This window comes from Narcine bancroftii, chromosome 7 (assembly GCF_036971445.1).
Source record: "Narcine bancroftii isolate sNarBan1 chromosome 7, sNarBan1.hap1, whole genome shotgun sequence".
NCBI classification, from domain to species: domain Eukaryota; kingdom Metazoa; phylum Chordata; class Chondrichthyes; order Torpediniformes; family Narcinidae; genus Narcine; species Narcine bancroftii.
In genome coordinates, this window is record NC_091475.1 from 210461525 (window position 1) to 210533613 (window position 72089).

At 44.3% G+C, this 72089-nt stretch overlaps 1 protein-coding gene across 1 annotated transcript; it reads right to left on the minus strand.

The window, feature by feature from the left end:
• Window positions 1–1227: 1227 nt before the first annotated feature.
• Window positions 1228–16503, minus strand: LOC138739661 (olfactory receptor 52E4-like). The gene is made up of 2 exons (XM_069892167.1): window positions 16380–16503; window positions 1228–5985 (listed from the first exon to the last, which is right to left on the minus strand). Exon 2 carries the CDS (start codon window positions 5966–5968, stop codon window positions 5024–5026), a length of 945 nt encoding a protein of 314 aa, XP_069748268.1. The 5' UTR covers window positions 5969–5985; window positions 16380–16503; the 3' UTR covers window positions 1228–5023.
• Window positions 16504–72089: the final 55586 nt, after the last annotated feature.

The following is a 72089-nucleotide window of genomic DNA, read 5'->3' on the forward strand; positions in this document are numbered from 1 at the left end:
CTGCTCTAGACCTAATTACCACTGAAATAGTTTGCTTGAGAAAAATTGTCCTTGGCCCATTTTTTTTGGAGTTCTGAAACCAAATGAGGGATGATTAAAACTTTTTATTTCTACCCACATCCCACCTTAAGCAATCCCTTACTGATCACACAGCACTGATGGCATAGGGATTACTTAAAGTGGGATGTGAGTGGAAAGAAAAAGGTCGAGAACCACTAATTTAGTGCTTCCCTTATTTCAATGTTGGAGAACATTCTGTATCCTTGAGTGTCTAATAAATTAAACAAGTAAATTATTCCAAAATATTTATACATATTTATTTTATATTACATTTTTATGTACATATGTGATTATTATGTGTTGTGTGTTGTGCGTGCACTGTGGTATGGAGAAATGCTGTTTCGTCTGATGGTAATAAACTTGAACAGAGTTCGGAAGTCATGTTTCAGCTGTATAAATATTTGGTTCGGCCCACTTTTGGAATTCTGTGCATTTTTAGCTGCCACGTTATGGGAAGGAGCTAGAGACTTTGGAGAGAGTTCACCAGGGTGTAGCCTGGATTAGAGAGTATTTGTTATCAGGACAGGTTGAACAATCTCCTCTGGACTGTCGGAGACCTGCTGGAGGTTGCTAAAGCAATGGGAGGCAGTTAGGGTGGGCAGTCCAGAATGGAATTGGCACACTTTAGAAGCCACATAAGCTGAAAAGGAGAAATGTTCACAAGAAACACAGGCCTGAACCCTTTGTCAAGGTCAACAAGGGCTTAGGGAAGGGCTCAGGCACGAAATGTCAGCTCTACATCTTTACCTCCTATGAACGCTGCAAGACGGGCTGAGTTCCTCCAGCGTTTCTGAGTTTCGACTACAAACACAGCATCTATAGACCTTCATGTTTCACTCAAGGTATGAGACAAGTTATTTTACATCGAGAGTGGAGGGGGCCAGGGGAGATGGAGGAAGCAAATACAATGACAATATTATATTAGAGATACGATACCTGTGGGATGTTCGATTTGGAAGCATGGACAAGCTCAGACATTATGTGCTGTGTCCTAGGTTCAAGGAGATATTGAAAAGGCCAAAACTATGGGCCAGAATTGGGAATGGATAATGGAAAGAGATTTAACTTTATGTAGCGCCTTTTACCAAATTGAGGGCAGTTGGTGCCTGAGAGTCAGACAGCACGGAACAGGCCTAATGCATCATCAATGACTCCAAAAAACTGGAATTTTCATAAAACTGACAGGCTTTTATTCACAATAGAATGGAGTCACATCCATACACTGGGGAGGGGGCTGTGGAACAGACACCTTGATTCAGGAGCCCGTGGGAGAGGCCACAGGTACAGTTGTGTCCAATCACTAGTTTACCACAAGGGAGGGAGAGAGAAAACGGGAAACCATAGACTTGTTCGCCTGTCATCGGTAGGGGGAAAATGCTAGAAACAGTTATTAAAGCTGTGATTGCAGCACATTTGGAAAGTGGTGGTTTCATCGGACAGAGTCAGCATGGTTTTGTGAAGGGAAAATCATGTCTGATGAATTTAATAGAAATTTTTGAGGATGTAATTAGTCGAGTGGATAAGGGAGAACCAGTGGATGTGGTAAATCTGGACTTACAGAAGGCTTTTGATAAGGTCCTGCACAGGAGATTAGTGTAAAAACTTAAAGCTCACGGTAAAGGAGGGATGGTATTGAGATGATTGGAGAATTGGTTGACAGACAAGAAGCAAAGGGTAGAAATAAATGGGTTATTTTCAAAATGGCAGGCAGTGACTAGTGAGGGACCACAAGGCTCAGTGCTGGGACCCTGTTTTGTGGAAACTGCCAAAATGTTTGGCCTGGAAGTCAGCCTGAAGAAAACTGAGGTCCTCCATCAGCCAGCTCCCCACCATGACTACCAGCCGCCCCACATCTCCATCGGGCACACAAAACTCAAAACGGTAAACCAGTTTACCTATCTCGGCTGCACCATTTCATCGGATGCAAGGATCGACAACGAGATAGACAACAGACTCACCAAGGCAAATAGCGCCTTTGGAAGACTACACAAAAGTGTCTGGAAAAACAACCAACTGAAAAACCTCACAAAGATTAGCGTATACAAAGCCGTTGTCATACCCACACTCCTGTTCGGCTCTGAATCATGGGTCCTCTACCGGCATCACCTACAGCTCCTAGAACGCTTCCACCAGCGTTGTCTCCGCTCCATCCTCAACATTCATTGGAGCGACTTCATCCCTAACATCAAAGTACTCGAGATGGCAGAGGCCGACAGCATCGAATCCACGCTGCTGAAGATCCAACTGCGCTGGGCAGGTCACGTCTCCAGAATGGAGGTCCATCGCCTTCCCAAGATCGTGATCGTGTTATATGGCGAGCTCTCCACTGGCCACCGTGACAGAGGTGCACCAAAGAAGAGGTACAAGGACTGCCTAAAGAAATCTCTTGGTGCCTGCCACATTGACCACCGCCAGTGGGCTGATATCGCCTCAAACCGTGCATCTTGGCGCCTCACAGTTCGGCGGGCAGCAACCTCCTTTGAAGAAGACCGCAGAGCCCACCTCACTGACAAAAGACAAAGGAGGAAAAACCCAACACCCAACCCCAACCAACCAATTTTCCCCTGCAACCGCTGGAACCGTGTCTGCCTGTCCCGCATCGGACTTGTCAGCCACATACGAGCCTGCAGCTGACGTGGACATTACCCCTCCATAAATCTTCGTCCGCGAAGCCAAGCCAAAGAAAAGAATATCAATGACTTAGATAAGGGAATAGAAAGCAGTATCTCCAAGTTTGCAGACGAAACGAAGCTGGGTGGCAGGGTTAGCTGTGTAGAGGATGCAGGGTGACTTGGGCAAGTTAGGTGAGTGGGCCAAGGCATTAATGTGGATGAATGTGAGGTTGTCCACTTTGGAGGCAACAACAGGAGAGATCATTACCTCAATGGGTCCCATTAGAAAAAGGAGAGATGCAACGAGACCTGGGTGTCGCTGTGCATCAGTTATTGAAAGTGGGCAGGCAGGTACAGCAGGCAGAGAGGAAAGTGAATGGTATGTTGGCATTCAGAGCAAGAGGATTCGAGTACAGGAGCAGAGAGGTTCTACTGCAGCCATACAGGGCCTTGGTGAGACCACAGCTGGGGTATAGTGTACAGTTTTGGTCTCTGTATCTGAGGAAAGACATCCTTGCCATAGAGGGAGTGCAAAGATGGTTCACTAGACATACCAGGGATGGCAGGACTTGCATATAAAAAAAGGTTGGATAGACTAGGCTTATACTCGCTGGAATTTAAAAGATTCAGGGGGGATCTTACAGAAATGTATAAAATTCTTAAGGGATTAGACAGGTTAGATGCAGAAGATTATTCTTGACGTTGGGGAAAACTAGAACCAGAGGTCAAAGTTTAAGGATAAGTGGGGGTGGTGGAAGTTTTTTAGGACTGAGATGAGGAAAAGTTTTTTTTCTCTCAGAGGGTGGTGAATCTGTGGAATTCTTTGCCACAGGAAGTAGTTGAATCCGATTCTTTACCTACATTTAAGAGTGAGTTAGATTTGGCCCTTGTGGGAAAGGAGATCAGGGGGTTTAGGGAGAAGGCAGGCACTGGGGACTTAGTAGATGATCAGCCATGATCAAAATGAATGGCGGTGTAGGCTTGAAGGTTCAAATGGCCTACTTCTATGTTTCTATGTTTCAGTCCAAATGCAACCTGACCAAGCCGACATTTTGGGCCAGTTCCATTTCCCTGAATTTGGCCCAGATGCTTCTCAACCCTTCCAGACCCACACACTTGTCCTAGCATCTTTTGAATGTCAGGATCTTACCCGCTTCCTCTGGCAGCTTGTTCCAGACGCGGGTCACCCTCTGAGGGAAAACATTGCTCTTCAAGACCCTCTCCCCTTTCACCTTAAATCTATGCCCTCTTCTTCATAGGCCGCATTCTCATGGCAGCCCCCTAGATTTGGAAAGATCTACCCTGTTCATTGAACATTCCAGCTCGCTACAGGCCCTTTGGCCCACGATGTTGCGCTGACCACATAAACCTGAAACGTCGGTTCTGTATCTTCACCTTTGCTCCATAAAGGCCACTGTTTGACCTGCTGACCTTCTCCAGCATTTTGTCTTTTTTACAAGTAAACCTACTCAACCATCTAACTTTTCTCTCCCTCACATCCCTAACCCTCTATTTTTCTTACATCCACGTGCCTGTCTAAAAGTTTTTCAAACGTCCCTATGGTACCAGCCTCCACCACCATCCCTGGCAATGCATTCCAGGCATCCACTGCTCTTACATAAGATGGAGGTATGTAAATTAAAATGTAGACATTCAGTGTGATATTTTGGCCCATGAGCCGCCCAATTGATCTACAACCCCCGGTGCGTTTTGATCGGTGGGAGGAATCCGGACCCCCCAGTGGAAATCCAGGCAGACATGGGGAAAGTGTACCGACTCCTTACAGACAGTGCCAAATTCAAACCCAGGCCTGATTGCTGGCGCAGTAACAGGGTTGCGCCAACTGCTATGCCCACTGGGCCTCCCACTTACTGTGGTGGTAAGTTGTTCCCATTGGTGGGAGAGACCAGAACTGGGGAGACAGCCTCAAGGTCCCAGGTAGTAGATTTAGGACGGAGGTGAGGAGGAACTGCTTTTCCCAGAGAGGGGTGAATCTGTGGAATTCACTATCCATTGAAACAGTGGAGGTGACCGCAGTAAATATATTTAAGACCAGCTTGGGTAGATTTTTATATAGTTGGGGAATTAAGGGATATGGGGGAAAGGCAGGTGGGTGGAGATTAGCTCATCAGCAGATCAGCCACGATCTCGGTGAATGGCGGAGTAGGCTCGACGGGCCTGATGGCTGACTCCTGCTCCTGTTTCTTATGTTCTTGTACCTGACGTCTCCCCTAAACTTTCCTCCACTCACCTTGCACAGATGTCCTCTGGCATTTGCTACTCTTGCCCTGGGGTGAGGGTGGGGTGGAGGGGGGGGGGGTGCGGAACAGGCTGTCCACCCTCTCTCCCTGTCAACATCCATCTGAAATTCTCTTCCTGCCCAGCATTTTCAGGAAAGCATTCCTGATTTCCTTTGTCCTCACACCATAGATGATGGGATTGAAGATGGGTTGGAGGGTTGTGAAGGTAATTGCTACCACAAAGTGGAGCTCGTCCGAGAAGAGGCTGGGCACCAGGTACATGGTAAACTCGAACAGTGCGCTCGCATAGAACAGCGTCAGGACGCAGAGGTGCGAGGTGCAGGTGTTGAGAGCTTTGACTCGTGTCTCGCCTCGCCCGTGGCTGACGGCCACCTTGAAGATCTTGAAGTAGGAAAAGCCGATGAGGGAGCTGTCGGGCAGCGTGATGAGGAAGGAGAGTGGGTACGTGATGGTGTCACTGGCTGACGCCCCCTGGCAGGCCAGCTTGGACAGGGAGCCGTAGTTGCAGTAGCAATTCCGGATGTAGTTGGAGCCGCAGTAGGTGGCCCGAGCCAGCAGCGCAGCAACTGCGACAAAGCATGCGGCCCGCAGGAGGACCACCAGCACCACACCCAGGATAAGGCAGCGCAGCGTCAGCTGATGGTAACAGAAGGGGCGGCAAATGGCCATGTACCGGTCGTAAGCCATGGCCACCAGCAGTGTGGACTCACTCAGCGCCGTGAGGTAGACGAAGAACATCTGGGTGATGCAGCCCTGCAGGGTGATGACTTGGGACTGAAACAGGTACATGGCCAGGAGCCTGGGGATGACCACGGTGGCCAGGGTGATATCAATGATGGCCAGAAGGCAGAGGAGGTAATACATGAGCTCGTGCATCCGGGCTTCCCTCTTCACCAGGAACAAGATGGACAGGTTGGCAGCAAGGATGACGATGTAAACCAGCAGAAAGAGGGCGGATATCAGCGCAGAGTGTCCGCTGCCACCTGGGACCCCCTGCAGGATAAACTCAGTGTGACTCCTGTTGCCTTGATCCATGCTTTCCAGTGTGGGATCTGGAAATGAGAATAAACAAGGGGTGAGAGAGGTGGCGGATCAGTTTCAGAATCAGAATAAGAATTCATTGTCACCAAGGCCCCACACTAGGCCTCAGGCTGCAGTAGGCCGGCTCGTGGGGAACCAGGGGCTAGGATCCATCAGGGGGCCGATGGTGAGCAGGGAGCTCCCAAAGGGCCTTGGGCACTGGCAGCTCTCTGATCATATTGGGGGGAGGGGGGGTTGGGACTGAGCAGGGAGAGTCAGATGCCTGGAGCTCGGGGTCACCGCCGGACCGGACAGGAGGCCGCGCGGCTACGGAGGTGCGGGAAACCCCGACATTGGATGGTGTTCCGGAATCCTCAGATACTCGGTATCTTTTCATTCTCCTCTTGACGGGTGATGCTGCTTTGTGAGTCTTTACAGGGTGAAGAGAGGGAAGGTTTTCCTGCATTTTGTGTTACGTGACAGTTAATGGAACCTTGGATGTAGGAGGTGAAACCTCAGCAAGGTCCAGAAAGATGCCCTGTGCTCAAATTCTCCACAGTAATAACAGCAATTTGTCTTTCAAATTCAGAATTAGAACTAGAATTTATTTAAGTTTAGACGGACAACACGGTAACAGGTCCTTTAGACCCACTAGTCCTTGCTGCCCAAATACACCCAATCAACCTACACCCCTGGTATGTTTCGAATGGTGGGAGGAAACCAGAGCCCCCGGGGAAAACACATGCAGACTCTTTACAGACGGCACGGGATTCAGACCGCGGTCCCGATCACTGGTGGTGTAAAGGCGTTGCGCTAACTGCTACACCAACTGGGCCACCCCTACAAGTCACAAAATTCGTTATTTTGCGGCAGCGTCACAGGGCCGACATTCACGTGAACCACCTTACAACAATCAACAAAAGTAGTGCACGAAAAGTCAAAATAAGGCCGTGTCTACGGTTCATTGATCATTCAGGAATCTGCTGGCAGAGGGGAAGAAGCAGTCATTGAGCCGCTGAGGGCTTGTCTTCAGGCTCCTGTACCTTTTTCCTGATGGTAGCAGAGTGATGGCCTGGGTGTTGAGGGTCTTTGAGGATAGAGGCTGCTTTCTTAAGATGCCGCCTCATGTAGATGTCCTCGATGGAGTGAAGTATGGTGATGTCGCAGGCCACAACGCTATCAAGCAATGCTCACGATGAATGTCATCAGTAGAGGATCCGTGATGTCACAGGCTGAGTTAACAACCCTCATTTCAACATTTAAGGGAAATTTGGATTGGTTCATGGGAGGGATATATGGCCCGGGTGCAGGGACAAGGTGGAAACAGTTATTCAGCATGGACTAGATGGGCTGAAGTGCCTGTTTCCATACTGTAGTGTTAACATGGAACATTACAGCACAGAGTTCAGGTCTTTCTGCCCACGATGCTGTGCTGACCGATATAAACCTACTCAATAAACTCAACCTTCCCTACCTCACAACCTATTGTTCTTACATCCATCTCCTGTCTAAGAGTCTTTTAAATGTCCCTATTGTACCAGCCTCCACCACCACCCCCAGCAACGCATTCCTGGCCCCCACCTCTCTCTCTGTAGAAAAACATACCCCTGACGTCTCCCCTAAACTCCCCTCACCTTTTATTTTTTGGAAAACTTTATTTATAATCAATAATAAATGATACATACAAAATACAATACAATATATATTCTATCGAATCTATCCCATAAAACTCCCTCACCCTCCATCCCTATCCCTCCCACCTCACCCAACCCACTACTAAACTACCCCAAAAAAAGAAAGAAAAGAAATGGGGGAGAATAATTAAAGCAGTACATTCAGATATGTGTCGCCATTTGGACCACACCACCCATGTATGGGAAAATATTTTAACAATTAGAATGCATCCAATCCATGTATAGTCTCCAAACTTTAACAAAAAAGGATAATTATTTTGTAAATTATATGTTATCTTCCATAACAGAATACATGACCTCATCTCCACATGCCATTGTTGAATGTTCAGTTTAATCGCATTCTTCCATGTAACTGCAAGACATGTTCTAGCTACTTCTAAAGCCAACCTCATAAAAGCAATTTGAAATTTGTCTAATTTTAACTCTAAACACAATGATTTAATATGACCCAACAAAAGTTATCATACGGTCAAATGGAATTTTAAATTTAAACATAACTTCCAAAATTTCTTTGATTCTATTCCAAAAGAGTTTAACCGTCTCACATAGCCACACCGAATGTCAAAAGGCTCCTACTTCCCTAAGACATCTAAAACATAAATCTGAAGTGACATATGCAAATTTCTTCAATTTCTCGAGAGTTTATTGCACATTTACAATTTTAGTCATACTGTCTTCACATATCGACATCCACTCATCTGGGGAGATGGATATTCCGAAATCTTTTTCCAATTTCTCTTTAGTTTTATCTATATCCAGTTTAAGCATTTTAACCTGCAGTAAATTATACATATTCAATATAAATTCTTTCCTACCACCGTCCTCTTTTCACCAATCTGAGATAATTCAATAATAGCCCAAACCAAGGGGCTATCTACTTGAAACATCCTATTTATAAATTTTAACTGTGCTGATTTGTAATAATGTTGAAAATTAGGTAGTTGTAAACCTCCCAATACATATTTCCATGTTAATTTTTTATCTTTCCAGAGAAACTTTCTTACCAAAGAATTTAAATCCTTAAAAAATTTATAAGGTATCTTACACGGAATAGATTGAAACAAGTATTGAATTTGAGGAAAGATATTCATTTTAATACAATTCACCTGTCCCACCAACGTTATAGGTGAATCCTTCCACCTATTCAAGTCATCTTTAATTCTAACCAGTAATGGTAAATAATTCAATGCAAATAAATGTTCATAATTATTATCAATAATAATACCCAAATATTTAATACGATCAGACCATCTAAACTTCACAGTATGTCTACATGACGAATAGTCCATCTCTGTCAAAGGCATAATTTCACTCTTCTCCCAGTTTACTTTTTAACCAGATAATGCTCCGTACTGTTGCAAACATTTATGTAAGATCTCCAAAGACTGTGAAGGATGTATTAAATATATCAACACATCATCTGCAAGCAAATTTATCTTATATTCATTAGAATTCACCCTACTACCTGTAATCACATTATCTTGCCTAATCATCTGCGCCAAAGGTTCAATAACCAATGCAAAGAGAGTTAGCCACAAAGGACAACTCTGTCTAGTTGATCTAGTTAATGTAAAAAGTGAATATATCTGACCATTTGTCACCACTCTTGCAGTAGGATTTTTACACAATGCCTTAACCCAACCAGTAAACAGAGGCCCAAAATTAAACCTTTCCAAGACCTTAAACAGAAAACTCCACTCCACTCTATCAAAGGCTTTGTCAGCATCCAAAGAAATTACCATCCATAGGTCAGATTGCTGCCATGAAATATTAATAAAGAAATCAATTTTACTATGGTTCTTAATAAAGCCTGGCTGATCCACATGAACCAAATCAGGTAAATATTTTGCCAATCTATTAGCCAGAACCTTGGCTACTATCTTATAATCCATATTTAACAAAGAAATAGGTCTAAATGATCCCGCATTTAAGGGATTCCTATCCTTTTTAGGAATAATAGTAATAATTGCTTTAGGGAAAGAGTGCAGTAAGGAACCAACTTTACCCGCCTGATCTAAAATATCCATCAATAAAGGGACTAATAAATCTTGAAACTCCTTATAAAATTCAGAGGTAAATCCATCATCACCTGGAGATTTACCACTTGACATATTTCAAAGTGTCTCTGTTAATTCATTGACAGTAAAACAAGCATCCAACTCCTTAACATCTGTATCATTTACAGAATGCAAAGCTAAACCAGATAAAAAAACTTTCAATAGCACCCCCATCTTGCTCTACCTCAACTTCTCATAAAACCTATGAAACTATCATTAATTTCTTGAGGTTTATAGGTAATTTTCAACTGATATCGAGCAGCATTTATCATTCCAGATGCTTGTTCTGTCTTTAACTGCCATGCTAAGTCTTTATCGCTCTCTCCCCTAACTCATAATACCGTCGATTAGTCCTCAGTAAAAGCCTTTCAAATTTATGTTTGTAATGGATTATATTGTAATTTTAAATTAACTAATCATATTTTTTAAATCTTCCATTGAATCAAAGTGTAAATCTTTCTCCAGAATCTCTATCTCCTTCTCCAACTTATCAGCTTCAGCCATTTGCTGTTTTTAACTTTAACCATATAAATGATAATTTGTCCCCATAAATAAGCTTTAAAAGCATCCCACAAAACAAATTTAGAGCCAACTGAACCTACATTTATCTTCAAAAAACTTTGAATGTGGCCCCATATAAATTTAGAAAATTCCAGATCTTTAAGTGAGAGGGAATTGAAATGCCACCGGTACACATTCTCCATCCTCTCCGAAATACTACAAGTAGTCAATAACAAGGAATGAACAGATAAAATCCTAGGTTTGTATACAAAGCTTCTGTAATTTTACCTTGCAATTGCAACGACACTAAAAACAAATCTATTCTTGAGAAAGAGTCATGCTGAAATGAATAAAATGAAAAATCTTTTTTTTTAGGATTTAATTTCCTCTATATATCTACTAAATTCAACTTCTTCATTAACACCATCAATTGCTTAGTCATTTTAGTTCTAATTACCATTTTCAGAAATTTATACAATATTGGATCTAAACATCAATTGAAATCACCTCGTATCATAATTGTGTCATAAGCCTGATTCAAATTAAGAAAAGAATCCACCATAAATTGTTCATCATCAGTATTTGGGGCATAAAAACTCATTAAAGTCCAAGATTTAGAAAAAGAAATTGTACAATTAACAATCAAAAGTCTCCCAGCTGCTTCAAAAACTGACTCCAATTTAAAAGGTAATTTCTTATTAATCAAAATAGCACCCCCTCTTGCTTTAGAATTAAAAGAAGATGATAAAACCTGCCCGACCCAATCTCTTTTCAATTTCGATGGCTCTTTATTGGTCAAATGAGTTTCCTGCAAAAAAGATACATCAACTTTCAATTTTTAAAGATATGTCAATACCCTCTTTCTTTTAATAGGGTTGTTCAGCCTGTTAATATTAAAAGTAACAAAATTTAAATTAGCCATTTAAGAATTCTTCACTCATCCCACCATAAATGGTGAAGTATCTCCCCATGACATCAATACACACAAAAAATTAAAGTTCTCTTCCAAAAGGAATTTTAAAAAACCCCAATACAAAAAAAAATACCCAATGATATTACCTCCTTCAATTACATGGGAGTGAGAGATGCCACAAAGTGGCTGACGACTTCGGAAGGATCCGCATTTGGACCTCCCCGCGAAGAGAACAATAAAAAATAATAGACATTCATCTCAAGCAGGAAATGCTTCTTCTAAATCACGATTCACTTGATCTTCATCAATTCCAATATCAATCAACAGCCAAGATTCCATCTCTCTTTACCAGACCTCCCCTTCGGAATAACAACAAGCTACTGAGAAAATTTATTTGAATTTTGGCCCTGCTTATTATCAGGTAAAGAATTAACAAACTCCAAGCTTCTGCATCATCTGAAAAAAAAAATGAGACTGATACTCCCCATAAAAATTGTTTAATACAGCAGGGTAACGAAAAGCCTCCAAAGAACAGCTTTAGCCAAATTAAATTCTTTACGACGTTTAATCACAGTTTGACTCAAATCAGCATAAAAAAAGACCCTGTTATTTTTAACAAGCGGAGACCCCTGATTATTTCTCGCATTCTGCATCGTAAGTCTCAAAATCACTTCTCTATCTTGGTAATACAAACAACGTATCAGAATAGAGCAGGACATGGCTTCCTCCGTATCGCTCGATGAGCTCTGTCCAGCTCCAGTCCATTCAGAAAATGTACTGGTCCCAAACCTCCAGGATCCATTTTTGAAAAAAATGGACTGGATCTGGTTCTTTGAAATCCTCCGGAAGACCGGCTATCTTAATATTGTTCCTCCGACTCTGGTTCTCCAAAACATCAATCTTGTTTAACAAATCAGTCTTTTGTATTTCCAAACCAGTAAATCAATCTTTTATCTTTTCCATCTTCTCTTTACAAAAGTCAACATCTTCTTTAGTATTAATAAACCCTTCTTCAATCTTTTTGAATTTGTCCTGAACTTTATCCACAGCTTTCAGATATTTGGCCTCATCCATTTTAATTATTGCTTTTTCCCCTTTCATCTCTACAAGTTGCTCCTTCCTAGCAGAAAAACCTTGTCTTATTTGTAAAGCCAGGTCAGCATTAGAAGGTGAATCTAACTGATGGGAACCAGACTCAAACGTAGAAGCCTGGCTCACCCTAGGCCTACCCTGGAATGTAGCAGTTACTTCTGTTAAAAACTGATCCTCGTCCTCTTCCAGTTTGATGGCGTCCTCCTCCTCTTCCATCGGGGAAACAGCTGATTCAACCCGACTGCGGGAACGGATGCCCCCCTTCCCCGGGCCGGTGGAGATCGGGTCCCCCTGTAGCCTGGGCCTTTTCGGGCATTGTGTGCATATGCAAAAGTTCGTGTGAGCGCAGTTGGTCTTCTTGTTCTGAAGTCGATCAACACTGCGCACTGGCGCCACCTTAAGTGACTGCACGTGAGGTCGGCTCCAATGCAGAGAAGGCCTTACCGATGGACTGCCGCTGAGGTCGGGGCTGCAAAGAAATCGAGTCCCCAGGCTCCGCTGTTAAGGTAGGCCGAGTTTTTTCTGACATTGTAGTCGATTTGGTAGCTGTTTTCTTAGTTACTTGAGCTTTAATTTTCCCAATTATTGATAGATTAGTATTTCAACAATATAATCTGTAATTGTAGAAACAAATTAAGCACTTTAATATGGGTTTTTTAAAGTTCTGCCAGGATGGGGTGTTTTCCACATCTTCTCCCTACGCCATCATACCATGCTCCCCCTCCCCTCACCTTCTACACATGTCCTCTGGTATTTGCTACTGTCCACCCTACCTAAGCCTCTCAGAATCTTGTTGACCTTGATTGTCTCCTCTCATCCTTCTTTGATCCAGTGAAAGATCCAAGCTCTGCGAACCTTGCCTCATTAAGGCACGTTCTCCAATCCAGGCAACATTTGGGTTAAACACCAAGCACCGAATTTCGTGACTTGATCATGTCAATAAGTTCTGATTCTGATCTCCACTTTGGGGTTGATTTACCAGTGGGGAGATCACAAAGTTATACTCAAAGGATGGTAAAGATATGACTAATAATTCTGCGGTGCACAGAAATGAAAAACAGGTTGCTATCTTGAATACACCCAGTGACCTGGCCCTTCACAACCGCCCGTGGCAACAAATTCCACAGATTCACTTCTTCCCCCCCCCACCACCCCCCAACCCCGGCTAAAGAAATTTTCTCTTCTACGTGGACGCTCTTCAACCCTGAAGTTGTGCCCGCTTGCCTGAGACTCTCCCACCGTGGGAAACAACCTTTTCTACATCTACTCTGTCCACACTTTTCAACATTTGAAATTTTTGAATGAGATCCCCCCCCCCCCATTCCCCTAAATTCCAACGAGTGCAGGCCAAGAGCTGTCAAACGCTCCTCATACAATAATCCTTTCATTCCCGAAATCGTTCTTGTGAACCTCCTCTGAACTCTCTCCAACGTCAGCACATAACAGCTCATAATCCTCCAAGTGAGGTCTGACCAGAGCCTTATAAAGCCTCAACATCACATCCCTGCTCTTATATTCTATTGCCCTTGAAGTAAATGCATTTTGAACACTTAGGGTGGCTAATTAACTAATGGGTTTACCAACAATTTCCCATCTGAAAAACCACAGAAAACATCCTGTCCTGACACATCTGTGCTGTGCCCAAGACTGCAAATAAATGCAGAGAGTTATGAACGCAGTACAGACCATCACACCACCCCCTCCTCCTCCGTCCACAACATCTATACTACCCACCGCCTCGGAGAGCACCCAACCTCTCATCTCCATCTCCCACTCCCCCACCATTCTGCTGAGCTGAAGGTATACGTGTGAATCTTCAGATTCAGCGACAGCTTCCTTGTTGCTGCTTTAACAGACACCTGAATTGGTCAAAGATCATGGCCCTGCCCTGCTTAACTGCAAAAGGTAAAACACAAAAGTCTGACAATGCTGGAGATACCTTGATGAAGGGCTCAAAGCCGATCTTTGGTTGTGTATCTTTATCTTTGCTGTATAAAGGATGCTGTTTGACCTGTTGAGTTTCAGTGTTTTCACTACTTCTCTCTATACCCTGCTCTCAGCCTATGTAACACCCCACCCTGCACTCAGGCCTAGAGTAGCACCCCACCCTGCACTCAGGCCTAGAGTAACACCCCATCCTGCACTCTGTCCTAGAGTAAAACCCAACCCTGCACACAGTCCTAGAGTAACACCCCACCCTGCACACAGTCCTAGAGTAACACCCCACCCTGCACTCAGGCCTAGAGTAACACCCCACCCTGCACACAGTCCTAGAGTAACACCCCACCCTGCACTCTGTCCTGGAGTAACACCACACATGAGCTTCTGTTTTATTATTTGATAAAACTGTAAAACATAAGAGCAGAAAAAGGCCATTCAGCCCATCAAGTCTGGCCCACCATTTAATCACTAGTTGATCCATTTTCCCCACTCAGCCCCACTGCCCGGCCATCTCCTTTGACCCCCTACCTGATCAATCTCCGCCTTAAATACACCCAATGACTCGGCCTCCACAACTGCTTGTGGGAACAAATTCCACAGATTTACCGCCCTCTTGCTGAAGAAACTCCTCCACATCTCTGTTCTAAGCGCCGCCCTTCAATCTTTTTTTAATGTTAAATTTTTATTTTAAAAATAAATTTAGACATTCAGCGCGGTAACAGGCCATTTCGGCCCATGAGCCCATGCCGCCCAATTTACACCTCTTGTACGTTTCAAATGGTGGGAGGAAACTGATGCCCTGCGGAAAATGCACGCAACATGGGGAGAACGTACAAACTCTTTACGGACAGCACGGGATTCCAACCCTGGTTCCTTTTGGCTGGCGCTGTAAAAGTGTGGCACTTGCCGTTATGCCAACCATGCCATCCAATCCCTAAGTTGTACCCTCTTGTCCAAGACATGCTGATGTGATTCGGCGCACGTTGACTTTGGTGGATGGCACACAAAACAAAGCTGATCCCTCCAGTTTTAGGTTCACCTATCTTGGAAAAGGAGATTGTGACTGTCCAGTCTACCCACATCCCCTCATGATTTTGTAACCCCTGGATGCTCCTGGGAAAAGAGTCTCAGTCTATCCAGCCTCTTCGCATAACTCAAGCCCGAGAATCCCGATAGCTCTTGGAAGGGGAGGCGGAGGAACCAGCACCTGTCTTCATTGATGGGAGTAAAAACACACAGAGATGCTGGAGGAACTCGGCCGGTCTCACAGTGTCCACAGGAGGCAAAGACACATGACTGATGTTTTGGGCCCGAGCCCTTCTTCAAGGTACAAGCAAAAAGCAGGTAGGCGTCTGGATTAAAGACTGTGGAGAAAAAGGGAGGGAGAATGGGAGGGGGATTAGTCCAGACCAACAGACAAACAGTGTTAATTGGATGTGATAAGAGGAATGATGAGAATTGATTTTGACTCTGTGAAAAGAGACAGAGAAAAAAAGGGGGGAGAAAGAGAGAGAGAAAGCTGGAGAAAAGGTGACAAGGGAAAAGATGGGGAGGGGGGGAGGTTTAATGGAAACCGGAGATGTCGACATGAATGTCATCCGGTTGGAGGGTTCCCAGTCGGAGGAAGAGGAGTCGTTCCTCTAATCTGCAGGTGGTGTGGGTCTGGCGGCGCACAAGACCATGGGCAGACATGTCGGCAAGGGAATGGGGTGGGGGAATTGACCTGGGAGATCCATGCTATCACTGAGTTGCTCAATGAAGCGATCTCGCCCTCAGCGCCCAGTTCCTCTGATGCAGAGGAGACCACAAAGGCAGCAGCGGGGACAGAAAGCGACAGTAGAGAAGGTGAGCACCTCCAAGTTTCTGGGAGTCCACAGATCGGAGGATCAGGACCAGATTCTGTGCTGAATATAAATGGGAGATTTATAATCTGATGCGAGAGCCAGTCAACATTCATTTGATTAGAAAAAAATAACATTTGCCAGCTGCCTTTCTGAAAGTTCCTGAATAATATCGATTAGATCCAAAACTGGAATTTTTTTGTATAAAATATATTTTAAAGTAAAATGTTCTGTTGGCAGATTCAGTTCAATCTTTACCCAGTTGCTTAAACAAGAAAACAGCTATTAAGCAAACCTTGAAGTGATGCAAATGATGTTAGCGTTTGTTTTCAGTATTGCTTATTTCCTGTTTTAAAACACAAACAAGCTGTCAGCAATTTTTTTTACCTCCTGACTGTGAAGGCGGTGACGGTGAATCAGCTCAAATCCAGGACCCGCTGAGGGTTAACCAGGTGGAAGGAGCAGAGGGATCCCGTCTCCTGGCCGCGGCTCAGACTAGTGTCCCAATGCATCGTCTGCAGCCTTCTGCACATGCGTTGCCCGGAGCTGGCAGCTGGCATGTGTCATCAGATATGCACCAGGGAAACACTTCCACAGATGAGGGAGATGTGGGTTAGTGGGCCAATAACGTGGAGGGAGCAGACTTGGAGGAAGGTGGGGTGGGAGGGGGGGGGTTTTACAAATAACAGGAGTGTGACAGATTGTTGTATTTTATATTGTATAGACTTGTCAGCCACAAACGAGCCTGCAGCTGACGTGGACTTTTTACCCCCTCCATAAACCTTCGTCCGCGAAGCCAAGCCAAAGAAAAAAGATATATAGTATATTGTATATAGTATATAGATTCTCCCAGAATCACAGTGCGGCTTTCGCGCAAACAGAGGAACTACTGACATGGTCTTTGCCCTCAGACAGCTCCAAGAAAAGTGCAGAGAACAAAACAAAGGACTCTACATCACCTTTGTTGACCTCACCAAAGCCATATGTTTTAAAGGAGATAAATTGAGGCAGATTTTTTTAAGTGTAGTTCACAGACAAATACTTCAAAACAGATCTCATTTATAATACTGGAGCTCTGCTCAAGCCAGACAGCCCGGCTCCGAGTCCCTTTGCAAAAGCTGTGGAGAGTGCCCAAGAGACTTCACTAATGGATTGTTGTTTTTGTAAAGCAACAGATGAAAGAACTTGGAGGACTAGGTTTGGAGCCACTGTCTGTCTGAGTGCAGGTGGCTGTTCTAAGAGGGAGGGTCATGTAGTGGTCGGTGCAACACCTTTACGGCGCTAGCGACTGGGACCCGGGTTCGAATCCTGCGCTGTCTGTAAGGAGTAAGGAGTTTGTACGTTCTCCCCGTGTCTGTGTGGGTTTTCCCCATGGACTCTGGTTTCCTCCTACCCTTCAAAATGTTCCGGGGGTGTAATTAAGGGGGTGTAAATTGGGCAGCACGGATTCATGGGCTGAAAGGACCTGTTACCACTCTGTGTGTCTAAATTTAAATTTTTAATTTTATAAACAGCATTTTATAGTCCAAGGTGCAGAACACATATACAGACATAAACACATAGAAACGATACACACGCACAGTACATATAACACATTATCTTAACAAATAGTACAGTTTCGGACAGTTGTTTAAGCAGTCGTTAAGCATTCTCACTGCCCGTGGGAAGAAACTGGTGGTGATACTCCTGTATACTCTTCCCCGATGGGAGCAGCTGGAAGATGATGCTGCGTGAGGGGTTGGAAGGGGCCCTCGACGATTTTGAGTGCCCTCTTAGACAATGATCCCGATAGATCACGTCGATGACGGAGTGGGGGGTGGGAGTTGTGTAACAGGGATAGGGTTGCTGTTTCCATCCTTCCATATATAACCATATAACCATATAACCACTTACAGCACAGAACAGGCCCGTTCGGCCCTACTAGTCCATGCCGTAGCAAATCCCCACCCTCCTAGTCCCACTGACCAGCGCCCGGTTCATACCCCTCTAGTCCCCTCCTATCCATGTAACGATCCAGTCTTTCCTTAAATGTAACCAATGATCCCGCCTCGACCACGTCTGCCGGAAGCTCATTCCTCATCCCCACCACCCTCTGCGTAAAGAAATTTCCCCTCATGTTCCCTTTATAATTTTCCCCCTTCAATCTTAAACCATGTCCTCTAGTTTGAATCTCCCCCATTCTTAATTGAAAAAGCCTATCCATATTTACTCTGTCTGTCCCTTTTAAAATCTTAAACACCTCTATCAAGTCCCCCCTCAATCTTCTACGCTCCAAAGAAAAAAGCCCTAGTCTGCACAACCTTTCCCTGTAACTTTTCCTTCTTTCTGCAGCTTGTGGGTCCTGAACTGATCAGCTGGCACCTTCATGTTGTGGAAATGCTCAATAACACCTACTCCCAATGCATCATCTTCCACCTGTCTAATGTCAGAATTAAGCCTCTCTGTTGCCAAACCAGGTTTGACTATCCAGCTGGTAGCTCTGGTACAAATGTCATTGCTTAAGGATGTTGGTGTTGGTTTGGGGGATGATAACATTAGTCAGAAGCCATTTTTCCCAGTTTCATTAACTGTACAGGCCCCCGGGATAGGAAGTCCTTTGTGCCGTTTCCCCTGGGCCACCGTTAACCGGGACACTGACTGCTTTCCTCACTGAACACGATTCATCCCTGGGGATCAAATGGAAATGGGTGACTTTCTGCTGTCCTTCCTCCACTGGTTTAATTGGCTCGCCCGTGTCAACTAATGCCGGGGATACGAGGAGGGGTCGAGGCTGTCAATTCCCAACGTGATTTGATGCCGGCGTGCTGACTGTTTTCCTTTTCTACTGGACCCCGTCCCGGTTAACTCCTGGGACAAGGTGCCAGAGGAAAAGGGGGTACAGGCACTGAGACCAGGAAATGGGGCTTCATTTCTGAAGGAAGGAGGAGCTCATTTAAATGCCAGAAGCAATTCATAGCGTTGCTGTATTCACAGTGAAACTGCAGTGGATTACAACACAAGTAAAGATTTCCACAGTTACAGAAGGGATATTCGTAACGACCAAAAATAATTTCCATTGTGAAATCGTCCACGCAATCTGACATCCACATTTGGTTATTTATAGATGCAGTCACCCGCATCACCCCCACTTTCTACAAAACATTAACACCCTGCACGCATGTGTGTGTGTGTGTGTGTGTGTGTGTGTGTGTGTGAGTGTTTGCACGCATGTGTTTTTGTGTGCGTGTGCATGTAGTTGTGTGTATGCACATATGTGTGTATGTATGTGTGCATATGTATGTGTGTATGTGTGCATGTATGCGTGTTTATGTGTATGTGTGTATATGTATGTGTGCATATGTATGTGTGTATGTGTGTGTGTATGCGTGTGTTTATGTGTATGTGTGCATGTATATGTGTGTATGTGTGTGTTTATATGTTTGTGTGTATGTGTACGTGTATGTGTGTATGTGTTTGTGTATGTGTTTGTGTATGTGTGTGTAGGCTTGTGCACACATGCATCCATGCATGTCTGTACACTGACTGTGTGAATAGCAAGGCAAACACAAACCCTAACGCTGGAAGGAGTGGCCATAGAATTGTAGGAAATGATTGCTGGAGAAGACCACTCAGGCCATTGTGCCTGCACCACCCCACGCAGTCATGGATGATCCTGCACGGTCATGTAATTGCGCAGGTGCTAACGTTGCTTTCCCTGCCAAGTGGTTCCCTTTGTCTTTCTCTGCATCAACAACCACCAGCCACATTCCCCCTCCTACCAGCGCATCTCTCCACTCCTGGTGCTGACAACGGTGCTCCTCAGCTGTGTCAATAAGACCACACTGTGTGTAGTCCCTGTCACTCACCTATAGGAGGACTTCAATAAGTGGGAGGGATGCAGAGGAGATTCACCAGGATGTTTCTGGGACTGGAGGGGTGGGAGAGCCTGGCGCTTTATTTCCTGAAGTGTAGGTGAGGTGACCTTATAGAGCCATAGAAGACTATCAGGGGCATGGATAACTAACCCTGGAAATTATAGGCCAGTGACCCTGATGTCAGTAGAAGGTAAATTATTGGAATGTGTTCTAAGAGATTGGATATACTATTAATTGGATAGCCAGGAAAGGATAAAGGATAGTCAACATGGCTTTGTGCGTGGTAGGTCATATTTAACCCAACTTACAGAGTTTTTCGAGGAGGTTACCAGGAAAGTTAATGAAGGAAAGGCTGAGGATGTTGTCTACATGGACTTTGACAAGGTCCCACAAGGGACGTTAGTCAGGAAGGTTCAGACGCTCGGCATTCATCTGCAGACTTTCGTCTTTCATTCTTTTCTTTTCACTTTCCACTTAATAACATTCTTCTGACCAGAATGACAATATCCCCTGCTCTCACTTGCTGCGCCAATTGATAACCAAATTACCGTAATTTCATTGGTGTTGAGGGCTGTACAGTTAGTGAAGAGGGCAGGATGGATCCAAACCGCCTAGCACATGCTCTTTTCTCACTGCTGCCAAGAACATCTCCAAATGGTGATTTATTCTTTTTTAAATTCGGAGATTCAGCACGGAAACTGACACTACGCACCCAAGCCTGAACCACTAAAGAACACACATACGACCAATGAACCTACAGACCCAAGATGTTTTGGATAGTGGGAGGAAACTGGAGCCCCCTGAGGTAAACCCATGTAGACATGAGGAGAACGTACAAACTCCTTACAGACAGTGGAGAATTCGAACCACGGTCACGGTAACAGCGTTGTGCAAACGCCCACGCTATTTTTTTAGAACAAATGGGAAACATATTTTCCAGTTGTGCAATGTCATTCCCCAATCAAGTTAAAATTGCAAAATCTGCAGTTGGCACGAGGACAGGAGGTGTTGTAATTGGTGAGTTAGATTCACATGGGCATGGAACAGGCCCTGCAGCACAACTCATCTATGTCAGCCAAATTGGCTTTCTGGGCTAGTTCTATATGGTAAAAACAATGGTTTCAAAGACTTTATTGTTATATGCATTGTACAATGTACGTACACATCGTAATTCTTGCCTGCTGCGGCTGAACAGGTACTTTGTTAAAAAAAAATCTATGATAGTATATTACATTTTAAATTTAATTTATTTTATTTAAAATTTCGACATACAGCATGGTAATGGGCCCTTCCGGCCCAAATGCATTAATTAACCTACAGCCCCTGCTACGTTTTGAGCAGTGGGAGGAAGCCGGAACCTGCCAGGGTAAACCCATGCAGACATGGTGGAAACCGTACAGACTCCTTACAGACAGCACGGGATTTGAACCCCCAAGCCGCTGGCGCTGTAACAGTGCCGCCCCTTTTAATTTGATTAAATTTAATTAAATTATAAAGTAATCATAAATACCAAATATAGAAATAACATAGAGTATGGACCAGTAGAATTCTGTCCAGGCCCTTCATACCACATCAAACCTACTCCACCTCAATCCAACTCTTCCCTACCCTTGATAGTCTGGCATCCATTTCCCCATCACACTTATCAGGATTAAGTTCCATCAGTCATTGCTCTGTCCAGTTTACCAGCTGGTCAACGTAGAATATAGAACATGTAACGGCTCTGATTTGCCACAGCTTACAAACCAATAAAGAATACCCTCACTCGATCCACTAGGCACAACACTGCATTCTTCAGCTTCCCAAGCACCACCCAGCTAAACTCTGACCTTCTCATTGGTCGCAAGGGTGATCCTGCCCTCTCACTCCCCTCCTCCTGCATTTAAGATCCATCATCCATACGCTAATGCTTAACAGACCCGCGCATCATCGACAGCAGCCGGCATTGCTCCTTACGAAGGTACTTATGTGACTGTGGCAAACATTCCAGCACAGTCCAGGTCCTTCTGCCCACGATGGTGAGCCGACTCTACAATAATCCTGCCCTTACAGACCAAAATTAGAGAGGAAGTGATGAGCCTTTTCAGGAGGGTGAAAGGTCGTTTATTGATGGATCTTCCCATTGCATTGATGGCACTCGCTATAGCGGGTATAGTGTAGTGGATGGGAAAGAAGGAGTGGTGATTGAAGCCGGTCATTGGTCAGCACAATCTTGTGAATTGTATGCCCTCTGTAGAGCTCTCCAGGGTCTAGAGAACAAGGTGGGCATGATCTACACAGACTCAAAGTACGCTTTTGGTGTAGTGGACACCTTTGGGGAGATCTGGAAAGAACGGGGAATGATAACTGGAAAAGGACAAAAGTTGATCCATGAAAACTTAATTGTCCAATCTCTAGATGCTCTTACATTACCTGAGGAAATAGCTGTAGTTCATGTACGGAGCCATCAAAGTGGTGACAGTCCTGAAGCACAGGGGAACAGACAGGCAGATGCAGCTGCCAAACAGGCTGCGCTCACGAAGAAAATAGACATGCAGCTGTTACTGCCCACCCCTGGAGTATCCTATTCATTCTATTAAACCTGGTGATTGGGTATATGTAAAAGCATGGCAAGATCACCAACTAAAACCTGACTGGGATGGCCCCTATTGTGTACTTTTGATTACAGACACTGCCGTGCGAACGAAAGGGATGGAGCCACATCCAACTAATTAAACGAGCTGCTGAACCACAGACTAACGACATTGATAACCTACCCTCCACCGGGCGTGCAGTCCTTCATCCTTCTGATCTGAAAGTTACGCTACGCCGGGAGAAAGTGCTGTCATGTTGTTTTTACCATTTGCTGTTTTGTTTACTTGTTGGTTCCCAATTTTTGGGAAATCACCAAATTGCTCACAATGTATTAAGTCCTCCTGGAATAGGGGCAGCAGGGGGGGAGTCACGTGATGGAGTAGTGGCCGGACGGTGAACTCCAGCCCTCTCCAGAAAAGTCGGGAAAAACAAAGGAAAACACAAAGGCACAGAAATAAAAGTTACAGAAAAGTGAGTATAAAGGTGGAAAGAAGATGGCGACAAAAAAAGAAAAATCAAAATCAACGGTAAGAAGAGAGGAAGAGAAGACAACGGAGGAAAAAGGTGAAGGCCTTACCTGTCCGAAGAGGCCCGCTGCGGAGAGAGAAACCCGCTCCCTCAGGTCGGTAAATAATGGACTACAAAAATGGCTCGCTGAGCCGAGTAAAAGTGCGCAACCGCGCATGAAAAAAAACACACCGACGGGAGGGGGGACCAGCTGGGGAGTCGATCTCCACAGCCGGCAACGACAGCTGCAGAACACCTGCAGCAAGAAGAGACCACAAAAAACAATGAAAACAAGAAAGAAGAAAAGGAAAGGGCAACAAAGAAACAACAGATGGCCAACCCAGAGGAAGAAGAAGAGGAAGAATGCAGTGAAATAGAAGAAGGGAAAGGCAAGGTAAAGGATATACTTGCTCTTGTTAGAGGATACATGGAGTCATTTAAAGAATGGCAAACACAGGAATTCAATGATTTAAGAAGAAGAATAAACAACACAGAAGAGAAAGTGAATAAAATAGATATGACCTTAACAGAAATGGGAAAAAGAATGGACGAGATGGAAGAACGAGAAGCAGCAGTAGAAATGGAGGTAGAGGACTTAAAAAAGAAATTAGAGGAATCTAATAAAAAAGTTATAGAGACACAAGAACTGTTGGCTCAGAAAATAGATATAATGGAAAATTATAACAGAAGAAATAACATAAAGATAGTGGGCCTTAAGGAAGATGAAGAAGGCAAGAATATGAGGGAGTTTATAAAAGAGTGGATCCCTAAGACCCTAGGATGTCCAGAACTACAGCAAGAAATGGAAATAGAAAGGGCACATAGAGCATTGGCCTCTAAACCACAACCACAACAAAAACCAAGATCTATTGTAGTAAAATTCCTAAGATATACTACAAGAGAAAAGGTACTGGAGAAGACAATGGAAAAAGTAAGAGAGGGCAACAAACCACTGGAGTACAAAGGGCAAAAAATCTTCATTTGTCCAGATATAAGTTTTGAACTCCTAAAGAAGAGAAAGGAGTTCAATACAGCAAAGGCGATTTTATGGAAGAAAGGGTATAAATTTATACTAAAGCATCCAGCGGTATTGAAAATATTTATTCCAGGACAACAAAACAGACTATTCTCGGATCCAGAAGAAGCACGAAAATTTGCAGAACAATTACAAAAATAGACTGAGGGAGGAAGACGTGTAATGAGAGTAAAAATGATCACGATTGATATGTATGTGGGTAAAGAGGTATAAGAGTGAATAGAGACAATGAGCATACATGAATGTATCTGTACTTAGAGGAAAATATAGATAGTATAGACAAGAATTAATAAGGGAAGGTAATGGAATAGAGAGAATAAGGAGGGAATTAAAAGAGTGACCTTTGTGACATATGAAAAGTGAAATCTTTTCTGGGGGGGGCTGGGTGGGGGGTGTAATGGAGGATTAAAACCATGTACCCAGATGCTTTTTGCTTATGTGGAACTGACGACACTGGGTCCACAAGCAGGTCACCTTACTTTCAGAACTAGCAGATGTAATTAAACTCAGCCATGGGGACTTATCTGAAGATACACTTTGAAATGGAATTCCACTGTGAGGCCCAGGGAAAGCAGTTGTCAAATGCAACACTCTGAAATTGACGAATTGGTCACAACCTGTCTTGCTCGAGAAGTTTTAATAAGTCTTTGTATCTACGAGATAAACCAGGAAATTATAACATCCTGGTTCCATAATAATTAATCTTCTAAATTGTAGAATGTAATGTTCAGTTTTGATTTTGACTGACAAATATTAGAAGGAGTAGGCGCATGATTAATTGTTTTTGGGGTATATAAGCCTGTGGTCCTGCTGCTGAAGTTTAGATTCTCCGAGGGGTGGGAACATCCCTTGTCAAGAAGGAAGAACAGCCAGAGTCCAAGCAACGTCCCGGTCGGGGGAGGTGGAGAAGCTGCTACCAGCGCCCTGACAACCTACTACAAGTGTGCAGTCGTTGCCTCGCTTCGGCAGTTGGGACCAGTCCAAGCGTTGATAAGTATAGTTGGGAAGGGCTTGCATATTGTAGTGTGAAATCAGCTTTTGAATTAGTAATAAACATTTGTATAAACTGAACTGCTCTCGGTGTGTGTGTCTATTTTCTTTCGGTAGCTCAAACACTGTGACCAATCTAAAATGAACAAAATGAGAGGTATAAGTTTACCCAAGACAATTGGCGCAGCGAGCAGGGTTGGTCTCAAGATGTTTCGCCGAAAGAAAGAGGTGAGCCCTGAGCAGTTCTTGATTCCTGGATGGACTTCCAAAGACGATGGGTTTGGCATGTTGGCCAATACCCTGTCTTTGTTGGGACCACCCATTAGTTGGGATGAGAAGTTAGACTCATCAAGTGCACCTCTGGGAGAGCGGGTTGCCACTCTCCTTCGAGAAAGTAAATTTCCTGATAAAAAGGGAATGCTGACGAATGGTTTTTGGTTGCTGGCCACAGCATTACGCCACTCCGTTCAGCGTGAAGCAGAATTAATTCAAAGAGAAGTAGAATCTCAGTGCAAAAGAAAGCAATTAGAGGAGGAGCTAGAAGTCCTGCGACAATGCTGTTCCATGATGAGCGAGATTGTTCGCACCAGTCAGGACAGAGCCAAAGAATGGGAAGATAAGCATGTCCAAATGATTTGCCGTAATATTAAACTCCGGCAGCAGCTCTGTGCAGATAAGGAAAGGCATGGAGTAGAACCCGATCCATATCGTATTCATGCCATGATAAGGAATGGTAACGATCCTGATGTAATTGAGGATTGGGATGGGAATATCTGGAATGACAATGGTAATAATGCAGATACTCCTCAGCATGTGTCTAACATACTACCCTCTCCATCTGCTGTTCACGCCCGCCCTATAAGGCAGCAGATTTCCCAAACAGACAGAAGGGGGGATGATGTAAGGGTAGAGATGGAAGGGATAGATACCCCGGTTTCCCATGTGGACCCAGGGGAAAATACCCAAACCCCTGCTTATGCTCTATGGCCTACTCCCTCTGTTGGATGGCCTCCACCTCCTCCCCTAGACTGGGTGGAGGACCCTGTGAGTCAAAGTGGGAACAGGGGTCAGAAGGAGTCAATGATCCGTGATTTCTCTGTAAAAGAGTTGGCTGCCATTGGAGATCGATTTAGGCAAAAAGCAGGGGAACATCATCCCCAGCTGCTGAGTCCTCCTGGCCCAGCTGTGCTTTCTGCTCCCACTGCTGCTTCTATCGAGCTGGCTTCTCCTGCTCCAGTTACTCATGATGAGGTAAAACAATGGGTTAAACAGGCTCTTAAAGATAACAATAGCATGTGGTCCTGGAAGCCCCCGAACCCTTCTGAAGCCTCAAGGTGTGGGCAGGATTCCCGTGTCTACTCCATCGAGACACGGCGCACACACGGGGATCCGCGGCCCTACATACCGTTAACAATCCACTGGGGTGGGGGTAATGATCGCCAATACTTGGCTTTGGTCGACACCGGTGCAGAGCACTCGGTGATTCCTGGTAATCCCGACCTCTGGACTAGACCGGCCTTTCAAATAGAGGGGTTGGGAGGAGCGGTCACCCTGGCAAAGGAAATAAAAGTCTGTGCCATGGTGGGTGATAGCCCTTCCCCTGTCTGGTTACATGCCCTGGTGGCTGCTACTGACGAGTGTATCCTGGGTATTAATATGTTGGCCGGTATGGCCCTTAATACTAGCCAAGGGGGATTTGAATTTGGAATTCGAACTATTACAAAAAAACTAGTAGTGGGTCAGGTTAAGTGGGATCCTGTGATGGTGCCAGCCCCCATGAAACCAGTGTGCATTCCACAATATCGTCTCCCTGGGGGGCAGGAAGAGATTACTGCCACCATCGATGCTCTGCAAGAAGAAGGGGTAGTGAGGCCCGCAACGTCGCCCTTTAATAGCCCTGTTTGGCCGGTCCAGAAGCCAGATGGCTCCTGGAGAATGACAGTTGATTATCGTTTTTTGAACAAACATGCCCCACCACTTGCTTCAGCAGTTCCGGACATTGTCACCCTTATTGAAAACATTGCTACTGGGAACTCAGGAACATGGTATGCTGTCATTGATCTCTCTAACGCCTTCTTCAGTATTCTTATAGCTGAGGATTCACAGGATCAGTTCGCCTTTACCTGGAAGGGGCGCCAGTATACCTTCATCCACCTTCCAGTATCGCCTTCCCTCTCAATTCACCATTATATTGATGATGTGGCCTCCTGGAGCCTCTGGCAGAAACAAGAGGGTCGCCGAGTCCCACTGGGATTCTGGTCACGTACCATGCCCGAGGCTGCCACTCGTTATTCTGTTTTTGAACAACAGTTACTAGCCTGTTACTGGGCCCTGCTAGAGACTGAAAGAATGACAGGTGATGCAGATGTTCAATTGCGACCTGCACTCCCTATAATGAATTGGGTCCTGGCTAATGATGCTAATCTAAAGATCGGGCGGGCTCAGCAGTCTTCTATTGTTAAATGGAAGTGGTATATTCAGAGTCATGCGACCAGAGGGCCTGAAGGGGTGGGCCACGTACACGAACAAGTGGCTTACCATCCCAGGTCAGGAACTCACTTATCGGAGGAGGGGGATGGTGGCTCCAGTCAGTATGCTGAGTTGAAGGCAGTCACTTTACCACTAGATCCCCATGATCACCCTCTTCGCCTGTTTACTGATTCCTGGGCTTTGGCTAATGGACTTGTGGTATGGATGCCTGATTTGCAAAAGAACAACTGGATGATACATGACCGCCCAGTATGGGGCAAAGAGTTGTGGCAGCTGTTGTGGGATGCTTCCCACCATCGTGAGATAACCGTTTATCACGTTGATGCCCATACCAATATGGCGACTAACATGGCTCAACATAATGCAGTAGCAGATCAGCTTGCCACTATCAGCTGTGCTGATACCGTCCCCCTGGCTCGATGGGCACATGAACAGAGTGGTCATTTGGGGGAGAAGGGATCAGCTATGTGGTCCCGTACACATGCTTTATCCGTCCATCAGGATGATGTCCGCATGGTCGTACGTACATGCCCAGAATGTCAGCTTGTGAAGTTCCATACCATTCCACCTGGTCCACATGGCCGAATAAAATGGGGTGCTCACTCAGCTGCGGTCTGGCAAATTGATTACATAGGCCCCATGCTAGACTGTATGGGTAAATATTATATCCTAGTAATGGTTGACACCTTTTCGGGCCTGGTTTTTACTTTTCCCACCAAGACGGCTGACCAAGCTAGCACTATCCAAGGACTAAACCATTTGATTTATCGTTATGATGTTCCAGAGGAGATTCACTCTGATAATGGCTCGCACTTCTCCAGGAAAGCAATCTGTGATTGGGCAAATGACAACGGTATTTTATGGATCCACCATATTCCTTATTACCCGCAGGCTGCCGGGTTAGTTGAACAAATGAACGGCTTACTGAAGGAACAAATTCGTTTGGAAACATCACTGGGGACCCAGAAGGGATGGTGCCATGTGCTGCAGCAGGCAGTCGACAATTTGAATCATCGCCCTTTAAAAGGAGGTACACCTTTCCACCGACTTCTTCACGCTCCTGAATTACAGCCTATTCCAGAGGAAAAACAGTCATTGCCCCCCATCCCCGAACTAGAGAATGTTGGACAAAAGGTATGGGTGGCACCACCAGGTAGTGGCCCTCCTGTAAAAGGGGAAATAGTGACACCTGCCCAGGGTAACACTCGGTGGGTAGCTATTGAGGGACAGGATGATTTAGTCTGTTTAAACACTGAACGCTTATGGTATCGTGAGTGACATGTGTCAGGCTTCTTTGTTCCAGGTTCTCCATTTTACACTCCTGGTGATCTGGCTTAACAGCTGCTTTGATGCCAGCAATTGGATTTGTAATGTCGAGGACGTTCCAAGGGAGTTACCCGTGGGAAACACGGTCCGATGCATTACACCAAGGAAGTCCTCGGTCACCAGCCTCAAGTGCAGCTTATATAAATATGTTATTGTTCAGCATGTTTCAAAATCTGTTCGTGAGCTCCAGTACCTGGGTATTGTGGCCAACAAGGATAATTTGAGCCTTGGTTGGAATCCTTTCTCATGGCTAACTGCTACATTTGGGGGGGTGGGCCACACTATCCTCCGTTGGTGGCTCGCGTCATTGCTTATCTTTGTAATTGTTGTTTTGATTTCTCTTTTTTCGCTCCCTCTGTACTCAAATACTGGTTAGGCCTCGCAAATGACAGATTGTGACCAAGGGGTGGGATGTAATGGAGGATTAAAACCATGTACCCAGATGCTTTTTGCTTATGTGGAACTGACGACACTGGGTCCACACGCAGGTCACCTTACTTTCAGAACTAGCAGATGTAATTAAACTCAGCCATGGGGACTTATCTGAAGATACACTTTGAAATGGAATTCCACTGTGAGGCCCAGGGAAAGCAGTTGTCAAATGCAACACTCTGAAATTGACGAATTGGTCACAACCTGTCTTGCTCGAGAAGTTTTAATAAGTCTTTGTATCTACGAGATAAACCAGGAAATTATAACATCCTGGTTCCATAATAATTAATCTTCTAAATTGTAGAATATAATGTTCAGTTTTGATTTTGACTGACAAATATTAGAAGGAGTAGGCGCATGATTAATTGTTTTTGGGGTATATAAGCCTGTGGTCCTGCTGCTGAAGTTTAGATTCTCCGAGGGGTGGGAACATCCCTTGTCAAGAAGGAAGAACAGCCAGAGTCCAAGCAACGTCCCGGTCGGGGGAGGTGGAGAAGCTGCTACCAGCGCCCTGACAACCTACTACAAGTGTGCAGTCGTTGCCTCGCTTCGGCAGTTGGGACCAGTCCAAGCGTTGATAAGTATAGTTGGGAAGGGCTTGCATATTGTAGTGTGAAATCAGCTTTTGAATTAGTAATAAACATTTGTATAAACTGAACTGCTCTCGGTGTGTGTGTCTATTTTCTTTCGGTAGCTCAAACACTGTGACCAATCTAAAATGAACAAAATGAGAGGTATAAGTTTACCCAAGACAGGGGGAAATAGCGGTCACTGCAAAATCAGTTGACGCTTGCGAGTGGATTCGCAAATCCAAATGGAGAGGGGAGATGTGGTTGTCCGACAAGGGATAAAGGACAACTCAGGAGGGGAAGGGGAGATTGGGGATAAAGAAGATAGAAATAGGAGAATAAGGAAAATGTTGGATGTTGTAGGAATGTTGTCTGGTAAAGAGTTGAAAATAAGAAAACAGAAATGGAAAAGGAGGAAAGGTAAGGATGGAAAAACGGAAAGAGAAGATAAACAAAATATAAAAGGGCTACGCTGAACTATATGACTTTAAATATTAATGGAATACATAACCAAATTAAAAGGAAGAAACTACTAAATTTAAATGAATAAATGTATTCCATTAGAAAAAATAACATATAGGTTAAGAAATAATATTGATATATTCGAACAAGTATGGGAGCCTTACATTAAATACAATAGCGAAAACCTACCGGGGACAAACATTACCTAAGTTGATGGAAGGAGAAGGAAAGAAAAGAATGGACTCTGTAGAATTTCTGGTGTATTTTTGTTGAATGACAACATTGTCTGACTGGCTTAATGCAACCTAGATTGTATACCTAAAATGGATGAGAGGGGGGGGGGTGGGGGGTGGCTTGGGAGGAGGAAGGGGGGGGAGAAAAATACACTGTATATGTGTGAAAAAGAAATAGTGTATATCATGGCTAATGTGATTTATGGTGTGAAAAATAAAAAATTTAAAAAAAAAGATTAGGGGCAGCAGAGGTGACAATTATTTACCTTTAGAATGTAGACAGGGCGCAAGTATAGAGTGTAGTCATAGTGGGGTATGGGTTAATATAGGATCCCAACATGGACCAGGGGAACAGAACGGCTCTAGAGGAGTAGATTTGATTTGTATTTTGGCCTCTACAGGTATTAAAAAGCGGAGTTTTAAAGGGATAGCACAAAGGAGATGGTGGGACAAAGACAGACAGAATGTTAGTCAGGGTTGTACATGTAGCAAAGATAGAGTGAATACAGATGCTAATGTTCACAGACAAGCTGCAACTCACAGGTTCAGTGACAAGAAACACCCCTCCCCAACTTGGTCTCCTGTAAATCATCCTTTGGGTCACACAGACATTCGGAATGTTAAGAACCACCTCTGTAAGGGGAGTTCCAGTTGTAAATGACGTAAGCTGCTCCAGAACACCACAGCTGCTTGGCATTTAAATCGTTTAATCAGACTCCAGCCTTGGAGAACATCACCGAACAGACAGTGATGGCCCTGAATTTATGAGCTGAAGAAAGACGACAGATACGAGCCGCAGTTCAACAAAACCGCCTGGCTCTCGATTCCTCGTTGGCTGCTGAAGGCAGCGTTTGTGAAAGACTGGTTAAGGACAATGCTCACAACGGTCAGGCGGTTAAAGACACTTCTTCAGGAGTTCGAAAATCTTCCCATGCCCAGGTTCAGACTTGGTGGGATGGACTAGACTTTTTATTGGTAACTGGAGTCTGATACCCACAGCCCTTATAGCAGCTTGACTCGCTATTCTGGCCATTATGGTGCTCCCCTGCCTAAAGACTTGTGTGCAGTATTTAATTCAACAGACCCCTCGTCAGAACACTATAACCCAAAGGATGTATGTTTCCCTAATTCTGTCTGATGATGCTGAGACTGCAGTTCGTTTACTGACCAGCTGGGAAAAAGACCAAGTTTACAAGTAATACATTCCAGTTGAGAAGTCACGAAGCTAAAAGAGAAGTGAGGATTGTGAGAGATGAGTAAAACTGATATAAAAATATGATGAGGAAACTAGTGTAGATATATGTGTAATAAATAAAGCCAGTATGAATAAGATAAGGATAGATAATAGAATGTAGGAAGTAAAGTTAGTTTGGATAAGATAAGGGTCTTCTAGCCTTAGACAGAATTAGCAAGTTCTGCATATAAGGTTGTAGCCCTGAGAGTCGGGAAGGTGTGAATTAGAACAAAGGCAGGTTTGTGAATGAGGACAATGACATGATGGGACACCGACAGGATACCCCCTGGTCCTCCAAGTTCACAGAAACAGCACGTAGGCAGACAGGATTGCCTAATGCCAAACTCATCCAGGAGGCAGAAGAATGTAAGGGGGAGGGTACTTCTATACTGAAATCAACTGTATAAAAGTTGGGTGAGCCCCAGTGTATGTGTGTATTCCCAGGGTAAGGGGAAGCACCCAACTTTGCATTGTTGTATAATAAATGTTCTTTGTTCTCAGTTTTTGTCTCGAGCAAATTCTGTGAAGGTTCTTCTGTTTCTCACACATCCAACCTTCTCTTAAATGACAGAAGGGACCCTGACACAACTATCTCATTCGGAAGTTCATTCCATTCTGTCACCACTCGCTGAGTGAAAAAGCATTAATATTTCTCCTAAAGTTTTGCCCCCTTACCCTTAACTCATGGCCTCTTGTTCCAACCTCCCCTGCCCTCAGGGGAAAGAGTCTGTTTATGTCTAGTCTATCTATTCCTTTCATAATTTTAAATACCTCTATCAAGTCCCCTCTCAGTCATCTACGTTCCAAGTCTCCTTAATCTCTCCCTGTAATCCAGATGCTGTAATCCAGGCAACATCCTTGTAAACCTTCTCTGCACCCTCTCCACCTTATCTATTTCCTTTCTATAATTTGGAGACCAGAACTGAGCCCAGTACTCCAAACCTGGCCTCACCAATGCCTTCAACAGCTGCAGCATCACCTCCCAGCTCCTCTACTCTACACTATGATTTATGAAGGCCAGCAGACCATATGCCTTCTTAACCACCCTGTCTACATGGGAATCCACCTTCAGTGAACTCTGTAGCTGTTAACCCTTTCCTTTCTCATATTTATGCACCAGTTGTGGACAATTTTCATGGTACTTTTATGTATTTGGGTGAAGTTCATGAGAAGGTTTTGAGTGGAGGGAATTTTAATTGTTGTATTGGATAAGTCGCAAAAATCAGTTTTGAAACATTTGATTGAATTATGGAGTCAAATAGATTATGAAATAGGCAAAAAAGGTTTAATTTCTTCAAAATCGCCCTAATGTCAAAATAGACTTTTTCCATTTTCCATGGATAATCAATTTTTGAGGAGTTGGAGTCGAATGGGGATTAAGAAAAGAGAAGATTGTTTTGAAGCTGGCAAATTTATTACATTTGAACAAATGAAGAATAAATTTAATGTCCCAAATAATACCTTTTTCTCTTATTACCAAGTTAAGGCTTTCTTTGGTGATAAATTAGGTCCTAGTGCAGCGACCATGTAGCGGGCCGAGTGAGCGCACAGCGCGGTACCATGAACCGTTGCCGGCGCGGCTCCTCGGCGGACGTGTGGAGCCGTAGGCCAGACCACTGGGTATTCACCTGGTTAATGGATCGCACATGCGCGGTACTGTGTGCCGAGTAACGGCATGTTGGTTTGCTGGGCCTCCTGCTAGAGGACGCGGAGCCCTTCTAATTTAATTTAAACCTGCCAGCCCCACAGATCAGCGGCAAACAGATAGTGATGTCATCACCCTGTTCCATGGAACCCAGGATGGGAGGGATATAAAAGAAGCCTGTAAACCTCAAATAAACAGCCTTGTGCTGACTATGTGTGTTGCTTTAGTAGCTCTACTGGAGTAATTGCTACAATTGGTGACCCCGACTGCAAGATTCAGCTGCTGTTAATGCGGTGGGACTTCACTTGCCCCCTTTCTGGACCCATCAATCTTGGGTTTGGCTTATTCAGGCCGAAACCCATTTTCGTCTCCGTGGTATAACGGCTGAGGACACAAAATTCTGGCATGTCGTGGGCGCGTTGGACATTGCTACGGCAGCTAAAGTGAGTGAATTTATTGCCAATCCCTGGCGGACAACCAGTACACCAGGTTCCGCCAATTTCTTCTGGACACACTGGAATTGACCAGCCATGAGTGTGGCATGCAGCTTTTAAATGTGGAGGGGCTAGGTGACAGGAATCCATCCGATCTGATGAATGAGATGCTTGCTTCTTGAGACTCTATTCCTGTCGAAACTCCCGGGTCATGTTTCGATATCAATAGCTAACATGGATTTCCGCCGTCCCCATGACATGGCCCGGGAGGCTGACAGACTCTACCATACGCCAATGTGAGAGTCTGCTCCCATACAGCTCGTATTCACAGCGAATACATCTCCCGTGCCCTGCGAACCTCCTGTGCCTGTGGTTCAAACAAAAAAGGGAGGAACGTATTGACAGGTGACAAGAATGGTATTTTTACCATTGCCGTTGGGGGAAAAAATGCCCGTAGGTGTGTCCCGCCATGTAGCTATTACAGAAAAAAGTCAGGAAACAAAAAAGCCAGCTGCCGGTAGTGGCCTCGGCAGCTGACACAAGATGACACTGGTAAACCCAAGTTTCTCGTAGACAAGGGTGCTGAGGTCAGCTTGCTCCCACCAACCTATTTTGAGAAGACACATAAGGGACAACACCTGACTCTTCAAGCAGCAACTGGGACTTCCATTCCCAGCTTTGGCACATGGCAGGTCACTGTGGATTCCAGTTCGTTCGGTTGACTTCACGAAATGACATTACCCAAACTTTCATCCTGATCAGACTCTTTTTATTCTGCCGAATTGTGAGCTATCTGCACAAGGCCTCACAAAGATGCTCTCTCTATAAAGGCTGACAGAGACAGACCCCGTGTTTTACAGCTTGCCTTTGTTCAGTGTACACATGGGACAGGCTACATTTGGCCCAATCAAAAGTTCACACAATACATTCTTACCCAATGCAATTGCTACTAAGTACAAATTCCATTTCTACAGAAGATTGACAGCCTCTTATCAGACCTGCTCATTGATTGGTTCAGAGTAAATTCCTATAGCTAGTCATCGTGCTAATTGGTCCTTTTGAATTGCCTTGCCCGCCTTACTAGAATGCTACAAAATTTAGCTTTTGCTCTCACTGGTTTTTAACCCCTTCCGTGACTGGGTTAGGTATGGTGACATTCCATTGGAATTGTGTCTTGGTTTCCACTGCACAGCCAATTTTGGGTGCAGATTTTTTAAGATCCCATGACTTGCTGGTTGACGTGAAGTGGAGGAAATCGGTTCATGCCACCACTTTTCAAACATACCCACTGGTATGCCACAAAGGGAGAGTTTCCCATCTTGAGGTATGTACCCTTCAAAAAGATGCCTACGCTGCCCTGCTCAATGAATTTCCCGGTATTCTCTCTCTTAATTTCAATATCTCCAAAATGGCCCATGGAGTGTCCCATTACATCGACGCTGCTCCCAAGGAAGACTTGCCTGCATCATCCTCTCAGTTCTAGGGTACATTCACTTCGCATCCAATTCTGGCCTGGACTTTCTTCTGCAACTTCGACGTGGTGTCACAGTCAACAAACCTCTTCCAAACAACTGGCATGGAACCCCTAAACGACATGTGCCTCCACCTCTCCTTGACACTGACTTTGTTTTTGTGCACAGACAGGTCCCAGGAGAACCATTATAAGGGCCACATGAGGGCCCTTTCCACGTGATTAAGAGAGACAGGATTGTGTATACTTTGGACATTGGGGGGCATTCCCAGCTGTTCATAGTGGACAGACTCAAGCCTGCCCATGTGAATCCTACTTCACCTGTTCATTGCCCCCAGTCCAGGTGACGAGGGTATCTGCCTAAGGTGCACACGGCCGGTATATTGGTTTCAGGCGATGTTCCTGGGGGAGGGGGTGTTGTAGCAGCTGTGTAGCAGGCCGAGTGGGTGCTGTAAGGTAAAACATCATGAGATGGGAATGTGTAAGGAGTTACCCTGTACAGGGCTGTAACAAGATGTGAATGCATCCTTGTACTTACAAGATAAGAGAGACATTGATGGATTGAGAGGCAGGAAGCTAGCAGGGAAAGGATAGCAACAGTTTTAGTCATTGGACAAGTAATGATATGATGATGTTCTAAGCACGTATCCAAGGGTATAAAAAATCACCATTTTGCTGATAACGGCAGAATGCATTCTCCGACTAACATTGTTAGTCGCAAGTGTTACAATCCGGTAATAAAGAACAAAGAACCCTGATTTCGACTCAGTCTGGTGTTTGTCTCACTCATTCATGAACAAAGCAGACCTAACAGTGCACAGTGTGGTATTGCGAACTGTCGCTCTTCAGCGGGCGCATGGAGCCATAGGCCGGACCGCTGGGCACTCACCTGGTTAATGGACCGCATGTGCGCGGTCCTGCGTGCTGGGTAATGGCACATTGCTTTGCTGTGCCTCCTGCCAGAAGGCGCAGGCCCACCACTGTGTTTAATTTAAATCTGTCAGCCCCGTGGATCGGCGGCAAACACATAGTGACGTCACCACCCAATCCCCTGGAACCCTGGACAGGAGAGATATAAAAGAAGCCTATAAAACTCGAATAAACAGTCTTGTGTTGATGAACCCTGTGTATGTGTGTTGATTTAGTAGCTCTACCGGAGTAGTCGCTACACTAGTTTAATATTACCTAGACCAGTGGTCCTCAAACATTTTCTTTCCACCCACATCCCCCTGCTATCAGTGCTCTGTGATTAGTAATTGATTCCTTAAGCTGGGATGTGGGTGGGAAGAAAAAGTTTGAAAACCGCTGACTCATTGACTCGTTATGTGCACGGTTTCAGAACTCGAAAAGAAATGGGCCAATTACCATTTTTCTCCAGAAAAATATTTCTGTAACAATTGGGTCTCGAGCAGTGATTCTCAACCTTCCCTTCCCACTTACATCCTTCCTTAAGCAATCCCTTACTGATCACAGAGCATTGATGGCAGAGGGATGACTTAAAGTGGGATGTGAGTGGGAAGGGAAGGTTGAGAACCAATGACCTAGACAGAATGAATTAGAATTATTGATTTGTGAGGGCAGTCTGAATACATTTATTTTGGAGATTTACAAATTACTTCAAAAGGAAGTTCCTAAATTAGGACAAAAGATGGAAATGATTGGATACATTTATGTAAGGAAAATATGACAAAACTTATTAATATTAGGTACAGACTGGTTCAATATAATTGAATATTATTATCAGCTTTATGTTTTCGATGTGATCAGAAAGTTGGATCTTTTTTGTCTTCTGCTTGGAAGTGTCCCAAGGTTAAACTTTTTTGGTTAGAAGTTGGAAATTCTTTGGAGAAGATAATAGCGGTTAAACTCCCTCAGGACCTGATGTTATTTTTGTTGGGTAATATTAAAGCAATGAGACATAAATTAAGGTTAACCATGTTTCAAATTGAATTTTTATGAGTTGTGTTATCTATTTCTAGGAAGTGCATAGTGTGATAATGTTATGGGGGAGGGGGGGGATGTATTATACTGACTGCTCATGTATGGAGTTGCTTGCTTTTGGCTATCCTGTAGAGATGCTCCACCCTACTGGAAACAGATGGAGATGATTTCCCACTGGCCAGTTTAGTGGTGGCTGAGATGCTGTTAATAAAAGCCCTGGTGTAGCGGGCCAAGTGGACACACAGAATGGTATTGCGAACCATCACCGGGACGGTTCTTCAGCGGGCATGCGGAGTCATAAGACAGGCAGTGGGGTACTCACCATTTAATGGACCGCACGCGAGTAACGTTGGTTGGCGGAGTCTCCTGCCGGAAGGATCGGGACTCTCACTGTGCTTAATTTAATTAACTGCCAATGACGAGGCGAGCTCTGACAGATCGCCGCCGCGGGGAGACCTTGTTCTGGCGTCAATAACGATAAAGCAAGATGAACCCCACGGGCTGAAGCATTCCACGATGAAGGTAGAGGTAAATGGGGAGCCTGTTGACTATTTGTTTGATTCGGGCAGAACTGACAGCTATCTCCACCCTATGACCGCAAGCTCCCTGAACCTTATCCTGTATCCATCTAAGCGCAAAATTTCTCTGGCTTGTTCTGGACTAAAACGAGACGTTACACATCGCTGCAGAATAATCCTGAAAGTACAGGGAAACGAATACAAAGATTTCAAATGACACCTGCTCCCCGGTCTGTACGCTCCGATGATATTAGGGCTAGATCTCCAGTGCCAAATGAAACTGGCATTTAATGGCCCACTACCATCGATCACAGTACCCCAAGAGGCTGTTTGTGGGTTGTCAACCCTTAAGATTAAACCTTCGCATCTTTTTACCAATCTAACCCCAGATTGTAAGCCTATAGCTACAGAGAATAGGGGTTATAGCAAAGAGGACAGACTCTTTATGAAGGACGAGGTTAAGCGTTTATTGAGAGAAAAAAATCATCGAACCCAGGACAAGTCCTTGGCGTGCACAAGTAGTAGTTGCCTAAAATGGTGCGAAACGTAGAATGGTCGTGGACTACAGCCAAACTATAAACAGGTTCACGCAACTAGATGCTTATCTCCTGCCACATATCTTAGACATGGTCAACCAGATTGCACAATGGATTTGAAATCAGCCTACCATTAGGTGCCCATTCACAAGTTTGAAAGGCAGCTTACTGCTTTTGAGGCAAACGGGTCCCTTTTGGAGTTACCAATGGTATATCCGTTTTCCAAAGAGAAATGGATAAGCTAGTAGATGCTCACAATTTGCAAGCCACCTCCCCTTATCTGGATAATGTCACGATATGTGGGAAGGACTTCAGTGATCAAGATCGTAACTTAGAGAAGTTCCTCCAGGTGGCCAAGGATCTGAACTTGAGCCTTAACAATGACAAATGTGCGTACTGTGCTAAACACCTGGCTATACTAGGCCTACTGTGAGTAGAGGCGAAATCAGTCCTGACCCAGAGAGAATGAGGCCACTCAAGGACCACCTGCAACGCAAAAGTCCCTCAAGCGCTGCCTGGGGGTTTTCTCCTATCTCGTTCATTGGGCGCCCAATTACGCAGATAAAAGGTGAGGCCACTGTTTAAAACAACTAGTTTCCCCTGTCTGAAGAAGCCATCACTTGGAAATCAGATACGGATTTCAGGATGGAGAGGTGGCCCGCCGAACTGCATAGCTGCACTCCACTTGAGAAGATAACATAATCTATGTCATAAATATCAGTTTTTTGGGGTAAATATGGCATCCATATTTGCAAATTGTGGGTTTGAAAATTTAATGGACTCTCTGAAGACCCCTCCTATTGGAATCTCCGGCTCCATTATTAATATTAAGATTTTATGATATTTGTTTTGTTCTCTAGTTGTTCTTCAATTCTTTCTTTTCTTTGTTTTGGGGTATATTCTGAGAGGGAGGGTTGGTGGAGGGAGGAAGGGAGAGAGGGAGAGGGGTTATTATATGTATTTCACATGTATAATTTTTGAAGTTTTATTGAAAATGGATTCTATGATGTAGTTTTAAAATTCTTAAATAAAATATATAAAAAAAAGAAGCCACCTTGAGTATCCCTAATCAGTTCCTGGCTATCCAAATTATTGTATATCCAACCTCTTAGAACACTCTCCAATAATTTCCCTACTACTGATGTCAGGTTCATCAGCCTATAATTCCCAAGATTACTTCTGGAGCCTTTTTTAAACTACAGAACACGAGTTACCCTCCAATCCTCCGGCACCTCACCCATGGCTAAGGACATTTTACATATTTCTGCCAGAGTCCCTGCAATTTCTACACTCGCCTCCCTCAGGGCAAAAGGGGCTATCTCGTCAGTTCCTGGGGACTTATCCACCCTTATTTGCTTTAAGGTCGCAAGCACTTCCTCCTCTTTAAGCTGTATGGGTTCCATGACCTCACTGCTTGTTTTCCTCACTTCCCATGACTCTGTGCCCATTTCTAGATTGAATACAGATGAAAAAAAACCACATTTAAGATCATCACCATCTCTTTTGGCTCCAGTCAAAGCCGACCACTCTGATCTTCAAGGGAAACAATTTTGTCCCCTACTGTCCTTTTACTCTTAATGTACCTGTGGAACCCTGAGGATTTTCCTTCACATTGTCGTCAAAGCAATTTCGTGCCTTTTTCCATCCTGATTTATTTCTTGAGGTTTTTCTTGCATTTTTTTATACTCCTCATGTACCTCATTTGCTCCATGAGCCTTTTATACACTTGTTATACACTTCTCTCCAAATCCCCAGTATCCCCAAAATCCAAGGTTCCCTATGCCTGCGAACCTTGCCCTTTGATCCTCGCAGGAACATACAAACTCTGATCTTAACATTTCACCTTTGAAGGTCTTCCACTTACCTTGCATGTCCTTGCCTGAAAAATAACTTATCCCAACGCACGCATTCTTGATCCTTTCTCATTTCCTCAAAATTGGCCTTTCTCCAATTTAGAATCTCAACCCAAGGCCCAGACCCATCCTTCTCCATAATTAACTTGAAACTAATGGCATTATGATCACTGGACCCGAAATGTTCCCCTACACTTACTTCTGTCACCTATCCTGTCTCATTTCCTAATAGAAGATCCAGTCTTGCACTCTGTCCAGTTGTTACCTCTATATATTGATTTAGAAAACTTTCCTGAACATGTGACCAACTCCAAGTCATCCAGCCCTTTTACAGTATGGGAATCCCAGTCAATATATGTAAAGTGAAAATCTCCTCCTATCACAACCTGGTGTTTCCTGCTACTATCTGTTATCTCTCTACAGATTTCCTCTTCTAATTCTCGTTAACTATTGGACGGTCAATAATTCAACCCCATGAGTGTGTTCATACCTTTCCTGTTCCTCAACTCGACCCATATAGCCTCAGTAGATGAGGCCTCTGGTCTGTCCTGCCTGAGCACCGCTGGGCTATTTTCCCTGACGAGCAATGTCACTCCTCCCCCTTTTATCCCCCCCCCACCCCGTTCTATCGCGTCTAAACCGAGTTTCACAAATGACCACCATGTCATAATTCCACGTGCCAATCCATGCTCTAAGATTGTCTGCCTTTCCTACAATACTCCCTGCATTGAAATAGAGGCACCAGAGAACATTTCCACCACGTGGAACCCGTTGACTTCTAACAATTTTCACATCATCTTTTCCCTCCTCTATCTGCTCTGGCACTCTGGTTCCCCTCCCCCTGAAAATCTAATTTAAACCCCCCCCCCCCACAGAGCAGCACTAGCAAACCTTCACACAAGGATATTAGCCGACCCCCGCCACCGGCGCAACATGTCCCCCCCTTCCCTGGAAGAGCGCCCAATGATGCAGAAACCTGACGCCCTCCATGACATCAGCCACATATTAAGCTGCATTATCCTGGGAGGTAAATATATTTCACCAACGTTTCGTGCCTGAGCCCCAAAAGGTTCCCGAGGATGTCACCAGGACTAGGGGTGGGTTGCAGGGAGCAGTGGTTTGCTTGCCTGCAGAAGCTCGGGACGTAGAAGGCTGAATCAGTATCAGAGTCAGGTTTATTGTCATGAAGAGGCGTCAAGAAATTTGTTTTATAGCAGTGGTGTGGGGCAGAACAAGGTACAGAATTTCCAATTCTGTAAATACAAGATTTTTAAAAAATAAATAACTGGTGCAAGAAAAGAGAAAACGTGGGGTAGGGTCCGTGGTCCATTTTCCATTCAGAAATCTGATGGCGGAGGGTAAGAAGGTGTTTTTTCGTCACTGGGTGTTCATCTTCAGGCTCCTTTCTGATGGTAACAGTGAGAAGAGGGCATGGCCTGGGTGGTGAGGGTCCTTGAGGACAGAGGCTGCTTTCTTAGCCACCGTGTCTTAAAGATGAGAGGGGGGGTGCGGTTAACAAAATCATGAGCTGAATATCATCGTTATGGGCTAGAGGTTGAAAGTGAGTGGGGACCCTTGGGGCACCTTCTTCACGAGCTGCCGGAGGAAGGGGGGTAGCGTCGGGGACAATAACAACATTTAAAAGATGTCTAGACCAGTACAGGGATAGGTTCAGATCAGAGGGAGATGGGCTGAATGCAGCCAAATGGGATTAGGTTAGATAGATAATTTGGTCAGTATGATTAAGTTGGGCCAAATGGCCTGTTTCTGCTTGTATATACAAACTCCCAGTATATTCAATGCAGCCATAGATATGAAGTTGTACAGCACAGGAACAGGCCCTTCTGCCCATCTCTTCCATGACAACTATGCAGTCTACCTAATCTACTACCATTTTCCTGTATTTGGCCCATATCCGTTTACATTCCACGCGCCCAAATGAACAGCGACAGAGATCTCACGGGAGCGGCCTCAGTGGCCGCCATGTTGTTGTATTTGGCTTCGGCCTTTTAATAAGTTGAGATCGTACGGGAGGAGGAGGAAGGGTGGACGGAGCGGAAAAGAAAGAGGTGTGCGTTCGATGTATGTTGGGAGCAGGGGGGTGGCGCTGACCGGGAGAGGGGAGAATCGTATTCTGTCTAGGTGAATCGGGCCTCCTTCAATGTATCACTTCTCACTGTCAAATGCGCCTCTTTTGGCACATGCCCCTTAGGGGAGCCGTCCCTTATCCATAGACCTGTCTAAATATCTTTCAAACATAGCAATTGTCCCCGCCTCTACCACCTCCTCTGGCAGCTCATTCCACAGTCCTACTCCCCTCTGTGTGGAAAAAGTTACCCCTCAGGTCCTTTTTTAAACCTTTCCCCTCTCACCTTACGCCCTTTAATTTTAGATTTATCTGTCCCGGCCAAATGACTCAGGTTGACTAAATTAAACAAAATCTCTGCTGCTTGCACGTGATCCATATCCCTTAGTCCGACCAAAATGCATTGCCTCACAATCATCCGGATTGAACTCCAACTGCCACTTCTCTGCCCAACTCTGCATCCTCTCTCTATCATCTTGTAACCTTCGACAACCTTCAGCTCCATCCACAACTCCTCTAACTTTTGTGTCATCCGCAAATTTACTGACCCATCCTTCCACCTCTTCAACCAGGTCATTTATAAAAATCACAAAAAGCAGGGGAACAGATCTCTGCGGAACTCCACTCGTCACCCACCTCCAGGCAGAATACTTTCCTTCCACTACTACTCTCTGCTTTCTGCGTGAAAGCCAATTTTTATCCACACGGCCAAGGATCTGTGCATCTCATGCCTCATGACGTTCTGAATGATTCTTTCATGGGGGACCTTGTCAAATGCCTTACGAAAATTCATATTGACCACATCTACCGCCCGACCCTCATCAATTTCCTTTGTTACCTCCTCAAAAATCTCAATTAGACTCATGAGGCATGACTTTCCCTTCACAAAGCCCTGCTGACTGTCCGTGAGTAGACTCGACTTCTCCAAATGCTCATCAATCCTATCCTTCAGAATCCTCCCCAACAGTTTACACCCCACTGATGTAAGACTCACTGGTCCATAATTCCCAGAATTCTCCCTATTACCTTTTATAAACAAGGGGACCACATTTGCCATTCTCCAATCCTCTGGCCCCTCCCCTGTAGCCAAAGAGGACTCTAAGATCATAGCCAATGCACCAGCAGCCTGGCATATTATCATCTGGCCCCAGGGACATCAACCTTGATGTTTTTAAGAAGATCCACTGCTTCCCCTTCCTGAATCTCAACATTGCCCAGCACACAGGCCTGTTCAATTTCGACCTCGCCCTGATCAAAGTCCATTTCTCTTGTGAATACTGAAGCAAAGTATTCATTCAGGACCACCCCAACCTCCTCTGCCTCCAGGTACACGTCGCCTCCTTTATCAGCCCCACCTTCATTCTTGTCACCCTTCTGTTCTTCACGTATACATAGAAAAGTGGTGATATGACCACCAACCGACTGCAGGGGGCGATCTCTGTACCTACAGTAAGACCACCTAAGAGGCTTACTCCACCTGGCCGGCTGTCAATCAGCCCACCTGAGCCAGTCACGCAGGGAGCCAGCAAGGCTTGAACTGGTGTTTAGACTTCTTACTGGAATAAAGCTGGTTGTGCAGTCTTCCAAGTTTTGAGCTTACTCGCTGCTACCTCAGCGCACCACAAGAACACCTTGGGATCCTCCTTAATGCTACATGTCAAGGCCTTCTCATGCCCCCTTCAAACTCTCCCAAGTCCTTTCTTAAGCTCCTTCCTGGCTACCATATACTTCTCATGAGGCCTTCCTGTTTCCTGTCTCCTCTATCTAATAGACACTTCCTTCTTCCTCTTGACCATCTGCCTCATCTGTTTCATCAGCCATAGCTCCCTTTCCCTACCATCTCATCCTGAACCCACCACTACGTGGTCCTTAAACTTCCTCCGCATTAGTTCTGTGCTTTCATCCTTGAACATCTGTTTCCAATTTATTCTCACTAGTTCCTGCCTCATCCCATCATAATTAGCCAAGTTAAACACTTTCCCATTTTGTCGGCTTTTATCCTTATCCACAGCTAAGGTACAGTTCAGGGAGTTGTGATCACACTCACAAAAATGCTCCCCCACCATGAGTTCATTACCCAGAATTAGATCCACTGTGGCCTCTCCTCTTGACGGGTGGTCCACAGACTGTGTCAGGAATCCTTCTTGAACACAACTAACAAATTCATCCCCATCTACCATCTATCCCTCTTGCAGTCAGGAAGTGCCAGTCAATATTAGGGAAGTTGAAATGTCACAAGACTCCCAAATCCACTCCCCCTCCACCATCAGACCCCTCAACAACAGACTCAATCAGGGGCTCATTTATGGATGAAAATTTCATTGATTTTTTTTTCCTCTCTGCATTGTACAGTCTGTTTGCATTTCTTTATTTATTTACATGTGTTCATTGAGTACAGTTTTTTTTTGCACTACTGTTATGGGCCCAGAGGATCCCAAAACCCAGCAGCAATAGAAATTCACCAAGACAAATGGTTACTTAAACAAAAGTTACTTTTAATTATCTTAAACATAAAAACAGGATCTAACTTATTACTGTTAAATGAAAAAACCTGTTTGACTCTTTCTGCTTGTAAAAACCACATGACCCTCCTATAACAGCAAATTAAAGTCAGACAACCTGTGGAACCAGACCCAATCTTCTGAGTTCGTTCATCTGTTGCTTTCCAAAAACAATAATCCATTACTCCACAGCAGGTTCAATTAACACCAACTTGTGAAATCCTTATAGGCATTCTTCAAAGTTTTTGCAAAGGCACCTGGAGCCTGGACTGTCTGGCTTGAGCAGAGCTCTGGCATTTTAAATGAGATCTGTTTTTTGAAGTGTTTGTATCTGTATGTGACCTACACTTAAAAACCTCACAATTTATCTTCCAAAAGCATATCTATATACAACATAAAATAAAACAATCTGTCACATTACCAATAAGTGGTAATTCTGCCATTCCCGCAGGAAAAAGAATCTCCGGGTTGTATGTGATTTTAAGTATGTTGTGATAGATTATGTTCTATTTTATATTATGTATAGATATGTTTTTGGAAGATAAATTGTGTTTTTTTTAGTGAGGGTCACATACAGATATAAACATTTGACAACAAATCTCATTTAAAATGCTGGAGCCAGACAGTCCAGGCCCCTTTGCAAAAACTTTGTAGAATGCCTATAAGGACTTCACAAGTAGGTGTTAATTGGACATGCTGTGGAGAAATGGATTATTGTTTTTGGAAAACAACAGATGAACGAACTCAGAAGATTGGGTCTGGTTCCACAGGTTGTCTGACTTTAATTTGCTGTTATAGGAAGGTCATGTGGTTTTTGCAAGCAGAAAGAGTCAAACAGGTTTTTCTCTGAGAGAGAGAGAGAGGAGAGAGAAGAGAGAGAGAGAGAGAGAGAGAGAGAGAGTGTGCTGGTTTTTTTGCAGTGGCTTTTGGAAGCTTGTTTGAAACCCCATTTTGAAGACGGGTTGTGAGTTATGAGTTTAGCTTGTTCAAAGCCCTTGTGGTCTATACAAGAGGAGATGGCTGGCTGTATAATGTTTCCCTGAGATAAGGGAAGCAAAAAGGAACTCTGTGGTGACCCTGAAAGAAAGAGGTTATCATCTGGAAAACCCTGATGGGGCAAGTTTCTTCAGCAAGACACTGAAGTGGCTGATCGGAAGAGATCAGTTTGTGTCCAACGAGCACAAATCTCTCTCTGAAAACCAACAAGAACCTTCCTGAACGGTAACCATTTACCTTTCAAACACCAAAACCTGGTGAAATACATAAATGTTAAATTCTGGGCACAGTCTAAGAATTTCCTGATATTGGTAAACTTGGAGGAGTGAGAAGTGAGATTGGACTGTGAATCAAATAACTTTTCTGAACTTGCACGCAAATTGCATACACGTGCACGTAGAAGACAGTTAAGTTAGGTTACGTTAAAGTTAATAGTAATAAGTTAAAGTTGGATCCTGTTTTTATGTTTAAAGAACATTAAAAGTAACTTTTGTTTAAATAACCATTTGACTTAGTGAATGTTTATTGCTGCTGGGTTTTGGGGTCCTCTGGGCCCGTCACAGTGTACTCTGGCAATAAATCTGAAATCTGGTGAAGGAAACACTAGATGGAGCTGCCAGGCCAAAGAGTCTCTCTCGCTCTCTCCGTGCTGTGGTTAACATAAATATAAGGCACAATTAGGAAATGGTTTCTTCCTTTTGTCTCTTTGCGTTCAGTTTAGTTGATACCTCTGATCAGAATTATTAAATTCTGAAATAATCAAAACATGTTCATCATTGCTGATGTTCACAGTGGATGTTCTACCTTGGGAGAGCCAGAATCCAAATTCCACCCCCACCATCCCCCGTTCCGCCCGACGCTTTCCCGTACCCCTCTAGTTCCGTTCCTTCCCTTCTCTTTCCTCCCGACCTTCCTCCACCTCCCCACCCCCTTCCCCTTCCTTCCTCCTCTCCTTTCTCTGCCCTATCAGCTCCTTCATATCCCCCCCAAACCTCCTCTGTACCCCCTGTATCCACCTGCAAGCCTGTGCACACCCCCACCCCTTCCCCCATCTGATACGGGTGAATACTGGCATCCCTGTTGAAGGGGTCAGGCTTGAAACGTCGACTGCTTTCCGCAGATGTTGCGCGTCCTGCTGAGTTCCCCCAGCACTTCCTGTGGGTTGAGCCATATTTCACTGATGAACAAAAGTATCATGAGTCAAAACATAATCGGCAAAATTGATCACTCTCTGTAACCACCTACACACCTGATTTTCCGTCTGGGCACTGTCCAGCCAGATGGCATTAACTTTTCCAGTTTCTGTTCACCTGCTCTCCTCTTCTCCCCTCTCCCCTTCCCCATCCAGGTTTTCTGATTAAGAAAGCCTTTGACTGCCTGCCACGTTCCACCATGCTCCTGTAAAATGTTGTCAAGGTGGTGGCCAGTAGCTTTGCCCTCTTCAACCTCCTTAGGGTGTCTTGCTGGATGGAGTAAGATGCTGGGGGCATTGCTCCGATTTTATTTTTAAAAATTCCCTTTTTCTAACAGCCACCGAAGTTTAATTTTCTCATCAGAATCGCTCTCTCCATAACAGTATTTTGTTTAATTTATAATGGCATCACTCAGAAGTGGAAAAAAAAACTTGTCAGGAAGTTAAAAATGGGAAAACAGAAAGAAAGATGGAAACCCTAAGGGAAATCCTAAAGAAATTCCGTTAACAGTACAACTCCAATTATCCAAAATCAGATTCTCCGAAACCCTCAGTCATCCAAAAAAATTTTTAGTCGAGGCTATCTGAAACTCTAATTTAGCCAATTTTTTTAAAAATGAGGCTATCTGAAACCCTCATTTATCCAATATATCTGATGTAGTGAATGCAGATTCAAGCTTGAGTTTTAAAAGTAAATTGGGTCAATTCATGGATGGGAGGTGTTTGGAGGGTTATGGGACAGTGGGACTAGTTAGTTTAATTAGTCGGCATTAGTTTAATGGCCTGTTTTCCTGTACTGTAACATTCTATGGATGGAAGGGGTTTGGAGGGTTATGGGACAGTGGGACTAGTTAGTTTAATTAGTCGGCATTAGTTTAATGGCCTGTTTTCCTGTACTGTAACATTCTATGGATGGAAGGGGTTTGGAGGGTTATGGGACAGTGGGACTAGTTAGTTTAATTAGTCGGCATTAGTTTAATGGCCTGTTTTCCTGTACTGTAACATTCTATGGATGGAAGGGGTTTGGAGGGTTATGGGACAGTGGGACTAGTTAGTTTAATTAGTCGGCATTAGTTTAATGGCCTGTTTTCCTGTACTGTAACATTCTATGGATGGAAGGGGTTTGGAGGGTTATGGGACAGTGGGACTAGTTAGTTTAATTAGTCGGCATTAGTTTAATGGCCTGTTTTCCTGTACTGTAACATTCTATGGATGGAAGGGGTTTGGAGGGTTATGGGACAGTGGGACTAGTTAGTTTAATTAGTCGGCATTAGTTTAATGGCCTGTTTTCCTGTACTGTAACATTCTATGGATGGAAGGGGTTTGGAGGGTTATGGGACAGTGGGACTAGTTAGTTTAATTAGTCGGCATTAGTTTAATGGCCTGTTTTCCTGTACTGTAACATTCTATGGATGGAAGGGGTTTGGAGGGTTATGGGACAGTGGGACTAGTTAGTTTAATTAGTCGGCATTAGTTTAATGGCCTGTTTTCCTGTACTGTAACATTCTATGGATGGAAGGGGTTTGGAGGGTTATGGGACAGTGGGACTAGTTAGTTTAATTAGTCGGCATTAGTTTAATGGCCTGTTTTCCTGTACTGTAACATTCTATGGATGGAAGGGGTTTGGAGGGTTATGGGACAGTGGGACTAGTTAGTTTAATTAGTCGGCATTAGTTTAATGGCCTGTTTTCCTGTACTGTAACATTCTATGGATGGAAGGGGTTTGGAGGGTTATGGGACAGTGGGACTAGTTAGTTTAATTAGTCGGCATTAGTTTAATGGCCTGTTTTCCTGTACTGTAACATTCTATGGATGGAAGGGGTTTGGAGGGTTATGGGACAGTGGGACTAGTTAGTTTAATTAGTCGGCATTAGTTTAATGGCCTGTTTTCCTGTACTGTAACATTCTATGGATGGAAGGGGTTTGGAGGGTTATGGGACAGTGGGACTAGTTAGTTTAATTAGTCGGCATTAGTTTAATGGCCTGTTTTCCTGTCCTGTAACATTCTATGGATGGAAGGGGTTTGGAGAGTTATGGGACAGTGGGACTAGTTAGTTTAATTAGTCGGCATTAGTTTAATGGCCTGTTTTCCTGTACTGTAACATTCTATGGATGGAAGGGGTTTGGAGGGTTATGGGACAGTGGGACTAGTTAGTTTTATTAGTCGGCATTAGTTTAATGGCCTGTTTTCCTGTCCTGTAACATTCTATGGTTGTAAGGGCCAACAATTTCTTTCTTCATCCCAAAAGCTAAAATTAAAGGAGTTTCATTTTTATTGATCCTTTTACATTTTGATTCTATTGCAGAATCCAATGGTAGATTTCTACTTCTAACTGGTTCCCTATGTAAAAAAGGTGAATATTTATTCTCCTAATTTTGACGACCCAGCATTATAAACGTGCGCCTTCATCGCTGCTGAGTTTGAATGAGTTTATTGTTTATGTGGAGGGGGGAGAAGGGGGAGAAAGAGCAGAGAGAAGGAAGGGGATAAGGAGGGGGAAGGGTGGGGGAAATGGAGGGGGGGGGATTTTATTTGATTACCTCGGATCTGTGTTTTAGATGTGGTGAAGAGATGGGCACTTGTTTTCATTCGATTTGGACCTGTTCCAAGGTTAAGACATTTTGGGTACAAGTTAAATTATTTTGGAGAAAATATTAGAAGTGAGTCTTCCGTTTGATCCAATGTTGTTTTTATTTGGGGACATGAAGTTGATTGGTTTAGGATTAAGATTGACTATGTATCAAATTGAATTTCTGCGTTGTGATGGAATATATGGGAGATAAATTGGTAAAATTAGAGTAGATTACATGCACACACATATTTTAAAACAGATCTTATTTGAAATACTGAAGAATTCATATTCAGTGACTTTACAGAAACTGGAAAATGCTATGCACATTCACAAGTAGGTGATAATTGAAATGATGCCATGAATGAATGGAGTGTTGTCTTTAAAGCAATAAGCAGGAGACTTTAGCTGTTGAAAGCTCTTTGCAAGGGTTTTGACAGAGTGCACAGAAATGACACTCCTGGGTTCTTGTTTACCTAAAAACCACAGATTGACCAAGAAGACTAACTCTTTGTTTGTCTTTTTTAAACTAATTGTTTGCTGGAGAAGGAGGGGGTTTTGCAAGTGAGAGAGAGAAGGATATGTGACTGGAAGTTTGAGTCTGAGATAGAGAGATAGAGACATGACTGAACAGTGTCAGCCAGGAGAAGCTTGTTGGACTGAAACAGAAACTCCAGAGCGGCGGATGGCTGGAAGTGCTATCTGTCTGATGTTTCTCTTGAAATAAGTGGAACAGAAAGGAACTCTGTGGTAGGCTGAAAGAAAAAAAGTTATCATCTGGAGAACCCAGGTGGGGCAAGTTTCATCAGTGAGACTTTGAGGTGACTAATGGTGGTATCTCAGTTGTGGAAATCTTGGAACAACAAATCTCTCTCTGCAAACCTACAAAGAGCCTTCCTGAGCGGTAAACATTTACCTTTCGGGCACCAAAGCCTGGTGAACTTTATACATGTTAAATTCTGTGCACAGTATAAGATTTGCCTGCAACCAGAGAACTTGGAAGAATGAGAAGTGAGATTGGACTGCAAACCAAAGAACCTTTCTTACATTTACACACACATCATACACATGTGCTTAGAATTAGAAGGGGGTTAAGTTAGGTTAGTTAAGTTAATAGAGATAAAGTTTGATTCTGTTTTCATATTTAAAGATAATTAAAAACAACTTTTGTTTACGTAATTACTTGTCGTGGTGAATATCTACTGCTGCTGGGTTTTGGGGTCCTTTGGGCTCGTTTAGCTTTGGCTGTTTACAAAAATGTTTGGCAATTAAAATTTTTTTACTCATTCTGGTTTTATTCGATCTAATTTTTTTTTCAACCATTGGTGAGTGACCAAGCTTTTTCTTTTTCGGGAAGGCTAAGGGTATTCTTTGCTTTCGGGATTTGTTCATGGAAGATTATCTTCTGTCCTTTGAGCAAGTTTCAAACAAGTAATTTGCATTAGTTTAGGTATTTTTCAAATTAGACATTTTTTTTAAATGCTGCATTACTCCTTTTTTAAAAAAATATCAAAGAAGCTATATCCGTAATGTGTGTTTGGGTACAAGAGTGGTTATCAATTTACTGACCACGGGAAGTGCAATCAGACGGGCAGCTCCCAATACAGAAATGATAAAAAATTCTCGACCTATTTCAATTCATAATGGATGTTCAAGTGTTACGAGTCCAGAGGACCCCAAAACCCAGCAGCAATAGATATCCACCACGACAAAGGGTTACTTAAACAAAAGTTGCTTTCAATTATCTTTGAACATGAAAATAGAATCAAACTTTAACTTATTTCTATTAACTCAGTTAACCTACTTACCCACTTTTAATGTTAAGCACACGTGTGTGTGATGTGTGTGTGTGTGAGTTGAGTAAAGTTCTTTGGTTCGCAGTCCAATCTCACTGGTTGCGGGCAATTCTTGTACTGTGCACAGAAGTTAATATTAATAAAGTTCACCAGGCTTTGGTGCTTAACAGGTAAATGGTTACCATACAGAAAGGGTTCTTGTTGGTTTTCAGAGAGAGATATGGGTGATGGTTTTTTGTTTGAATCCATCCCAGAGGAGTTTGATAGCAATTATATATAATATGTTATTAAAATTGCAGCCAGTCTTGACTGATAAATTTGAGAGGGCATCTGTCTTGGGTAAACTTATACCTCTCATTTTGTTCATTTAGATTGGTCACAGTGTTTGAGCTACCGAAAGAAAATAGACACACACACCGAGAGCAGTTCAGTTTATACAAATGTTTATTACTAATTCAAAAGCTGATTTCACACTACAATATGCAAGCCCTTCCCAACTATACTTATCAACGCTTGGACTGGTCCCAACTGCCGAAGTGAGGCAACGACTGCACACTTGTAGTAGGTTGTCAGGGCGCCGGTAGCAGCTTCTCCACCTCCCCTGACCGGGACGTTGCTCGGACTCTGGCTGTTCTTCCTTCTTGACAAGGGGTGTTCCCACCCCTCGGAGAATCTGAACTTCAGCAGCAGGACCACAGGCTTATATACCCCAAAAACAATTAATCATGCGCCTACTCCTTCTAATATTTGTCAGTCAAAATCAAAACTGAACATTACATTCTACAATTTAGAAGATTAATTATTCTGGAACCAGGATGTTATAACTTCCTGGTTTATCTCGTAGATACAAAGACTCATTAAAACTTCTCGAGCAAGACAGGTTGTGACCAATTCGTCAATTTCAGAGTGTTGCATTTGACAACTGCTTTCCCTGGGCCTCACAGTGGAATTCCATTTCAAAGTGTATCTTCAGATAAGTCCCCATGGCTGAGTTTAATTACATCTGCTAGTTCTGAAAGTAAGGTGACCTGCGTGTGGACCCAGTGTCGTCAGTTCCACATAAGCAAAAAGCATCTGGGTACATGGTTTTAATCCTCCATTACAGCATCAACAATCTTTTTCTGCAGAGACGTGGGAAAAGATTCTTCAACTAGTCGATACCTCTTTAAGGTGGGCCCGCCCGCTACTCCCTTATTCAATTCAAAGGTGTACGTAGGGTGCACACGTCTAAGGACAAGCTTGCCTGTATTTTTTCCTAATTTTAATTCAGTCTGTGACAGGTGTAATTCATTGACCCATATGTTTTGGTCCTGTCCGGTTCTGGAAAGAGATCTTTGGTCCTCTTTCAGTCATCCTCACAATTGATTTGCATCCAAATCCCTTAATTCCTTTTTTCAGGAGCTTCAGGAGCAGGTGTAGCTCACTGTCCGGCTTCTGCTCATCCGAGGATTGCTTTCACCACCCTAATGGCCAGGAAGGCAATTCTTTTTTTTAGATGGAAGGACCCCTCTCTTTCTTCTATAGTCCAATGGGTTTCCTCAACCCATGGCCTGTTTGAAGAAACTTGGCCCCCATTCATACAATACTTTTGTATGATATAATCACTAGACCAGTGGTTCTCAACCTTTTTCTTCCCACTCACATCCCACTTTAAGTAATCCCTATGTCATCCATCCACTGTGATTAGTCAGGGATTGCTTAAGGTGGGAAGAAAAAGTTTGAAAACCCATGTATTAATCGTCCCTCATGGACTTGTTATATGCACGGTTTCAGTACTCCAACAGAAATGGGCCAATGACCGTTTTTCTCAAGCAAAATATTTCAGTAACAATTGGGTCTAGAGCAGTGATTCTCAACCTTCTCTTCCCACCCACATCCCACCTTAAGCAACCCCTGACTAATCACAGAGCACCGATGGCATAGGGATTGCTTAAAGTGGGAAGGAAAAGGTTGCGAACCACTGCTCTAACGTTTTTCTTTTGGAGTTGTTGTCCTGTCCATGAAATTTCTCTTATGGGTGAGGACCAGGCTTCTTACGTTTGATGAACCTTGATCCAAGGCTTTCCAGTGCTTTTTTTTAAGTGTTATTTATGTTTTTTATACTTTTTATTTTTATAGATTAGTACAGGGAATTCCAATGGGGAATTCTTATTTTTCTTCTCTTTGACTGTGTATGGGGAGATGAAGACACTATTATTTTTCATTGGTTGTTGTATATTATAATCTTATCCGTCATGTCTCCTTGTCCTTTCTGTGCCCAGTCTACTGTGTTTCATATTATATTAAGATTCAATAAAGATAGAAAAAGAAAGGAAGTGTAGGTTCTGTGGCCTCTTCCTCACTAATGAGGAGATGTTCTGGGTCCAGGATAGGACATCTTTTATATGCACACTGTCGGACTCTGGCTTTACCTTACTCTTAATTTAGTCTATGTGTAGTCTGAGTCCAGCGTGTTCTTTGAATGAAGTGATAGGAGAAGGTATTCGGTTCAACAGTCAATTTATTACACAGCACAAGAATAAAACTTAACAAAGCTCTGGGTCACTCATTAGTTCATAGGTCACCTGCACAGTGAGCTACTCCCCAAGACTGACCCCTATTGTCCAGTTGGCTCAGTTTATATAGATCAACCTTATCATACAGAACAAAAGTTGGCTTCCTTTGCTAGATTTCATTATCATACAGAACAAAAGTTGTCTTCCTTTGCTAGATCTTTTTTCATAAGGGTTATCACAAGTCATCTCCTGTTTTGCAGATATCTGGGGTGTAGCGCTCCCATCTTAATCCTCCAGGCCAGACTATCCTGTTGATTGGATCAGAAATTAATTCATCCCCAGATATTTCTAATCACCATTCTGTTCCTGTCTGGCCAATTTCTGCTGTTCTCTTTAACACCTCCTCATGCCTTAATCTTCCTCCTTGACTGGTTTTCCATTCCCTTTGTTTCTTGCAGGCCATTCTTTGTTCTGGTCTGGCCTGTGTCTCCTGTGCTACTCACCACCTCCTTCAGTTTGAGCATTCCTCCTAAATCGTTTTATGCATTTCCTCTCCCTGTAGTTTGGGAGCAGACAATTTTGCTCAGCCAACTTTGCTCCATGCTGTGATTGCCACTTAATCACATTCCTCTTTTTCCCTGACCCATGCAGTACATATAAACTTATTAATGAATCATTTCTTTCATAATGTTTTAACCCCTAGATTCCAACAACACCAAGGCACTTCATGTTCTCCACTCTATCAACGACGGGACCATTGATGTGTAATGGAGAGTGATTTCCTAAAGCCACAGTCATCTCCTTTAGTCTTGTCCATGTGGAGACTCTGGTGGCTGTTTTCACACCATTCCACCAGCTTCCCAGCCTCCTCCCTGTAAGGTGACCCATCGTTGTTGCCGATGAGGCCAATTACCGTGTCAATTGTACATTTGACGATTCTGTTAGAACTGCACCTGACAGTGGAGTGAACATTATGGTCATAAAACCATAGAACATTAGTAGGCTGTGCCCACGGTCCCAAGGTGCATCAGTATTCAATGTGACGGGACTTGAGGGTTTGCTGTCAACCTGGACAGACTGTGAGAATTACTTTCAAGTTCTCTCCTCATTAATATTACCTACCCCAGATTCCAACACATCCCAACCAGAGATAATCCCAATGGCTCATTAATCTACTGAGGTTTACATAGAACACCACAGCACAGCACCTTCGGCCTTCAATGTCATGCTGACCCATGGACTGCTACCAAAGAAAATGAAGCCTCCCATATCCCGTAACCCTCTATTTTTATTTCATCCTTGTGCCTGTCCAAGAGTCACCCCTCATGTTTCAGCCTCCACCACCATTCCAGGCACCCACAACTCTGTGGGGGGAAAACTTTTCCCGAGGTCTGGCCTAAACTTTACTCCCTTCACTTTGTACAAATTAAGTTTGGAATTAGTAAGTTTGGATGAGCGGTCAACAACCATGTAAAGAACACTATTTACAGAGTGTGGGATCACAATTAAAAAGGAAGATCAGTTATCCCCAAGCAAGGGCAGCGTGGGAGCACTGTTGTGGGGTTCATTCAGAAGCCTGATAGCTGCGGGGAGGAAATTGTCTTCAAGCCTGTTGGTGTGCCCTTTCATGCTCCTGAGCCTTCTCCCTGATGGGAGGAGGGAGAAGAGAGTGTGTCTGGGGTGCGATGGGTCCTCCAGTGTGTTGGCTGCCTTTCCCAGGCTGCGGGAGACGTAGATGGAGTCCATGGAGGGAAGGGAACTTCGCATGAAGTGCTGAGCTGCATTCACCCACTTCTGCAGCTTCTTCTAACCTCAAGCAGACCAACTCCTGTCCAACGGTGTGATGCCCCTGGCAAATCTGCTCTCGAGGGTGCCCCTGTAGATGGACGGGTTGGGGGGGGGGGTACATGAGGAACTTCCTTAGTCTTCGGAGAAAGTAGAGGCATTGGTGGGCTTGCCTTTCGATGTTAGAGGAAACCCATGTGATCATAGGGGAACATGCCAATTTCGCACGGCAAACACTCAAAATCAGGAGCGAATCACGGTCTCTTGCACTGTGAGACCTCACTTGAGCAGTTTTGAGCTCCTCATTTAGGAAAGGAGAGGCCTCAGAGGAGATGTTTGGATTGTTGCTTCTTGCACCATTTTTTACCACCTCTCTACAAGCCGACTCGTCATTACTGCCGATGAAGCCAAACTACTGTTGTGTTGTCCATACACCTGGTAATTCAGTTGGAAATGAAGCTGCAGCACAGCCATGAGTCAGTAGCGTGAACATGAGTGGGCTGAGCACACATCCCCGAGTTGTGTCAGTCTCCAACGTGATGGGACTTGAGGGGTTTGCCACCAACTCGGACAGACTGTGAGAATTATTTTGAAATCTTCTCCAACACCATGCCACCAGAGGAAGTTCCAATGGCTCATTTAAAATTAAAATAATCTGTCACAAAATATCTTGCACATTGTGAAGGGTTCTTCTGTGAGCTGTCTAATAGTCTATCTCCAACATTCATAAAGAGCTCTATTTACAGAGTGTAGGGTCGCAATTAAAAAGGAAGATCCATTAGCGAGGGAGCACTGTTGTGGGGTTCGTTCAGGAGCCTGATGGCTGCGGGGAAGAAACTTAAGCCTGGTGGTGTGCTCTTCAACACTCTTGAGCCTTCTCCCTAATGGGAGGCGGGAGAAGAGAGTGTGTCCGGAGTGGGGTGGGCCCTTCGGTGTGTTGGATGCCTTTCCTGGGCAGTGGGAGATGTAGACAGGGTCCGTGGAGCGGATGGAAGTTTGCTTGGTGTTGCAAGCTGCCTCATCACCTTCTGCAGGTTCTCCCTGCCTTGAGCAGAGCAGCTCCCATCCCACACGGTGATGGTGGCCCTGTAGATGTTGTGGAGGGACAGGGGCGGGTGGGGGGGGGGAACATGATGAACTTCCTTAGTCTTTAGAGAAAATAGAGGCATTGATAGGTTTGTCTTTGGGCAGGAGGAGACTGAAAAAAACCCATATGATTATAGGGAGCAGGCAAACTCTGCACGGAAATCACCCAAGCTCAGGAGTGAACCATAATCTCTTGCACAATGAGACCTTACTTGAGCTGCTTTGGGGCTCTCATTTAAGAAGGGATCTGCTGACGATAGAGAGGCTTCAGAGGGGGTTCACAGGAATGAAAAGATTATCGTATGAGGAGTGTTTGCGGCTCTTGGCCTGGACGTTGGAATTTTGGAGAATGGCGGGGGGGGGGGAAGGAATCTCATCGAAACATTTTGAATGTTGAAAGGTGAGGACAGAATAGATGTAGAAAGGTTGTTTCCCACAGTGGGAGAGTCTAGAACAAGAGGGCATAACTTCAGGATAGAAAAGAGATGCAGAGGAATTTCTTCAGCAAAGGGTGGTAAATCTGTGGAATTTGTTCCCACAGGCAGTTGTGGGGGCCAGATCATTGGGTGCATTTAAGGCAGAGATTGAGAGGTTCTTGATCAGCCAGGGCATCAAAGGTTATGGGGAGAAGGCCAGGCAGTGAGAGAATGGATCAGTTCGTGATAGAATTGTAGGGTAGATTTGATGGGCTGAATAGCCTATTTCTGCCACACCGTCTTATAGTCTTATGAAGCTATTTTAGCGGCTGTGTCATGGTATCTCTTGTTTTGTGATAGAGACCGTGACTTCTGACTGCAATTGGTCAATCTCAACAAGACCACCCACTTGTTCCCACCAACACCATGGGATCCCCTTCACCAGAAGGACTGCATCAGTTCTGAACCATGGCTCCACCCACCTTCTCTGGGGAAATGAGATTTGGCAATAAATAATAATAACTGACTTAATTTTCCTAAACTAATAAATTGCAAAATGAAACATTGCCTACAGTCACTTGAGTTCAGAAGCTCAGTGAAATGTTGTGGCATTTGAAACATTTGAAATGTTTCAGATCAAAGTTCAAATTTATTGTCATCTGGATTGTTCTGCTGGGCTTCGTTAATCAGGGGATTGAGTTCAGAGGTCACGAGGTCATGTTGCTACTCTACAAATCTCTGGTGAGACGTCACTTAGAATATGGTGTTCAATTCCGGTCGCCTCATTAGAGGAAGGATGTGGAAGCTATGGAGAGGGGGCAGAGGAGATTTACCAGGACGTTGCTTGGAGTGGAAAATGTATCTCATGAGGCAAGGTTAGCAGAGCTGGGACTTTTCTCTCTGGAGTGGAGAAGGATGAGAGGTCACTTAATGAAGTTTTACAGCAGTGGTCTTCAAACTGCCCCCCCACTAAATTTGCATCCATCCTTAAGTAATCCCTATGCCATTGGTGCTGTGATTAGTAAGGGATTGCTTAAGGTGGGATGTGAGTGGGAAGGGACTCAATTGTTCTAGACTCAATTGTTACTAAAATATTTTGCTGGAGAAAAATCCTCATTGGCCCCATTTCCTTTGGAGCTGTGAAACTGTGCACATAACGAGTCCATGAGGGATAATTAAAACAGTGGGTTTTAAACCTTTTCCTTCCACTCACATCCCACCTTAAGCGATCCCTTACTAATCACAGAGCACCGATGGGATGGGGATTACTTAAAGTGGGATGTGAGTTTAGGGGGGCAGTTTGAAAACCATTGGTCTACAGGATTATGAGGGGCATGGGTCGGGTGGACAACCAGCACCTTTTTCACAGTGCAGGAGCAGAAAACACCTGTGGACATCTGTACAGAGTGAAGGGAGGAACTTTTAGTGGAGACATCAGGGGTAATTATTTTTTACACAAGAGAGTGGTGGGTGCTTGGAATGCATTGCTAAGGTTGGTGGTGGAGGCTGGTACAATAGGGGCATTTAAGAGACAGGCATGTGGATGAATAGAGGGTTATGAGATAGGGAGGGTTTAGATTTTCTGGTAGGTATATATGGGTTGGCATAACATTATGGGCCAAAGGGCCTATACTGTGTTGTAATGGTTCATGTTTTATGTTCTATACAATCCAATAAAACAGTGTATCTCTGGATATTGAGGACAGACACACCCTATACACAAATGACATGTATACATAGCGATCCAAAAATAAATGTATATAAAAATAATTTACGGGTTTCTAGGATTGTTCAACCGTCTCATCACCTGGGCGAATAAACTGTTTCCCCGCCTGCCAGTCCTGAATTTTATGCTCCTTGAAGGTAACGCCTCAAAAACTTTTGCGGGTTGGATGGTAAGGGACCTCGATAATTCTCAGAGCCCTCTTTACGCACTACTCCTTACAGATAATGCTGAGAGAGGGAAGGGAGACTCCAGTGATCTTCTCAGCAGTTTGAATCACCCTCCAATATGACCTCTGATCTGATGCAGTTACCATACCGCACTCTGATGCAGCCAGCCAGGATACTCTATATTGCTCTGTGTAACATTATTAGGATGGTAGCTGGAAGCCTTGACTGCCTAATAACCTAATGGATTGGATTGGCAACACCATGTGTGTAAATAAAGTACCTGTACCAGCAGCTCCACTACTCCTGAAAGAACACACACAACCAAACGGGTTGAGCTCAGTGAGCAGACTAGTTTATTGCAGGCTGCTGGGCTGCACTTATACTCCCAGCCCAGACCTGGCTGAGAACCGCGCTGGAGGGCGCTGACGTCACCCGGGTGTCATGTGTTCCCCCAGCACAGGCTCCTGAGCAAATCTGTAGGGAGATAGTAGATATTTGTGATAAGCACAGGGTTGTAATTATGGGAGATTTTAATTTTCCACATATAGATTGGGAAACACATTCTGTGAAAGGACTGGATGGGTTAGAGTTTGTGAAATGTGTGCAAGATAGTTTTTTATAACAATATGTAGAGGTGGGATGTGAGTGGAAGGAAAAGGTTTGAAACCCACTGTTTTAATTGTCCCTCATGGACTCGTTATGTGCACGGTTTCACAGCTCCAAAGGAAATGGGGCCAATGAGAATTTTTCTCCAGCAAAATATTTTAGTAACAATTGAGTCTAGAACAATTGGGTCCCTTCCCACTCACATCCCACCTTAACAGAAAACCCCCGACGGCGCCATTTTGGCTGGCTGCCCTGCCGTGTAGCTTACAAGTGGGGCCGGTTCGCCTGCCTAGTGGTGAGCCACCACATACCAATAATTTCATATTTATTTCTAACCAGTGAGTGCATTCTTATTATCCAAATCCTCATCTGCTATTTTTCAACAAATTATGTCCATTGCCATATAACAATTCCAGCACAGAAACAGGCCATCTCAGGCCCTCTAGTCCGCACCGAACCAAGTCCTCTCCTCTAGTCCCACCTACCTGCTCCCTGCCCATAACCCTCCATTCCCCTCCCATCCATATACCTATCCAATTTTTCCTTAAATGACAAAATGGACCCTGCCGTCACTAGTTCTCCCGGAAGCTCATTCCACACTCCTATCATCTCTCTGAGTGAAGAAGTTCCCCCTCATGTTACTTCTAAACTTTTGGCCCTTAACTCATGACCTCTTGCTTCAATCTCTCCTACCCTCAAGGGAAAGAGCCGATCCACATCAACTCTATCTATCTCCCTCATAATCTCAAATACCTCTATCAAATCCCCCTGCATATTGTTAAAAAAATCATTTTTAAATTTAAAAATGTGCTACTTATTAGCCCATTCCAGTTTTTCTATCAATCGATTCATTATCTGAATGGAACATGTTTCTGGGACTGGTCTGCCCGAGTGATAAGAAAAGGCTGGATATTCTGGGACTTCTCTGCCTAGAGTGTGGAATGTGTGGATAAGGATAAAAGCAAACAAAATGGGGAAGTGTTTAACTGGGGAACTAGCGAGAGTAAATTGGAAACAGATGTTTAAGGGAGAAAGCACAGAACTAATGCGGAGGAAGTTTGGGGACAACTTGTGGTGAGTTCAGGATAGGGTTGTCCCTCTTGGACAAAGAAACAATGGTAGGTGAGACAGCTGGCCAAGAGAAAGAAGGAAGCAGATATTCAATTATAGAAACAGGAAGGGCTCATGAGAAGTATATTGTAGCCAGGAAAGAGCTTAAGAAAGAACAGGAGAGCTTGAAGAGGGCACGAGAGGGTCTTGACATATAAGGAGAACCTAAGGTGTTCTATATTTATGTGGAACAGAAGGATGACGAGATTGAAGCTGGGCCCCTAAAGGATAAAGGAGGCGGTGTGCCTGGACGCAGAGGAGGTTGGGGGAATCCTGAATTAATACTTTGCTTTGGCATTCACCAGAGAAAAGGACTTTGTTCAGGGTGCGGTCAGGATCCTTTAAACTAGAATGGTTGGGGGGAGGGAACAAAATAGTACAGAGCAGTAAGGAGAAGGTTAGAATGCAAACAAAGAAAGTTTGTAGTAAGTATTTGAATATGGATGGGCAGGTGATAGAGAAGGGAAATGCTCTGGAAGAAGATGAGGGGCAATTGGCAGGAAAAGTAAATAATGTTGTTATTAAAGATGAGGGAAAACAGGGATTAAAAATTGGGAAATCTCTGAAATTCATATATTTTAATGCCAGGAGTATTATAAAAAAGGTGGATGAGCTGAAGGTGTGGATTGATACTTGGAAGTATGATGTGGTAGCGATTATTGAGACATGGTTGCAGGAGGGATGTGATTGGCAACTGAATATCCCTGGGTTTCGTTGTTTTAGGTGTGATAAAGTCGGAGGGGCAAGAGGAGGTGGGGTTGCATTGCTTGTCAGGGAAAATATTACAGCGGTGCCTAGGAAGGATAGATTAGAGGGCACATCCACGGAGGCTATTTGGGTGGAACTGAGGAGTAGGAAAGGAGAGGTTACACTTGTACGGGTGTATTATAGACCACCGGGAGGGGACCGAGACCTAGAGGAGCAAATCTGTAGGGAGATAGTAGATATTTGTGATAAGCACAGGGTTGTAATTATGGGAGATTTTAATTTTCCACATATAGATTGGGAAACACATTCTGTGAAAGGACTGGATGGGTTAGAGTTTGTGAAATGTGTGCAAGATAGTTTTTTACAACAATATGTAGAGGTGCCGACCAGAGAAGGAGCAGTGTTAGATCTTCTGTTGGCAAATGGGATGGGTCAAGTGACGGAGGTTAGTGTTGGCGAGCACTTCGGGTCCAGTGATCATAATGCCATCAGCTTCAATGTCATTATGGAAAGAGAGAAATCAGGGCCAAGGATTGAGGTTTTTGATTGGGGAAAAGCTAGATTTGAGGAGATGCGAAAGGACTTGCAGGGTGTGCATTGGGACAATTTGTTTTATGGGCAGGATGTAGTAGAGAGATGGAAGTCTTTTAAAGATCAGATTTTGAGAGTGCAAAAGCTTTATGTTCCTGTTAGGTTAAAAGGAGGGGCAAAAGGTTTGAGAGAGCCGTAGTTTTCAAGGAATATTGGAAACTTGGTTCGAAGAAAAAGGGAGGCGTACATTAGATATAAGAAGCATGGAGTTAAGGAGATGTTTGAAAGATACATTGAATGTAAGAGGAATCTTAAGAGAGGAATTAGGAAAGCTAAAAGAAGGTACGAGGAAACTATGGCAAGCAGGGTGAAAACTAATCCAAAAGAGTTCTACAAATATGTTAATGGTAAGAGGAAAGCTAGAGACAAAATTGGTCCCTAAGAAAATCAGAGCGTAAAACTGTGTGTGGAGCCTAGAGAAATGGGGGAGATATTGAACAGTTTCTTTTCTTCGGTATTCACTAAGGAGAAGGATATTGGGAGATGTGAGATTAAAAAAAAGCAAATTGGGTAAATATGGGAAATATAGAGATTACAAAAGGTGTAGTTTTAAGGCTTTTGAAGAATATAAAGGTGGATAAGTCTCCGGGACCAGACGGGAACTTCCCCAGGATATTGAGAGAAGTGAGGGAGGAAATAGCAGAGGCTCTGGCGGTAATTTTCCAAATGTCATTAGATATGGGGATAGTGCCGGAGGATTGGCGCATTGTGCATGTGGTTCCGTTATTTAAAAAGGGTTCAAGGAGGAAGCCTGGAAACTATCGGCCTGTAAGTTTGACGTCTGTGGTAGGTAAATTAATGGAGAAAATTCTTAGAGATAGTACTTATAAACATCTGGATAGACAGGGTCTGATCAGGAGCACTCAACATGGATTTGTGGGAGGAAGGTCATGTTTGACCCATCTGATTGAATTTTTTGAAGAGGTGACTAGGAATGTGGATGAGGGTAGCGCAGTGGATGTTGTCTATATGGACTTCAGTAAGGCCTTCGATAAGGTACCACATGGAAGGTTAGTTAGGAAGGTGCAGTCTTTAGGTATAAATTTTAAGATAGTCAAATGGATTGAACATTGGCTGAAAGGGAGAGGCCAGAGAGTGGTAGTGGATAATTGTCTGTCAGGTTGGAGGCCGGTGACCAGTGGTGTGCCTCAAGGATCTGTATTGGGCCCATTGTTGTTCGTTATATACATTAATGATCTAGATGATGGGGTGGTGAATTGGATTAGTAAATATGCAGACGATACTAAGATAGGTGGAATAGTGGATAATGAAGAAGGTTTTCAAGGATTGCAGAGGGATTTGGGCTGCTTAGAAAAGTGGGCTGAAAATTTAATGCTGATAAGTGTGAGGTGCTTCATTTTGGTAAGAAGAATCAGAACAGGACATACGTGGTAAATGGGAGAGCATTGAGGAATACAGAAGAGCAGAAAGATTTAAGAGTAACGGTACATCGTTCCCTGAAGGTAGAAACTCACGTGAATAGGGTGGTGAAGAAGGCTTTTAGTATGCTGGCCTTTATCAATCATTGCATGGAATATAGGAGTTGGGAGGTGATGTTGAGATTGTATAAGACGTTGGTGCGGCCTCATTTGGAGTTCTGTGTGCAGTTCTGGTCGCCTAATTATAGGAAGGATATAAACAGAGTGGAGAGAGTGCAGAGAAGGTTTACCAGAATGTTACCTGGGTTTAAGCATCTAGAGTATAGGGAGAGATTGGACAGATTAGGTCTTTATTCTTTGGAGCGTAGAAGGTTGAGAGGGGATTTGATAGAAGTATTTAAGATTATGAAAGGGATAGACAGAGTGGATGTGGATAGACTATTTCCGTTAAGAGGAGGAAAGATTAAAACAAGAGGACATGAGTTAAGAATTAAGGGGCAGAGGTTTAGAGGTAACATGAGGGGGAACTTCTTGACTCAGAGAGTGGTAGCCATGTGGAATGAGCTTCCGGGAGAAATAGTGGCGGCGGAGTCAATTGTATTATTTAAGAAAAGGTTGGACAGGTATATGGATGAGAAGAAGATGGAGGGTTATGGGCATTGTGCAGGGAGGTGGGACTAGAAAGGGGTGTTTGGTTCGGTGCGGACTAGAAGGGCCTAATGGCCTGTTTCCGTGCTGTAATTGTTATGTTATGTTAGAACAGGCCTGGGTGCTGGACAGTGTTAAGATTAAGGAAGAGGAAGTGTTGGACCTTCTTAAAAACATTAAGATTGGTAAGTCCCTGGGGCTGGACGTGATAAACTCCAGGCTGCTGTGGGAAGTGAGGGAATAGATAACTATGATCTTTGAGGCCTCTCTGGCCACCGGAGAGGAGCCAGAGGTTTAGAAAATGGAAAATGTTTTTTTAAAAAAACTAATAGTGAGAATTCTGGGAATTATAGACTAGTGAGTCTTGCGTCAGTAGGTGTAAATGTATGGAGAGGATGGTAAACTGGTCAACCAGTTTACCTATCTCAGCTGCACCATTTCTCCAGATGCAAGGATCGACAATGAGATAGACAACAGACTTGCCAAGGCAAATAGCGCCTTTGGAAGACTACACAAAAGAGTCTGGAAAAACAACCAACTGAAAAACCTCACAAAGACAAGCGTATACAGAGCCGTTGTCATACCCACACTCCTGTTCAGCTCCGAATCATGGGTCCTCTACCGGCACCACCTACGGCTCCTAGAACGCTTCCACCAGCGTTGTCTCCGCTCCATCCTCAACATCCATTGGAGCGCTTACACCCCTAACGTCGAAATACTCGAGATGGCAGAGGTCGACAGCATCGAGTCCACGCTGCTGAAGATCCAGCTGCGCTGGATGGGTCACGTCTCCAGAATGGAGGACCATCGCCTTCACAAGATCGTGTTATATGGCGAGCTCTCCACTGGCCACCGTGACAGAGGTGCACCAAAGAAAAGGTACAAGGACTGCCTAAAGAAATCTCTTGGTGCCTGCCACATTGACCACCGCCAGTGGGCTGATAACGCCTCAAACCGTGCATCTTGGCGCCTCACAGTTTGGCGGGCAGCAACCTCCTTTGAAGAAGACCGCAGAGCCCACCTCACTGACAAAAGGCAAAGGAGGAAAAACCCAACACCCAACCCCAACCAACCAATTTTCCCTTGCAACCGCTGCAATCGTGTCTGCCTGTCCCGCATCGGACTTGTCAGCCACAAACGAGTCTGCAGCTGACGTGGACTTTTACCCCCTTCATAAATCTTCGTCCGCGAAGCCAAGCCAAAGAAGATGGAGAGGATTCTGAAGGATAGGATCTATGAGCATTTGGAGAAGTCCAGTCTACTCAAGGACAGTCAGCAGGACTTTGTGAAGGGAGATTTTTTTGAGAAAGTAATGAAAGAAATTGATGAGGGTCGGGTGGTAGATGTGGTTTACGTAGATTTTTGTAAGGCATTTGACAAGGTCCCCCATGAGAAATTCATTCAGAAAGTCTCGAAGCATGGGATCCATGGAACTTTGGCTGTGTGGCTAAAAATTGGCTTGCATGTAGAAAGCAGAGAGTAGTTGTGGAAGGAAAGTATTCTGCCTGGAGGTCAATGACTTAGTGAGGTTTAGCAAAGATCTGTTCCGGGACTCCTGCTCTCTGTGATTTTTATAAGTGACCGGATGAAGAGGTGGAAGGATGGGTCAGTAAATTTGCAGATGACATGAAGGTTGGAGGAGTTGTGGATGGAGCTGTGAAATATAGAGTTCGCAATCACTACTCTGGAGAAAAGTCTTGGAGAACAGGTTCAGCTTTATTTCGAGTCCACAGAGTCGGGTGTCCCTGGTCTGGAGACACACCGGAGGTTCAGAATCGTCACTCCTTTGTACAGTCCCACACTCAGCATCACCCCACCTTCATTTACCTTCTTCCAATCAGAATCCCAATACATTACAACATTCTCCTTCTCCCTTCCATCAATCTAGGTATCACTCAGTTCCTCCCTCCTCCCTCTTCATACATCACATGTTATGTTAATTAGTTCATTCCCTCCTTAGGGGCGTCTAAGTTACTATTCATGTCTCATTTAGTACTAGCGACAGACTACGTTAGGTCACTGTACCAGCCTGAACCAGATCTTTGCATCCTTTGGGCTTGAGATAAGAAGTGACCCACTAGCTAGTACTGTCTACTCTCAAGCTCTAATCTACATACTTTGCATTCCATCACTTTTCACAGAATGGTGCGAGCTTAGTCACTTTCAACAATTCCTCCTTTTTTCTCTTTACCATGTATTTCTGATTAAACTGCATAATTGTTCACCTTTTATTTCCTCACATTGTTGTAACACGAGTTTGTCATTCATCTGCCATGGGGTTTTTTACTACCATCTGCTTTGCTCCAGTAGCTGAGCAAATTAATCTAGTTATAATACATCGTAGGATGGCTAATCCAATAAATAACCCTACTAGAATCAATAAACCATATATAGCACAAAGATTAGTGTATACAGAGCCGTTGTCATACCCACACTCCTGTTCGGCTCCGAATCATGGATCCTCTACCGGCATCACCTACGGCTCCTAGAACGCTTCCACCAGCATTGTCTCCGCTCCATCCTCAACATTCATTGGAGCGACTTCATCACCAACATCGAAGTACTCGAGATGGCAGAGGCCAACAGCATCGAATCCACACTGCTGAAGATCCAACTGCGCTGGGTAGGTCACGTCTCCAGAATGGAGGACCGTCGCCTTCCCAAGATCGTGTTCTATGGCGAGCTCTCCACTGGCCACCGAGACAGAGGTGCACCAAAGAAGAGGTACAAAGACTGCCTAAAGAAATCTCTTGGTGCCTGCCACATTGACCACCGCCAGTGGGCTGATATCGCCTCAAACCGTGCATCTTGGCACCGCACAGTTCGGTGGGCAGCAACCTCCTTTGAAGAAGACCGCAGAGCCCACCTCACTGACAAAAGACAAAAGAGGAAAAACCCAACACCCAACCCCAACCAACCAATTTTCCCTTGCAACCGCTGCAACCGTGTCTGCCTGTCCCACATCGGGCTTGTCAGCCACAAACGAGCCTGCAGCTGACGTGGACATTACCCCTCCATTAATCTTCATCCGCGAAGCCAAGCCAAAGATATAGCAAGGTGCATTAACCATGGCCCCCAATCTCCAAAATTCCAATCTCCCCATGTCTAACCCCATACACCTCCTTTTTTTATATTTGTCTCTAGCCTCCCGGATCTTCTCTCTATACTTTTTAATATGGATCGCCAAATCCAAGATATTAGCTGATTCATCCGGGATGTATGTGCAACATTTAGAGCCAATTAAAGCACAAGACCCCCTCTCTCTGCTAAAGTAAAATCAAGAGCCATGCATTTTTGGAGGACTGTAAGTCGCATGGCGGCCATTTCTGTAGTTATTGCCCGGACTTAGGACTGGATTTCCCCAAGCACCAGGTCCGTATCATTTACTAGTTCATCTAGGGTGGCTGCAAGTTCTTGAATCTCAACCCCAGCTCGTGCGGCTCCATATGTCAGGAAAAACGTCCACATGAGACGATCGCCTTCAGTCACCCTTCTTTTGCTTTGCCCATGGGTCGAGACTAGTACAGGTAGCTGGTTAAGAACACGGACAAAGGGAATTAAGTAGGCCAGGTAACAACATCCACTCCAACCTTTAGGTGTACGGGTCAATTTAAACCCTTTTGTCCGATTCCAACATTCCTTTTCCCCGGGTAACCATGAATAAATTTTACGTCCTCACACCCAATATGTGCCATTTACAGGCTGCGGGATTCGCAGTCGTGTGACGGTCCAATTCTGCATGCAATTGGAAACTCCTAGTTGGTTCCTCAAAAAGAAGCAACACTCCAGACTGAGTAGTTGGTGACTTTGTTGATTTCGATCGTATCAACCTCCCTTTGTATTTATCTTCAGTGGTTGGATCACTGTTGCTGGGCAAGGTATATAATTCGTGTAGGGAGAGAGGGACTGCTACTAAGGGGACTTCTGACTTGCCATGGTGTGGTATTTTCGCACATACCCAACAATCTGTTTGATTTGGGTTCTTAATATAATTAGTACATAAAGAGATAAAAGAACTTTTAGGTTCAACTCGCAAAACTATGATATGTAGAAGTACTAATTGAAATAGTAAGGGTAAAAGTTTCATTATTGTAGTTTTCTGTCCCTTTTTACTCCTCTTTCCTTCCTTCTGTGGCTGGTGGTAGGTCCACTGGTCCCTTTATTCTTGAAGCGTGTGTCCACCCCTTTATCCTTCATTGGGACCGCTGTTTCTGTGGTCAACAGTACTAGATATAGTCCGTTCCACCGGGGCTGAAGCTTTTCTTCTTTCCACGATTTGATCAGGACCCAGCATTCACAGAGTGGATAGGGAAATCCAGAGGAGGGCTCTGCACCAGCAGACACTTAGCTTTTAAATCTGCAAGAGAACGAGAGACTGCCAGCAAACAGTTCCTTAAAAACACATCATTACTTTCGACTGTAGGTATTCCTTCTACCCGCCCCAAATATAGGAGTCCAAATAACATCTCATAAGGGAATATTCTAATGTCCTGTCATGGGACTGTCCAAATTCTGAGAAGAGCTATCGGTAAGTTCCCCTTCTGATGTCCTGGTACATGTACTATTCCAATTTTTTCTGGTTTAATTAATGCTTCTAAAGTCTTTTCAATTAGTTGCTCATGAGCCAGTTCTTTTCCTCTTGCTGTTACCATCCCCCGTTCTTTCCAAATTTTCCCAAATGTGTGTATCACTCCAAACGCATATTTCGAATCTGTATATATGGTACCTTCCTGCCCTTCCAACAGTTTCAAGGCTCTCATTAGGACATACAACCTACAGGACTGAGCGGACCAGCTGCCGGGCAGACGCCCAGTTTCCACCTTGGTTCCGGTAACTCCATCAACGATAGCATATCCACTGTATCTCTTCCCATCTATACACCTCGATGATCCATCTTTCAACCACTATTGTCCTTCCGAGAGGGGCTCCTCTTCTAAGTCATCTCGACTTTTCGTTTGCAGCTCGACCACCTCGCTACAGTCGTGCCCTGAGTCCTCTGGTTCTTTATCTTCTCCTGATGAGTCCAGGAACTGTGAAGGGTTCAGATTTTTATCTGTACAAATCGTTAAGTCATCTTTTTTCCATTAAGATTGCCTCATACTTTAAAATTCTCGAGTCTGTCAACCATCTGTGAGACTTCTGAGTTAAAATGGTTCTGACTGTGTGGGGAGTGAATACAACCAGACTCCCTCCAAAGGTACATTTTCGGCTTTCTTCCACTAACATTGCCGTGGCTCTTCCTGCTTGAATGCATTCCGGCCATCCTCGTAACGCTGGATCCAACATTTTTGAGAGGAATGCCACAGGTTGCCTCTGGCCTCTTCTTTTCTGAGGTACCATTCCCAAAGCTATCCCTTTTTCCACATTTACAAACAAGTGGAAAGGCCAATTAATATCAGGTAAAGCCAGGACTGGAGCATTAATCAAGTCTTTCTTCAAGCGATTAAATTCCTGCTGTTCCTCTAGGTTCCACTTCACATTTTCTTTTTCGCTTCCTAGTTTTTCATCTAAGAATCGGACTTTCTGTGCCTATTTATCTATCCACAGTCGGTAATACCCGATTAATCCGAGGAACTTCCTTATCTCCTTCTGATTTTTTAGGTATAGGCAGACCGGTGATACCAGCAATTCGTTCAGGTCCAATTCTCTTTTTCCCTTGACTAATCAAGTGTCCCAAATACCTTACTTCCTGTTCCATGAATTGCAGTTTGTTCTTAGAAACTCTTAACCCTTTCTCTCCCAAGAAGTTTAGCAACTCAATAGTGGATTCACGAACTTCATTTTCCTTTGTTCCTGAAATCAACAGGTCGTCTAAATACTGTATTAACTGTGTTCCTGTAGTGCTTGGGTGTTCTTCTAATACTTGTCCAAATAGATTGGGAGATTCTGTAAACCCTTGGGGGAGGACTGTCCATCGATACTGCTGTTTTCTTCCCGAGTGAGGGTCCTCCCACTCGAATGCAAACAAGTCCCGACTATTCTCATCCAAGGGGCAACTCCAAAAACCATCTTTCAAATCTACAACACTAAACCACTTGTGTTCCGGGGGAAATTGATTCAATATGTTATAGGGGTTTGGGACTACTGGATGTCGTGTCTGAACAATCTTATTTAATTCTCATAGATCCTGGACCAATTGGAAAGTCCCATCCATTTTCCATACAGGGAGGACAGGAATGTTATAGGGGACATGCAACTTTCTAGCATTCCATCTCGCAGCAAATTTTCAATAACCAGCTGAAGGCCTCTTCGTCCTTCTACCGAAATAGGATACTGTTTCACCCGTACTGGCTGAAAGCCCTCCTTTAGGGTTATTTTGTGTGGGGTTATTTGCAGTCCTCCTCTGTTTCCCTCTCCAGCCCAGACACAGTCCCCAGTGTCCTGGATATCCTCTTCCCTCAACGGGTACAATTTCACCATTATACGTCCTTCCACTGGAGCGGTACCGACTTCTAGTCTAATTTGCAGATCTCGTCCCATCAGATTCACCCCAGCTTGAGGAACCAGAATCAGGTCTTCAATTGCCTCCCTGTCTTGATACTTCACACAGACCCCCTTGATCAAAGGGGTCTTCATGACTCTCCCCACTACTCCGGATACCTTTAATTGTGGACTAGTGAATCTAACTCCCTCCGGTATAACGTTTAATGATGATCTAGTGGCCTCTGTGTCCACCAGAAAAACGCCATCCTCTTTGTTGGGTCCACCTGGAAGAAACCCCTGAAACCTTTAATCCTCTCCAAAAGTCATCAGAAGGATCGCTTCCCTTTCCCTCTTTAATTCGGGACATTCCCGTTTGAAATGTCCCCCTTTCCCACAATAGTAACCCCCTGCCTGCTGGGGTTCCCCAAAACTCAAGTACATCAACATAATAACAACCGGAACATTTCCATCGCTCAATTTCTCTATCAGAGCCATCTCTCTGGTGGAGTCTAATCTCCTGGATGGAAGGTATAAGGCTCGTTGAGGAGGAAACATGTTGAACTAAATCTTTGGGGTCCCATTTCTGATAACCCTTTAGATACTTTATTTGCTGCCTCATTAAGTTAAGAAATCACATCTTTATCATGGGTTTGTGCTCAACTTTAAACTGCAAACAAATTGGTATCTTGTGTGGCCCCTTTAAGAGTATTCCTGGCTGTCTTCGTTCTCTGCTCTGTCGTGTTCTGCACAAACTGGCTGCGTTATCTCTTCTTCTGGGCTTCCTGCCAATTTGTCTGGCTGGTATCTTATGTTTTTATGCTGAGTTCTCTCTGTCCTCACTGAGAACAGCTTAATTTTTAAACTGTGCAAATGCAGACAAATGTGTTTTAACAAAAGCTTCTAGAATTTTCCACAGACTTTCTTTAAATCTTAACTTCTTTGTTACAGTTGCCGGATGATTTATCATGGCTCTGGGTTCGAGCACTAACAGGATCCGAAAATACTTTGGGTATTGCTGGTACAGAGGGGACCGCTGCTAGGGGTCTTGAAACAGGCAGATGATATGCTAGAGGTGGTCCTTAGGGGGTCCCGAAGGAGTACTCGGGGGTCACTTGTCTCTCCCTCCTCCATCAGCCTTAGGACTCATATTTGACTACGTAGTCTTTGTTTATCCACCTGTGCAGGAGGCTTTGCTTTTTTTCCTTTCCTGATTTTTCCTGTCCCGCTCCTTTCTATGTGCACATTCTTTCTGGAGGACATCCATAGGTTCACTGTCCCCCCTTCTGCCAGTTTTACAGTGTTAGTTTATGTGCTGTATATTGTTTGCACACCATGTTCTGGGGAAATGATGTTTTGTCTGGTTGTACATTCAACATTCACTGGAGCGCTTTCATCCCTAACGTCGAAGTACTCGAGATGGCAGAGGCCGACAGCATCGAGTCCACGCTGCTGAAGATCCAGCTGCGCTGGGTGGGTCACGTCTCCAGAATGGAGGACCATCGCCTTCCCAAGATCGTGTTCTATGGTGAGCTCTCCACTGGCCACCGTGACAGAGGTGCACCAAAGAAGAGGTACAAGGACTGCCTAAAGAAATCTCTTGGTGCCTGCCACATTGACCACCGCCAGTGGGCTGATCTCGCCTCCAACCGTGCATCTTGGCGCCTCACAGTTCGGCGGGCAGCAACCTCCTTTGAAGAAGACCGCAGAGCCC

What these genes read in the sequence shown, in the direction of transcription:
- LOC138739661 (XM_069892167.1), bottom strand. Translation starts at nt 5,968, where the DNA reads ATGGATCAAGGCAACAGGAGTCACACTGAGTTTATCCTGCAGGGGGTC.